The sequence below is a fragment of the Hordeum vulgare genome, chromosome 6H (genome assembly GCF_904849725.1).
Source record: "Hordeum vulgare subsp. vulgare chromosome 6H, MorexV3_pseudomolecules_assembly, whole genome shotgun sequence".
NCBI classification, from domain to species: Eukaryota; Viridiplantae; Streptophyta; class Magnoliopsida; order Poales; family Poaceae; genus Hordeum; species Hordeum vulgare.
The window spans coordinates 488,683,268-488,755,356 of record NC_058523.1 but is presented as its reverse complement, the minus strand read 5'-3'; the positions used below and the strand labels follow the sequence as shown (position 1 = coordinate 488,755,356).

General features: G+C 44.2%; 2 protein-coding genes across 2 annotated transcripts; both read left to right on the top strand.

Annotated features, from left to right (window-relative positions):
- Nucleotides 1–41,486: 41,486 nt before the first annotated feature.
- Nucleotides 41,487–44,465, top strand: LOC123405659. Its single transcript, XM_045099267.1, is given in 3 exon segments — nucleotides 41,487–41,493; nucleotides 41,591–41,683; nucleotides 43,268–44,465. Coding segments are annotated over 3 exon segments (1,143 nt in total). The 3' UTR covers nucleotides 44,311–44,465.
- An 11,045-nt stretch (nucleotides 44,466–55,510) lies between these two features.
- LOC123403608 (protein trichome birefringence-like 20) lies at nucleotides 55,511–57,347 on the top strand. Its single transcript, XM_045097529.1, has 2 exons — nucleotides 55,511–55,985; nucleotides 56,096–57,347. Exons 1-2 carry the CDS (start codon nucleotides 55,515–55,517, stop codon nucleotides 56,855–56,857), a joined length of 1,233 nt encoding a protein of 410 aa, XP_044953464.1. The 5' UTR covers nucleotides 55,511–55,514; the 3' UTR covers nucleotides 56,858–57,347.
- The last annotated feature ends 14,742 nt before the right edge of the window (nucleotides 57,348–72,089 follow it).

The following is a 72,089-nucleotide window of genomic DNA, read 5'->3' as shown; positions in this document are numbered from 1 at the left end:
AATCCCATAGGCTATGAGGGTGGCGCACCAACCCTTAGTGGTCTGGTGGGACAGCCCAAGAGGGGCCTATGCGCCTAGGATAATAAATCAAAGGAAAAGAAAAAAAAGAGGGAGGAGGTGGGAAGGGAGGGGGACTCCCTCCCACCAAACCAAGTCCAACTCGGTTTGGGGGGGAGAGTCCTCCCCCTTGGCTCGGCCGACCCCTTGAGGGTCCTTGGACCCCAAGGCAAGGCCCCCCTCCCTCCCACCTATATATACGGAGGTTTTAGGGCAGATTTGAGACGACTTTCCCACGGCTGCCCGACCACATACCTCCACGGTTTTTCCTCTAGATTGCGTTTCTGCGGAGCTCGGGCGGAGCCCTGCTGAGACAAGGTCATCACCAACCTCCGGAGCGCCGTCACGCTGCCGGAGAACTCTTCTACCTCTCCATCTCTCTTGCTGGATCAAGAAGGCCGAGATCATCGTCGAGCTGTACGTGTGCTGAACGCGGAGGTGCCGTCCGTTCGGTACTAGATCGTGGGACTGATCGCGGGATTGTTCGCGGGGCGGATCGAGGGACGTGAGGACGTTCCACTACATCAACCGCGTTCTCTAACGCTTCTGCTGTACGGTCTACAAGGGTACATAGATCACTCATCCCCTCTCGTAGATGGACATCACCATGATAGGTCTTCGTGCGCGTAGGAAAATTTTTGTTTCCCATGCGACGTTCCCCAACAGTGGCATCATGAGCTAGGTTCATGCGTAGATGTCTTCTCGAGTAGAACACAAAAGGTTTTGTGGGCGGTGATGTGCGTTTTGCTGCCCTCCTTAGTCTTTTCTTGATTCCGCGGTATTGTTGGATTGAAGCGGCTTGGACCGACATTACTCGTACGCTTACGAGAGACTGGTTTCATCGTTACGAGTAACCCCCTTTGCTCAAAGATGACTGGCAAGTGACGGTTTCTCCAACTTTAGTTGAATCGGATTTGACCGAGGAGGTCCTTGGATGAGGTTAAATAGCAACTCATATATCTCCGTTGTGGTGTTTGCGTAAGTAAGATGCGATCCTACTAGATACCCTTGGTCACCACGTAAAACATGCAACAACAAAATTAGAGGACGTCTAACTTGTTTTTGCAGGGTATGATTGTGATGTGATATGGCCAACGATGTGACGTGATATATTGGATGTATGAGATGATCATGTTGTAATAGAAATATCGACTTGCACGTCGATGGTACGACAACCAGCAGGAGCCATATGGTTGTCTTTATACTAACGTTTGTGCTTGCAGATGCGTTTACTATTTTGCTAGGATGTAGCTTTAGTAGTAATAGCATAAGTAGCACGACAACCCCGATGGCAACACGTTGATGGATGATCATGGTGTGGCGCCGGTGACAAGTAGATCGTGCCGGTGCTTTGGTGATGGAGATCAAGAAGCACGTGATGATGGCCATATCATGTCACTTATGAATTGCATGTGATGTTAATCCTTTTATGCACCTTATTTTGCTTAGAACGACGGTAGCATTATGAGGTGATCTCTCACTAAAATTTCAAGACGAAATTGTGTTCTCCCCGACTGTGCACCGTTGCTACAGTTCGTCGTTTCGAGACACCACGTGATGATCGGGTGTGATAGACTCAACGTTCACATACAACGGGTGCAAAACAGTTGCGCACGCGGAACACTCGGGTTAAGCTTGACGAGCCTAGCATGTGCAGACATGGCCTCTGAACACATGAGACCGAAAGGTCGATCATGAATCATATAGTTGATATGATTAGCATAGGGATGCTTACCACTGAAACTATACTCAACTCACGTGATGATCGGACTTGGGATAGTGTAAGTGGATCATGAACCACTCAAATGACTAGAGAGATGTACTTTTTGAGTGGGAGTTTAGCATGTAATTTGATTAAGTTGAACTCTAATTATCTTGAACATAGTCTAAGACCACTTTGAATATATTTGTGTTGTAGATCATGGCTCACGCGACAGTCATCCTGAATTTTAATACGTTCCTAGAGAAAGCTAAGTTGAAAGATGATGGAAGCAACTTTGTAGACTGGGCTCATAATCTTAAGCTAATCTTACAAGCTGGGAAGAAGGATTATGTCCTTAATGCTGCGCTAGGAGATGAACCACCCGCTACGGCTGATCAGGATGTTAAGAACGCTTGGTTAGCACGTAAGGAGGACTACTCAATAGTTCAATGTGCAGTCTTGTATGGCTTAGAACCGGGACTTCAACGTCGCTTTGAGCGTCATGGAGCATTTGAGATGTTCCAGGAGTTGGAGTTTATCTTTCAGAAGAACACCCGGATCGAGAGGTATGAGACCTCCGATAAATTCTATGCTTGCAAGATGGAGGAAAACTCGTATGTCAGTGAACATGTGCTCAAAATGTCTGGGTACTCAAACCGTCTAGCTGAACTGGGGATTGAACTCCCGCAAGAAGCTATCACTGACAGAATCCTTCAATCACTGCCGCCAAGCTATAAAGGCTTTGTGTTGAACTACAACATGCAAGGGACGAACAAGTCTCCCGGCGAGTTGTTTGCGATGCTGAAAGTCGCAGAGTCTGAACTCCGTAAAGAGCATCAAGTGTTGATGGTGAGCAAGACCACTAGTTTCAAGAGAAACGGCAAAGGCAAGAAGGGCAATTCGAAGAAGAGCGGAGAGCCTGTTGCCAATCCGCCGAAGAAACCCAAGGCTGGACCTAAGCCTGAAACAGAGTGCTTCTATTGCAAGGGTATGGGTCACTGGAAGCGCAATTGCCCCAAGTATCTGGCAGATAAGAAGGCGGGCAAAGAAAAATCAGGTATATTTGATATACATGTTATTGATGTGTACTTAACTGGCTCTCGTAGTAGTGCCTGGGTATTTGATACCGGTTCTGTTGCTCACATTTGCAACTCGAAGCAGGAACTGCGAATAGACGAAGGCTGGCGAAAGACGAAGTGACGATGCGCGTAGGAAACGGTTCCAAGGTTGATGCAATCGCCGTCGGCACATTGTCACTTCAGCTACCATCGGGATTAGTGATGAACTTAAATCATTGTTATTTAGTGCCTGCGTTGAGCATGGACATTATATCTGGATCTTGTTTATTGTGAGACGGTTACTCTTTTAAGTCTGAGAATAATGGTTGTTCAATTTCTATGAGTAACATCTTTTATGGTCATGCACCGAATGTGAGAGGATTGTTCATATTGAATCTTGATAGCGATACGCATATACATAACATTGAGACCAAAAGAGTTAGACTAAACAGTGATAGCACCATATTTTTGTGGCACTGCCGCTTGGGTCATATTGGTGTAAAGCGCATGAAGAAACTCCATGCTGATGGACTTTTGGAGTCACTTGACTTTGATTCACTTGACACGTGCGAACCATGCCTCATGGGCAAGATGACTAAGACTCCGTTCTCCGGAACAATGGAGCGTGCAAGTGACTTGTTGGAAATCATACATACCGATGTGTGTGGTCCAATGAGCGTAGAGGCACGCGGCGGATATCGTTATTTTCTCACCTTCACTGACGATTTAAGTAGATATGGTTATGTCTACTTGATGAAGCACAAGTCTGAAACATTTGAAAAGTTCAAGCAATTTCAGAGTGAAGTGGAAAATCATCGTAACAAGAAGATCAAGTTCCTACGGTCTGATCGTGGGGGGGAATATCTGAGTTTCGAGTTTGGTGCTCACTTAAGACAATGTGGAATTGTTTGGCAGTTAACACCGCCTGGAACACCACAGCGTAATGGTGTGTCCGAACGTCGTAATCGTACTTTGTTAGAGATGGTGCGATCTATGATGTCTCTTACTGATTTTCCGTTATCATTTTGGGGTTATGCATTAGAAACAGCTGCATTCACTTTAAATAGGGCACCATCAAAATCCGTTGAGACGACACCATACGAACTGTGGTATGGCAAAAGGCCAAAGTTGTCGTTTCTTAAGGTTTGGGGATGTGATGCTTATGTCAAAAAGCTTCAGCCTGAAAAGCTGGAACCCAAAGCGGAAAAGTGCGTCTTCATAGGTTACCCAAAAGAGACAGTTGGGTACACCTTCTATCTCAAATCCGAGGGCAAAGTGTTTGTTGCTAAAAACGGAGCTTTTCTCGAGAAGGAGTTTCTCTCGAGAGAATTGAGTGGGAGGAAGATAGAACTTGACGAGGTTGTCGAACCTTTCATCCCTCTGGATGGTGGCGCAGGGCAAGGGGAAACCTCTGTCATTGCGACGCCGGTTGAGGAGGAAGCTAATGATGATGATCATGAAACTCCAGTTCAAGTTTCTGTTGAACCACGCAGGTCGATGAGATCACGCGCTGCTCCAGAGTGGTACGGTAATCCCGTCTTGTCAATCATGTTGTTAGACAACAATGAACCTGCAAATTATGAAGAAGCAATGGTGGGCTCAGATTCCAACAAATGGCTAGAAGCCATGAAATCCGAGATAGGATCCATGTATGAGAACAAAGTGTGGACTTTGGAGATACTACCTGAGGGCCGCAAGGCTATTCAGAACAAATGGATCTTTAAGAAAAAGACGGACGCTGACGGTAATGTGACCGTTTATAAAGCTCGACTTGTGGCAAAGGGTTTTTCACAAGTTCCAGGAATTGACTACGATGAGACTTTCTCTCCCGTGGCAATGCTTAAGTCCGTCAGAATCATGTTAACAATAGCTGCATTTTTCGATTATGAAATCTGGCAGATGGATGTCAAAACGGCGTTCCTTAATGGTTTCCTTAAGGAAGAGTTGTATATGATGCAACCCGAAGGTTTTGTCGATCCTAAGAATGCTAACAAGGTGTGCAAGCTCCAGAGATCCATTTATGGACTGGTGCAAGCATCTCGGAGTTGGAACAAACGCTTTGATGAGGTGATCAAAGCATTTGGGTTTATACAAGTGGTTGGAGAATCTTGTATTTACAAGAAAGTGAGTGGGAGCTCTGCGGCATTTCTAATATTATATGTGGATGACATATTACTGATTGGAAACAACGTAGAGCTTTTGGAGAGCATAAAAGGTTACTTGAATAGAAGTTTCTCTATGAAGGACCTAGGAGAAGCTGCTTACATTCTAGGCATTAAGATCTATAGGGATAGATCAAAACGCCTCATAGGACTTTCACAAAGCACATACCTTGATAAAGTTTTGAAGAGGTTCAAAATGGAACAGTCCAAGAAAGGGTTCTTGCCAGTTTTACAAGGTACGAGATTGAGTAAGACTCAGTGCCCAGCAACTGATGAAGATAGAGAGCATATGCGCTCCGTCCCCTATGCTTCAGCCATAGGTTCTATCATGTATGCGATGCTGTGCACTAGACCGGATGTTAGCCTGGCCATAAGTATGGCAGGTAGGTTCCAGAGTAATCCAGGAGTGGATCACTGGACAGCGGTCAAGAATATCCTGAAGTACCTGAAAAGGACTAAGGAGATGTTTCTCGTGTATGGAGGTGACGAAGAGCTCGCCGTAAAAGGTTACGTCGATGCAAGCTTTGACACAGATCCGGACGACTCTAAGTCGCAAACCGGATACGTATTTATTCTTAATGGGGGTGCAGTAAGCTGGTATAGTTCCAAGCAAAGCATCGTAGCAGATTCTACATGTGAAGCGGAGTACATGGCTGCCTCGGAGGCGGCTAAGGAGGGTGTCTGGATGAAGCAGTTCATGACGGATCTTGGAGTGGTGCCAAGTGCACTGGATCCAATAACCTTGTTCTGTGACAACACGGGTGCCATTGCCTTAGCAAAGGAACCACGGTTTCACAAGAAGACCAGACACATCAAACGACGCTTCAACCTCATCCGCGACTACGTCGAGGAAGAGGACGTAAATATATGCAAAGTACACACGGATCTGAATGTAGCAGACCCGCTGACTAAACCTCTTCCACGGCCAAAACATGATCGACACCAGAACTGTATGGGTGTTAGATTTATTACAATGTAATTCGCATGGTGATGTGAGGGCTAGATTATTGACTCTAGTGCAAGTGGGAGACTTTTGGAATTATGCCCTAGAGGCAATAATAAATATAGTTATTATTATAATTCCTGTATCAAGATAATAGTTTATTATCCATGCTATAATTTTATTGAATGAAGACTCATTTACATGTGTGGATATATAGACAAAACACCATCCCTAGCATGCCTCTAGTTGGCTAGCCAGTTGATCGATGATAGTCAGTGTCTTCTGATTATGAACAAGGTGTTGTTGCTTGATAACTGGATCACGTCATTGGGAGAATCACGTGATGGACTAGACCCAAACTAATAGACGTAGCATGTTGATCGTGTCATTTTGTTGCTACTGTTTTCTGCGTGTCAAGTATTTATTCCTATGACCATGAGATCATATAACTCACTGACACCGGAGGAATGCTTTGTGTGTATCAAACGTCGCAACGTAACTGGGTGACTATAAAGATGCTCTACAGGTATCTCCGAAGGTGTTAGTTGAGTTAGTATGGATCAAGACTGGGATTTGTCACTCCGTGTGACGGAGAGGTATCTCGGGGCCCACTCGGTAATACAACATCACACACAAGCCTTGCAAGCAATGTAACTTAGTGTAAGTTGCGGGATCTTGTATTATGGAATGAGTAAAGAGACTTGCCGGTAAACGAGATTGAAATAGGTATGCGGATACTTACGATCAAATCTCGGGCAAGTAACATACCGAAGGACAAAGGGAATGACATACGGGATTATACGAATCCTTGGCACTGAGGTTCAAACAATAAGATCTTCGTAGAATATGTAGGATCCAATATGGGCATCCAGGTCCCGCTATTGGATATTGACCGAGGAGTCTCTCGGGTCATGTCTACATAGTTCTCGAACCCGCAGGGTCTGCACACTTAAGGTTCGACGTTGTTTTATGCGTATTTGAGTTATATGGTTGGTTACCGAATGTTGTTCGGAGTCCCGGATGAGATCACGGACGTCACGAGGGTTTCCGGAATGGTCCGGAAATGAAGATTGATATATAGGATGACCTCATTTGATTACCGGAAGGTTTTCGGAGTTACCGGGAATGTACCGGGAATGACGAATGGGTTCCGGGAGTTCACCGGGGGGGGCAACCCACCCCGGGGAATCCCATAGGCTATGAGGGTGGCGCACCAACCCTTAGTGGGCTGGTGGGACAGCCCAAGAGGGGCCTATGCGCCTAGGATAAGAAATCAAAGGAAAAGAAAAAAAGAGGGAGGAGGTGGGAAGGGAGGGGGACTCCCTCCCACCAAACCAAGTCCAACTCGGTTTGGGGGGAGAGTCCTCCCCCTTGGCTCGGCCGACCCCTTGAGGGTCCTTGGACCCCAAGGCAAGGCCCCCCTCCCTCCCACCTATATATACAGAGGTTTGAGGGCAGATTTGAGACGAATTTCCCACGGCTGCCCGACCACATACCTCCACGGTTTTTCCTCTAGATCGCGTTTCTGCGGAGCTCGGGCGGAGCCCTGCTGAGACAAGGTCATCACCAACCTCCGGAGCGCCGTCACGCTGCCGGAGAACTCTTCTACCTCTCCATCTCTCTTGCTGGATCAAGAAGGCCGAGATCATCGTCGAGCTGTACGTGTGCTGAACGAGGAGGTGCCGTCCGTTCGGTACTAGATCGTGGGACTGATCGCGGGATTGTTCGCGGGGCAGATCGAGGGACGTGAGGACGTTCCACTACATCAACTGCGTTCTCTAACGCTTCTGCTGTACGGTCTACAAGGGTACGTAGATCACTCATCCTCTCTCGTAGATGGACATCACCATGATAGGTCTTCGTGCGCGTAGGAAAATTTTTGTTTCCCATGCGACGTTCCCCAACAGCCTCTTCCTCGTGCAGCCCCTCGCAGGCACATGAGCCGCCGAAGCAGGAGCCCAGGTGCCGCAATAGTTGCAGCGCCCGCTCAACCACTGCAACTCGCCGGTGAGGCCCTCCTCGAGTTCTCCTCTCTCTCCCCTCGTTCACCTCTCTTCCCTCTCTTCCCTGCAGGTCTGCAGCACCATGGAGGCAAGCTCCTCAAGAACGCATCAGATCCGATGGGAACGGAGCCACCCCGGCCGGATCCGACGAGAGCCAACGCTGCCCGAGCCTTCTGTGTCATTTCCCGCCGGAATCCGTGCTCCAGACCCCTGCCATGGCCGACGGGATCTGTTTCCCTGTAAGCAACTTTATGAATCGGGTTTCTTTCCCTAGATGCGTATCTGATGCGCAGAGGTAATATATATTAGACGTTGGCTTTAATCATGAGTTCAACGCTAGCTGAGTTGGCTAGTGCAGCTGATCCCATCTCCTAGCACCAGCAGGTCGAGGGTTCAAGTCCCCGCGACTTCATGTTTTGATATGCATTTTCCCCCTCTTGAGGATAGCCTCCTTCCTTTATTTCAGTTTCTGTCAAGCCACTAGTTTTTCACAAACACTTGGTAGCCCAGTTGGTCAAGTTTCGTTAGCAACCACTGGGGTCCTGGGATCAAATCCCACCAACTCCAACATACCTTTTTCTCATCGTTTTTGCTTTGTCTTTTATCAGCCTGGTTGATATGTTCAATAACCGAATGCACAAAGCACAAGGGCACTTCGAGCCCTGCTGGTTAACCCAGCGCATTGGCATTGTGGAGATCTGGGGTTCAAATCCCAGTTGTTTCCCATATCATTTTTCCCTTGTTTTTTATACGCTAGGAATTTTGCTATTTCAGGAGATAGGTATATTTTCAAATGCCCGTAGATTCTATTCCATGTGTCGGTTTCGACGAGTTAGATATGTAACTTGGCAAGAATTTCACGTAGATTAATAATTTCCGACTTTCATGCATGACTAAATTACATAAATGTGTTATTTGCATCGGTTTACGTGTTGATATGTTAGAAGCGATTTAGGTCATAGTTATTTAACCATAGCTCCGTTGGAGATGTGCCATATATGTAAATGGGCCAGTACAACGAGTAGAATCACGTGAACCACTTTGTTTTGCCGTTTAACAAACATAAAAAGTGATTAGGACAAATCTGGAGAGAATTAGAATTTAACGCGTGGGGTCATTTCGGAGATGTTATATGTCGTTTCCGGCCTCATTTTAAATGCCTAGCTAGGTAGATTAATTTGTGCTTCACCCCTTGCCATGTTAACAACCTTTTAATATTGCCGTGATGATAAACGGGAGTGAACTAAATAAATTGTATGTGGAGTTCCGCCAATATGCAGCTCGTTGCATATTGAACTTCACTTAATGTGCAGTGTTGATTGTAGTGAGCTGCCATGCCATGTCTTGCGTGTTTTTTCCTGCTCATGCATCATTTGTGTTGTGCATCGTGTGGTATATATCGTGTGTTGATTCTTGTTTCCGGTTTGCTCCATCTCGATAGAGTTCCGCAAGCGTGTCGGAATGTGAGGACCCATTCGACTACGTTGGTTCGCCGACTTCACTGAGTCATTCTTCTACCAAGCAGGATCTCAGGCAAGATGACCATTTCCCCAGATACCATTACTATCATTGCCATGCTAGTATTATCGCTTCTATCGATTATGTCTCGTTGCCTACCACATGTTAAATATCAGCCTCTCAACAATGCCATGAAAACCTTCAACCTGTTCAACCTAGCAAACCACTGATTGGCTATGTTACCGCTTGCTTAACCCTGTGTTAGCGTTGCTAGTTGCAGGTGCTTCCATGTGATAACATGGGTCCCGTGTTATATCACCATATTAATGCTATTTAATTTAATGCACCTATATACTTGGTAAAAGGTGGAAGGCTTGGCCTTTCTAGCCTGGTGTTTTCTTCCACCTTTGCCCCCTTAGTTTTCGGCTACCAGTGTTATGTTCCATAATTGAGCGCTCCTAACACGATCGGGGTTGTTATGGGGACCCCCTTGATAATTCATTTTAGATTAAAGCTGGTCTGGCAAGGCCCAACATTGGTACTACATTTTCCCAACATCATAATTCTAATAATACTGAAATGCATAGGGAGTTAGCGCTACCCGAGGAGTAATTCTACATAATACAGGGAGGACAAGTGCTGATGGTGCTGGTCCAAAACAGAGCACTGTGCGGGGCCAACCCAGGGCAACTTGGGTGATTTCTATCAGGCCACCGTACGCGTCGCTCATCCGTCGTGTCCTGGGAATGAGATACGCGGCTCCTATCGGGATCGTCGACACGCCGGGCGGCCTTGCTTGATTAGTTTTACCTTTGACGAGATATCTTGTTCATCAGGATTCCGGTGATGCTTTGGGTAATTTCAGAGTTGAGATTTTCCACTAAGGAGTCCGACGAGATCGTGTAGCGACCCGACTCAAAACGAGTCAAGCCTCTGTGTTTCTGTGCCATCCCTGGATCAGTATGCTGGCACACACAGTACATCAATGTATATATCAAAGTGCAATCACATGTAAATAGCGTAAAACTGATATATACCTTAATTATCTCAGCGGAAGCGGTTAAGGGAGTGGAGTCCCAATAAACACCAACGGCAAGTTGAGTGTAGACCGTAACCCTGAATCGTACTCTTACTCGTCGAAGAAAAATATCTGCAACATAAGACGTTGCAGCCGTGTAGGTCAGCATATTCAATATGCCGGCAAGTCACATAAGAGAGGGGTGAAAAGTAATCTTCTATACTATATGCATATATGGCGGGTGGGGCTATAAGTTTTTAGCGAAAAGCACGTTTTCTCCTACATCAAGAGAGGGCTAAAAGCAAAATGTTACTACATTGTTGGTTGTTAACGAGATGGTTCCGCCAACCAATTCTCGTACCCATGTTGTCAATAATACCCATATCAATATTATTATTTGTGTTGAGAATTTCAGATAACTTCAGTTCCTTTGGCTCAAGTTGTCCATGACCGTGGACACGGCTAATCGATTAGGTTTGAGTACTCTGCAGAGTTTTGCACACGTTCCCCACAAGATTTGATCGCCTCCGTGTATGTCCTCGCACTTCATGGTGTTTGAAGACCGGATGATCAAAACATGGTCTTTCAACGGGTCCCTCTGAATCCCTGTCGGTGCCCATCCATTCCTACCGTTCTTCTACATCTGCTAGCACCGCCTGTCCAGAGTCGCCGCGTTGTCCACCCAAGCCAGAGCCCATAATGACTTGTGGCTGTGCAGGTAAGCCTTGGGTCTTGAAAATATCCGTCCGTCTCTTTGAGCCTGGGTGAAGCTTTCCGCAGGATGTCATGGCCTCTCCAGCATCCCGGGTCATCCATTGGGTTCTCCAGGGAGCCGATCAACCGTCCTTCACCCAGAGTTGCATTGCGTCCGAGGTCTTGAAAATCTTGTCTTAACCGGTCTTGATTATTTAATCAACCTCGCATCACTCGTGATAAACTCGCAACCAGAATCCCGTCTACTCAAGCATAGCAATATGAAATTTGTCGTCCCGGGCCAAGTAACGGGGTTGTTGGGTGCCTACCACATGATACTACAATATGTAACCATAATTTACAAGTACCTACTCATCATGCAATTGGGCATAGGATGGTAGAACTACGATGCATAAAACATAGGTGATACATGATCAAATGACTTGCCTGGTATTACTTGATGAAGATAGTCGCTCTCAAAATCCTCATAATTCTACTCGCCACACTCCGAGCAATCTATCGTAAATGAATAGCATTCAATAAACATTCATGCCAAAAAGGAAGAACCAAGAGAACATAAGAACAAAGCATGTCTTGGTACAAAATAACAACGTACTAAGGTTTAATAAAAAAAATTAGGGCCTTATGGTGTTGTAAAAGGTACGATGGAAGGGGTCAACTCAAAAGAGTCAAAGGATGATCAACTATCGCTATATAAGCTCGACTTGCATACACTATGGGAGATGATAAAAAATATTGGGAGAACAACATGAATGTTGTTTGACAAATAGTATAAGGCATAAGAATTTATTTGTAGAAAGAATTTCTTGAAATGGAGCACTACAACGCAAGTTATAGCGAATTGAAGTATGAATTAAATTTGGATTAAAAAGGTCAAGAGAAGTTAAACTGAAGTACGATGGTTATGTACAAAATATATGACATGAGTGTTTAGGGGTAAAAGGAATCAATTGAAAAGGTGGTACGATTTACAAGATAAGATCAAATGAATGTTCGAATACAAATTTGAATCGCTCAAATTTGTAAGGTTCAAAGGTCGAAACTAATGATGATATTGGATATAGTAGATCAATATGAGCGTGTAGAAAAAATAATTACTAGATCTGAAATAGCGGATCAAAAGATACAAATACTTCAATATAACATTTAATCAGCTTAGAATGATGTGAACACTTTTGGGCACTAATAAGTAAATCTGATTTGATCAAAATTATAAGTTGAAAAGTTAAAACTAATGATACAAACGGGAAGATTACTTTGATACGGATTCGACGCAATTGGATTCATCTAAAACGGAGCTACCGATAAAAAGATATGATCAAAAGAAGTTTGAATATGAATATGAACAAATTTCGAAATTGGAAAATTTCTAAAAAAGTTGATATGATAGGTTCATCGGATAGGTGGGATCAAGACGAAACTCTAGGCGTTGGTTTCATCTAATTCGGATAAACGAGTAAAAAGTTATGGGTATTTGAAAAATCAGGATCAAGCTGTTTTACGTAAGAAAAGTGCTATGTCTAAAAGAATTGTAGTACTAATGTGTAAATACGAAGACTAAATAATATATCTAATTACTCTACCGTATACTACTGTAGGAATACTAGTCTAGAAATAATAAACTACGGGAGTAAAAAAAATACGAAGAAAAATACCTTTAGAATGCGGAGTAAGAATTAATTCCAATGAGGAGACGACTTCGAGAAATCCCGTCGAAGAGAAAAGAATATTTTTATTTAATAAATCTAGTTAAACCAAAAGATTGATTTAACCCGAAATAGATGATTTTTGGATGCTCATATGGGTCTATATATATAGGTGAAAGGGAGGTGTAAAGATCCATAGATGTGTAATGTGGGACTAAATATATACGTATTGTAGTCAAACTAGAAAAAAAGAGGGAAAGGAAGGTGCCGCATGGGCCAAAATCGACCAGCCTGCATGCACACGGCGCACACACACGTGCATGGCCACATAAGCTTCTTTTTCGTTTTTTTTTCGAACGAACAAATTTTTTTTTAAAACAAAGAAGAAAAACGTATAAATGAAAAAGAGAGAACATTTTATATAGACATATTATATATCAAAATTTTCAGAATAAAATTTTCTAAAACATGAACATATTTTCAAAACCAAAAAAAAACTTTTTTTAAAAATTATTTTTTTTGCAATAACTTAAAAATGAAAAGGAATTTGAATTTCAAATAAATTGCAAAGACTGAAAATTTGAATCAAGACATTGTCTCTGATTTTGGAGGGTCATTTTCCTCCTCTCGTTTGATTTTTTTTAATCAAATGGTTTTGAAAATATTCAAACTCAAAATTGAAAAGGGATTCAAAATAGAAAATTTTGGGAAAGTCATTTTATTCCCTCTCATTTTTTTTGAGAAGTTTCAAATTCCACTCAAGTTTCAATCACTCAAACAAACAAACAATCAATGTAATAATAATTATATTAACATTCCAAAATTTATAATTTTGGGATGTTACAAATCGCGAGCTTCGTGATCGAGGATTTCTATTCGGCTTGTGGTAATTTGTGATGGACTAGTTGGAGCACCCTTGCAGGGTTAAATATTTCGGAAAGCCGTGCCCGTGGTTATGTGGCAACGTGGAAACTTTGTTTAACACTGATTCTAGATAACTTGAAGTTAACTTAATTAAAATATGCCAACTGAGTGCGTAACCGTGACTGTCTCTTTCGTGAGTTCCTTCTCCGATCGAGGACACGGTGGGGTTATGTCTGACGTAGGTAGGTGTTCAGGATCATTCATTAGATCATCAGTAGTTACGTCCGTAATGCGTAGATCTTCCCCCTCTTATTTCTTGTACTCGTAAGTTTAGCCACCAAATATATGCTTAGCCGCTGCTGCAACCTCACCACTTAACCATACCTCACCCATTAAGCTTTGCTAGTCTTGATACCTTCGGAAATGAGATTGCTGAGTCCCCTATGGCTCACAGATTACTACAACACCAGTTGCAGGTATAGGTAAAGGTTACTTGACGCGAGCGCATTGATTGTTCATTTGGAGTTGCTTCTTCTTCATCATCGATCTAGGATGGGTTCCAGGCCGGCAGCCTGGGATAGCAAGGATGGACGCCGTTCTACTTTTCTCGTTTGTTTTCGTCCGTAGTCGTACCCTGCTCTTCTTCATGGTGATTATGTATTGTACTGTTGTGACTCTGATGTATCTTGTGGCGAGTGTAAGTCAATTCTATATATATATCTCTTCTTTTCAGTACATGTACTTGTAACGATATCCATTCTTGCGACATGACGAGATGCGCTTCTATCCCTGACGAGGCCCTCGTGCCAAATTGAGGATAGGGTCGCATCTTGGGCGTGACAAGTTTTCAGTTTGCTGTCGAGCACTCCATGCAGAGAGGGTTTCGGTCATTATAAGCGGCATAGAACAAACTAACCCGTTAGCAATTGTTTGCACTTCCTTGTTTGAAAAAAAGATTCGGCACTATGTGTAATATTAACATATGAGCACGACAAAAATTGTATGCTTTTTATTTGCAAGAAATAGACAAAAATTGGCATAGTAACAATGTGTTCAGAAATTTGTCGCTCTTGTGCAGTTCACGAACAATTATTTTGTGACAGATTTTCTTACTAAGCATAGCCTCATATTAATATGCTTTCTAGATTGTTGTTTCAAGTATTGAAAATGTATGTTCAACTCTTTTTTTGTTTATCAGGTTCTCAGGCACCCGAGGAAGCAAGATCCGATACATTTAGCCACTCAAAAACTAGATGAACATGACATTGAAAGGACAATTCATCTTCATTACAACATCATTCTCATCCTTTCTTGGTGTGTAATAATGTCGTGGTCATGATGAAGTGTTGTTGCTACGATGAGATGGTTCCAAGTCATGCAAAATTAAGTTGTTACTGTGATGATCGGCAAAGATCACATTTTTATTTTTATTATCTAATTGTCTTTGCGGAAAATTTATGTTGTCCTTGTGATGAACTGTTGTTGCTATGAGGACATATTGAAGTCATGCAGAATTATGGTGTCTTTGTTATGAGCTGCAAAAATCATATCCGTCAACACATGACCAGAATCTCGGACCTTCATCCACAACAGACCCTCGTGATCACAGCGATACAAAGTATGGCAGTACTCCCGAACAATCTGCACCAGTACTGGGGACATCGGGGTTATCTCGCCACTAGTAGTATTGAAGCAATCACGAACATCCTTCGTTCTGAGATAATAAGAAGTCTGAATGATAACGATGTGCTCAAGAATCCCCTGGAGCTCAACTCCCCGGAAGAAAATCAAGTCAGACAGGAGGCACCAAGACAGAACTCCGTCACATCGGCATCATATAGATTCCAAAAATATCCGCGTGATCCTAATTTTTTTAGTGAGAAGAGGAGTAGAATTAAATTATTACGTCAAGATCGTCACCAGAGCATAGAAGAGGAGAAAAAAGAATCCTACTCTCTGATATATAACTAGACTCAAAGTAGTTTTTCACTAGACTCGACTCGGCCAAGTTCGATCAATCAAGGGGGCTCCTAGGTCGGTACTGGTCTGATACCAACTTGTCACGCCCACGATGCGACCCTATCCTCAATTTGGCACGAAGGCCTCATCAGGGATAGAAGCGCATCTCGTCGTGTCGCAAGAATGGATATCGTTACAAGTACATGTACTGAAAAGAAGAGATATATAAATAGAGTTGGCTTACACTCGCCACAAGCTACATGAGAGTCACAGCAGTACAATACATAATCATCATGAAGAAGAGCAGGTTTCGACTACGGACGAAAACAAACGAGAAAAGAAGAACGACGTCCATCTTTGCTATCCCAGGCTGCCGGCCTGGAACCCATCCTAGATCGATGAAGAAGAAGAAGAAGAAGCAACTCCAAATGAACAATCAACGCGCTCGCGTCAAGTAACCTTTACATGTACCTGCAACTGGTGTTGTAGTAATCTGTGAGAACAGGGGACTCAGCAATCTCATTTCCAAAGGTATCAAGACTAGCAAAGCTTAATGGGCGAGGTATGGTTAATTGGTGAGGTTCCAGCAGCGGCTAAGCATATATTTGGTGGCTAAACTTACGAGTACCAGAAATAAGAGGGGGAAGATCTACGCATAGCGGACGTGAACTACTGTTGATCAAATAAATGATCCTGAAGACCTACCTACGTCAGACATAACCCCACCGTGTCCTCGATCGGAGAAAGAACTCACGAAAGAGACAGTCACGGTTACGCACACAGTTGGCAAGTTTTAATTAAGTTAACTTCAAGTTATCTAGAACCAGTGTTAAACAAAGTTTCCACGTTGCCACATAACCGCGGGCACGGATTTCCAAAAAGATTTAACCCTACAGGGGTGCTCCAACTAGTCCATCACAAATTACCAGAAGCCGCATAGAAATCCTCCATCACGAAGCTCGCGATCTCGTCGGATTACCTAGTGGAAAACCTCAACCCTAAGATTACCCAAAGCATCACCGGAATCCCGATGCACAAGATATTTTGTCAAAGGTAAAACAAATCCAGCAAGGCTGCCCGACGTGTCGACGATCCTGATAGGAGCCGGGTATCTCGTTCTCACGACACGACGGATGAGCTAGACGTCGGGATCGCTAAACCTCTAGGTGACCAGAGGGGCGCCGGACATCGCTCAGGTGGGACCAACACTCATGAGGAGCACTGGCCCGGGGGTTGATTAAATTATCCTCGGGGTCCGGAAAGTCCCTATGCAATTTTATTAGGTGATTAGGCAAATGTAGTACCAATGTTGGGCCTTGCTAGACCAGCTTTAATCTAAAACGAATTATCAAGGTGGTCCCCATAACAACCCCGATCGTGTTAGGAGCGCTCATTTATGGAACATAACACCGCTAGCCGAAACTAAGGGGGCAAAGGTGGAACAAAACACCAGGCTAGAAAGGCCGAGCCTTCCACCTTTTACCAAGTATATAGGTGCATTAAATTAAATAGCACTAATATGGTGATATAACAAGGAACCCATGTTATCACATGGAAGCAACTGCACTTGCAACTAGCAACGCTAACACCGAGTTAAGCAAGCGGTAACATAGCCAATCAGTGGTTTGCTAGGTTGAACTGGTTGAAGGTTTTCATGGCATTGTTGAGAGGCTGATATTTAACATGTGGTAGGCAACGAGACATAATCGATAGAAGCGGTAAAACTAGCATGGCAATGATAGTAATGGTATCTGGGGAAATGGTCATCTTGCCTGAGATCCCGCTTGGAAGAAGAATGCCTCCGTGAAGCAGACGAACCGACGTAGTCGAACGGGTCCTCACAATCCGGCACGCTGCGGAACTCTATCGAGACGAAGCAAACCAGAAACACAAATCAACACACGGAATTCACCACACGATGCACAACACATATGATGCATGAGCAACTGAATACATGCAAGTCACGGCATGACAATTCACGACAAACAAACACTACACATTAAGTGAAGTTCAATATGCAACGAGTTGCATATTGACGAAACTCCACATACGAGTTATTTAGTTCTATTCCGATTAGGTACTCGGCAATATTAAATGTAACTAAACATGGCAAGAGGTGAAGCGTAATTAATCTACCTATCTAGGCATTTTAAATGAGGTTAGAAATGACATATAACACCTCCGAGACGACCTCACATGTTAATTTACAGTTCTGTCCAGATCTGAACTAACACATTTAATTAGTTGTTAAACAGCAAAACAAATAGTTTCACGTGATGCTACGCGTCGTTACAAGCAATTTACACATAGAGAACATCTCCAACGGAGCTACGGATCAAAAGTTACAAGCACCGCAAGATATGATGGCATGAATGCAATATGCATGCCACGACGTCACGAGCACTTCAAAACATACAACCAGCAAGAGAAAATGAAACTACACGAGATTCTAAGCAAGTTTCATATAGGACATGATCAAATCGGAGCTACGGTTCAACAACTACGAGCAAAACAAGAAATCACTACAATCTGCCAAAATCAGCCACATAGCATTTCCTACGTCCACAACTACGAGCTACAAAACTAAAATATAATCAACCAAGGCATGACATGAAAGAGGGCAAGAAGCACTACAACAAACAATTAACAACAACTAGCATGGCATCATGGATCACTAGGGAAAGAAGTCACAAAATGGCATCTCACACACTATTTCACACTTAGTGAAAATTACACCTCATGAAAGTGCAGTTTTCGATCTGAAGCCATATTGACAGCAGCAAAACCATAAGCTACAGGACTCCAAAAGGCATGAAAACTCACAGCATGCTAGAGAAACACAAGGTCTACAACTTACTCCATTGGACCAACCTCAAAAGAGCTACAGAACACAAGATAGAAGCAAGACAAGACAGCAACAAAATATAACAGATTCCAGACTTAGAAATATTTCAGCATCTCTAAAACATCACTATTCCTAGCAACTTGAGAGCAAGCAAATCACACCTAAACATGCATTTCTATTGCAACCAAAATACCAGGGCTAGAGTAAACATCCAAGAACAACTCCCTAGATGACAACTTAATCAAACAAAGCACGGAATAAATCCTACAAAAAGACAAGAGGGCAACATGACAAAATATCGCGCGAACTAACTTGCTCAAAAGCTAAAACTAATTGCACAGACCCTGAAAACAAAGTAGCGGCAATCCCTACACGCAAAAATACAAGTGACCGCTCTAAAATACCTGGAAAAATGGTTCCTAAAACATGGGCATTTATACTACGGCATCCGAGCAATTCGAACACGCGCGGAAAATAAATGCGGGCACTTTCCTATTGAGACAGCACGTAAATCCATGCATACGACACGCTAAACGACGTCAAACAAATATGCAAGTTGCACCAACGTAATCTACGCGCAAAACTACACGAAAACCTTATACTACACGTCGCGATCCGACTTACGGATTAAAAGATACGGGCAATGTAATATATGTATATTTTCTGGAATTTATTATAATTCCGAAAAATCCCTAAAAAGAAAAATAACTATCGGGCCTAATCTATTTACTAATGGGCTACAGAGGCATGGACGCGGATTAGCTAAAACATGCACGAGCGTCAAATAGAGGGCTCAGGGGGAATCAACTCACCTTGCTTGGGCCGGCGTGGAGGTGGGCCTTGGGGTCGGTCTGGTGGGGAAGAGAAGCTCGGCCGAGGCGGGAGGAGGCCCACGCGGGCGAGGCCCAGGCGCAGGGAGCGCAACTGGCGACGGCATCGACCTCCCGTCGAGAGGCCATGGCGGCATGGCTAGCAGTCAGGAGACGAGACGACACCGGCGAGGGGGCGGCCAGGCCGCGGTAGCCGGTGGCGGATCCGGCCTCGAACTGCCCGGATCTGGCCGAGGGGCGCCGTTCCCGGCGACGAGGAACTAGGGCCGGCCTTCCTCGGAGTTCGGGTTGTAGCACCATGGGGAGGGTCTCGGGGTCCTGGTGGCGGCTTCGGGGTGGCGAGACGAGCGCAAGGCTCCGGTGGCGGCGGCTGGAGGCGGGACCGACGAGGCGGATCCGGGTGGTCGGAGGAGCTGCAGGGTTGCTCGGTCGCCGGGCATGGCGCTGGAGGCTCAGGGCACGGGCTCGCTTGGGGAGCTCGGGGGCGGCGGCGGCTCAGGCCCGGGCGGGCCTGCGATGGGCTTCGCGGGCCCGCGGTGGCTGGCAGAGGAGAGAGAGTGGGGGGGCTAGGGTTTGGTGCGGATTTCGAGGAGATATGGAGAGAGGCTGTTAAATTACGAGGGGGTCTATATATAGACAAATGGGGGGCTAGGTTAGCCGGAATTGCATTCCGGATCCAACTGCGCAGTCGGAATCGGATAATTCCGAATGCGGGACGGACGAGTGGCTGTGAAGAGTGGTTTACCGGAGGCGAGAGGGAGAACGGGTGGTGCGGCAACATATTTTGAAACACCGACAAACGTCCGACGATAGACCGAATACGGTGCCGCTACAGTCGACCGTTCGAGTACCAGACGGACTCCGATCACGACGAAGTTCGACAGGCGGCCTAGCTATAATTACTTACGACCGCATGCCCAGTTTCACCCCGATTAGAGAAAGTTTTCAACACACTTTTAAAACAGGGTTATGACGATACCGCGGGCGCGTGCATCTGTGGTCGGGCTCAGAACGAACAACGACGAGAACCGGGAACTAACAACGGCTGCAAGTTTTGAAAACTGGTGGCAACGGGGTGCCGATGCAATGCTGATGATTGGCATGAAGCGATGATGATGCGACAAAAGAAAATAGACACAGGACAAAAACGGAAAGAAAAGGGGAATCTCCTGGAACGTCAGCATCGGGCTGTCACAACTCTCCTACACTACAAGAGGATCTCGCCCCGAGATCCAAGAATGAAAGGGGGAGAGGATGAGAAAGCAAGAGGCAAAACTTAGTCGCTTCTTGACAAACGAGTGACACCAACGATCCTTGAAGGTTGCAAAGAGATGAGGAATGGAATGAGAAAGAAGCAAGAATTCACGGAAAATTTCGGCAGCACTTCGGTAGGAAAATGGGACAAATAATTCGATAAGATGGAAGAAATAGACAATATACATAACAAACAACTAAATAGAACAAGGGAACACCAATATCTTGATAGAACAACATGATAGACCCAAAAGAGCAACATCACAAAGCCTCCGGGACAATATAATAGGAACTAGCTCATACGGAAGAAGAGAATGAAGAGAGAATGACAACTACTTCCTCAAATGAACTTGGCCAGCATCCTTGCAAGAAGAATTGAACGGAGTTGTTTGAAAAACGACAATGAAAAGAACAAGATAGTAGTGGGCTTATGGAAACCTTTTCAAACTAATGAAGTGACAACCAGCCACTAACAGAAACAATGATTGATTGGGAGAAACAAGATATGAACAATTTCTTACACCAAGAGGATACATTGAAAAGTTGGATTAATGACAAGCACCATGATAGCAACAAACCATAGGAAAAGATTTAGGTGAAATCCAAACCAAGATACCTCAATGAAGAAATCATGGGTTGAAAAAAATCTCATGATCAAAGAATTGGTGGGTTTAATTATCTCATTCTTGAAAGGAAAACTCTATGAAACTCCTACACTAACAAGAATGCTATAATACCACCTCAAAGGATAAAGGAAGAACAAATGCACTTGGAAATGCAAGATAAGAAAACTTGAGGTTCTCCAATAAGAGTCTTGAAGAACACTTTGATAATGGATTGAAACCTTGATGAACCACCATGAAGGACCTCCGTAACAAAAGGATGATGCAAAGATAAGAAGGTAGAAAAGAATAAGATTGAAGCCTTGCAAAGATTTAGATGAAGCTTCACAAAGAGATACTTGATAAAACTTGGAACTCCGGAAAAGAAAAGATAAGAACACTTGAGAAAAAGGAATTGATATCATGAGCCACTCCGGAAGAAGAATTGAAATCTCTTGGAAGAAGGAAGAACAAGAATAAGAATTATGTTATGCTCATCCTTCATCAAATTAAATTGATGACAAGCAACAGATTTAGCGTACAACTTATTCTTCTTGAAAGAATCTTGAAGAGATAGATAGATATGAACCACTTGAAGCATAATTGAATGAAGCACCGGTAAGAATTCACAATTGAATGGGAAACCCAAGAATTAATGGAGATACATGAGAATGAAGAGCTCATGAGCCACCTGAGAGAAAACTTGAATAAGGCATCAGAATAAAAGAGAGACGAACGAAGAGACAACAAATGAGAAGAATTGAGGATGAAAGCTGAAAGCTGAGAACGAAGAATCTTCTGAAATGATGGCCTTTGGAGGATCGAGAATGAAAACAACTCAGAAATGCACCGGATCGCAAGAAAGGGATACTCATGATTGACAACAATAAGATGATGGCACAAAGCTGTAATGATGAATCTTCTAGAGAATGGACCAAGATGGTCTTCAAAGCTAAAAAAAGAGGAGAACACGACCAAGAATAACTGAGACACTCCGGAATAATGAAGAATGAAAGGACAGAAACTTTCTGCTCACGAAAATAATTTTCATTTTTTTTATGTAAGAGCTTTTGAATTGATTCTTTTTCTTGCTGATTTCTACGCAAATTCTTCAGACTGTAGTACTTGTTCAGAATTTGTGAAGTTCCAGAAGTATACAAAATATACAGATTGCTATAGACTGGTCTGCTGTTAACAGATTCTGTTTTTTGTTGTGTTGGTTGCTTATTTTGATGAAACTATGGATAGTATCGGGGGGTCTTAGCCATGGAAGATTGAAAATACAGTAACCCAACATCAGCATAAGTAGAATTTAAGTTTGCTACAGTACCTAAGGAAGTGGTGGTTTGCTTTCTCATACTAATGTTATGACGAGTTTCTGTTTAAGTGTCCTGTTGTGAAGTTTTCAAGTTTTGGGTGAAGTTCTTATGGACAAAGAGATAAAGAGTGGCAAGAGCTCAAGCTTGTGGATGCCCAAGGCACCCCAAGAGATTTAAGGATGTCGTAAAAGCCTAATCTTGGGGATGCCCCGGGAAGGCATCCCCTCTCTCGTCTTCAATCCATCGGTAACGTTACTTGGGGCTATATTTTTATTCACCACATGTTATGTGTTTTTGCTTGGAGCGTCTTGTATCGTAGGAGTCTTTTATTTTTGTTGTGTCATAATCATCCTTGCTGCACACCTAGAGAGAGACATGCACACACCGTGATTTTGTCGAGCTTCAGTTATATCTTTTAGTAGACAATTTAGCTCATATGTGCTTCACTTAAATCTTTAGAGCTAGATACTTTTGCTCTATGTGCTTCACTTATATCTTTTAGAGCACAGCGGTGCGTGGCTTGGTAGTTGATCTATGCTTTGAAAGTAGTCTCAAAAGGGGTAGTTATCCAAAGGGATACGAAAACTTCTACCTTCATGTGCATTGAATAGTTAGAGAAGTTTGATTCATCTCAATTAGTTTTGAGTTGTGGTTACGGTAATATTGAAGTCATGCTAGTAAGGTGTTGTGGATCTAGAAATACTTGTGTTGAAGTTAGTGATTCCCGTAGCATGCACGTATGGTGAACCGCTATGTGATGAAATCTGAGCATGATTAGTCTATTGATTGTCATCCTTTGCATGGCGGTCGGGGTCGCGCGATGGTTTATACCTACCAACCCTTCCCCTAGGAGTATGAGTTGAATGCTTTGTTTCGATTACTAATAAAAATTTTGCAATAAGTATATGAGTTCTTCATGACTAATGTTGAGTCCATGGTTTAGATGCACTTTCACCTTCCACCATCACTATCTTCTTAGTGCCATGCAACTTTCGCCGGTGCACAAAACCCACCATTAGCCTCCCTCAAAATAGCCACCTTACCTACCTACTATGGCTTTTTCAAAGTCATTCCGAGATATATTGCCATGCAACTACCACCATGACATGTGCCACCACGTCTACATTTCCATTGCATGATCGTAAGATAGCTAGCATGCATGATGTTTCCATTAATATCTATGCCATGCTAGATCATTGTCACGGTACACTACCGAAGGCACTCCATATAGATCATTGTTGCTCTAAGTTTTAAGTTGAAAGTGTGATGATCATCATTAATGGAGCATTGTCCCATGTGAGGAAATAAAAGGGGCCAAAGAAGCCCACCAAAATAAAATAAAAATAAAAAAAGAGGCCAAAGAGCCCACCAAAAAAATGAGAGAAAAAGAGAGAAGGGACAATGCTACCACTTTTTCCACACTTGTGCATATTAAGCACCATGATCTTCATGCTTGAGAGTCTCTCATTTTGTCACCACCATATAGCTAGTGGGAAATTTTCATTATATAACTTGGCTTGTATATTCCAATGATAGGCTTCCTCAAAATTGCCTTAGGTCTTCGTGAGCAAGCAAGTTGGATGCACACCCACTAGTTTTCTTTAAGAGTTTTCACATACTCTTAGCTCTAGTGCATCATTTGTATGGCAATCCCTACTCATTCACATTGATATCTATTGATGAGCATCTCCACAACTCATTGATATGCCTAGTTATTGTGACTATCTTCTCCTTTTTTGTCTTGCAACCTCCACCACACTCCACACCATCTATAGTGCTATAACCATGGCTCACGCTCATGTATTGCGTGAGAGTTGAAAAGGTTTGAGAAAGTAAAGGTGTGAAACAATTACTTGGCCAATACCGGGGTTGTGCATTATTTAAATTCGTTGTGCAATGATGATAGAGCATAGCCAGACTATATGCTTTTGTAGGGATAACTTTCTTTTGGCCTTGTTATTTTGAAAGTTCATGATTACCTTGCTAGTTTGCTTGAATTATTATTGTTTCCACGTCAATAGCAAACTATTGTTTTGAATCTAATGGATCTGAACATTCACGTCACATAAGAGGAGTTACAAAGGAAATTTATGCTAGGTAGCATGAAAGCATCAAAAAATCATTCTTTATCACTTCCCTACTCGAGGACGAGCAGGAGTTAAGCTTGGGGATGCTCGATACGTCTCAAACGTATCTATAATTTTTGATGGTTTCACGCTGTTATCTTGTCATCTTTGGATGCTTTATGTACCTTTTATATCTTTTTTGGGACTAACTTATTAATTCAGTGCCAAGTGCCAGTTCCTGTTTTTTCTGTATTTTTGGCTCTTTTCAGATCTGATTTTGGAACGGAGTCCAAATGGAATAAAATCCCCGAAATGATTTTTTCCCGAACGGAAGAAGATCAGGGGGCCTGTGGGCCAAGCCAGGAGGGCTCCTGGGAGCCCACAAGCCCCCACTCCGCCACCAGGGGGAGGCGGCGGTGGCAGGGCTTGTGGCCTCCCTGGCCGCCCCTGACCCAGATCTTTGGCCTATATATTCCCTAAAATTCAGCAAAAAATCAGGGGAGCCTCAAAAATGCTTTTTCGCCGCCGCAAGCTTCCGTTTCCGCGAGATCTCATCTGGAGACCCTTCCCCGCACCCTGCCGGAGAGGACTTTGGAGTTGGAGGGCTTCTTCATCATCATCATCGCCCCTCCAATGACTCATGAGTAGTTCACTTCAGACCTACGGGTCCGTAGTTAGTAGCTAGATGGCTTCTTCTCTCTCTTGGATCTTCAATACAAAGTTCTCCATGATCTTCATGGAGATCTATCCGATGTAATCTTCTTTGGCGGTTTGTTTGTCGAGATCCGATTAATTGTGGCCTCGTGATCAGATTATCTATGCTATATATTTGAGTGTTTGCTGATTTCTTATATATGATCAGATTATATATTTGAGTGTTTGCTGATTTCTTATATATTTGAGTGTTTGCTGATTAATTGTGGATTTGTGATCAGATTATCCATGATATATATTTGAGTCTTATATATCCTTGTAAGTCTCTTCGAGTCTTGGGTTTTGTTTGGCCAACTAGATCTATGATTCTTCTAATGGGAGAAGTGCTTGGTTTTGGGTTCTACCATGTGGTGACCTTTCCCAGTGACAGTAGGGGCAGCAAGGCACACATCAAGTAGTTGCCATAAAGGGTAAAAAGATGGGGTTTTTATCATTGGTTTGAGATTATCCCTCTACATCATGTCATCTTGCTTAAGGCGTTACTCTGTTCTTATGAACTTAATACACTAGATGCATGCTGGATAGCGGTCGACGTGTGGAGTAATAGTGGTAGATGCAGAAAGTATCGGTCTACTTGTTTCGGACGTGATGCCTATAGAAATAATCATTGCATAGATATCATCACGACTTTGCGCGGTTCTATCAATTGCTCGACAGTAATTTGTTCACCCACCGTCTACTTGCTTTCATGAGAGAAGCCACTAGTAAACACTACGGCCCCCGGGTCTATTCACATCCATCGTTTACACCTCCGCTTTTACTTTGCTTTGTTACTTTGTTGCTTTCAGTTCTCACTTGGCAAACAATCTATAAGGGATTGACAACCCCTTCATAGCGTTGGGAGCAAGTTTTTGTGTTCATGCACGATCTTGAGATACTCCTCCACTGGATTGATACCTTGGTTATCAAATTGAGGGAAATACTTACCACCGCTGTGCTACATCACCCTTTCCGCTTCGAGGGAACACCAACGCAAGGCTCCATAGCCGTAGCAGAAGGATTCCTGGTGCCGTCGACACGACTATTCCTGTCGCCGTTGCCGGGGAAGCACAGCTGACATCAGCATGCTTTCATTGTCAACACAATGACTAAGAGTTATCAACATCTTCCACGCTACACATGCTATAGGCGGTTCCCAAACAGAAAAGTAAAGTTTTGACTCCCCCACCACCCATCAATCACACTCCACGGCTAGCCGAATCCTCGGGTACCGTCCATACCAACATCAATCCTGGGGGAGTTTTGTTTGCAATTATCTTTTCGATTTGAGCATGGAACTGGGAGTTCCAATTACCGGCCCCTTTCTCGTGAATGATAGTGAATAAACACATATCGAGGATAACACACCTAGCATGGAAGATACTAATAGCCCCCTGTCACCACATGAGCGGTTCGGGCATGCAAAACAGATTATTTCTTGAAGGTTTAGAGAGTGGCACATGCAAATTTACTTGGAACGGCAGGTAGATACCACACGTAGGTAGGTATGGTGGACTCATATGGAACAACTTTGGGTTTATGGAAGTGGATGCACAAGCAGTATTCCCGCTTAGTACAAGCGAAGGCTAGCAAAAGACTGGGAAGCGACCAACTAGAGAGCGACAACAGTCATCAAAATGCATTGAGATTAACTAACATTGAGTGCAAGCATGAGTAGGACATAAATCACCATGAACATGAACATCATAGAGGCTATGTTGATTTTGTTTCAACGACATGCGTGAACATGCGCCAAGTCAAGCCACTTGAATCATTCAAAGGGGGATACCATCATATCATACTACATCATAGTCATCTCAACATTCATGTTTGGCATCCAAGACAAACCATTATAAGCTCCTACCTAAGTAAGCATGGCATAAGCAACTATGATCTCTAAGTTGTCATTGCAAACATGTTTCTCTCACAACAAAGCTGAACTAGGAACAATGAGCTAGTCATATTTACAAGAACAAAATAGATCGAGTTCATACCAACTTTTCCAGGCTCAGCGACTTCCTCATATATCGTCATTATTGACTTTCACTTGCACGACCGAACGATGTGAACAATAATAAGAGTGCTCGTGCATTGGACTAAAGCTGGAATCTGCAGGCAAACACAAAGGAGAAGACAAAGTAATATGGCTCTTTGAAAGCTAAACAGGTATGCATGCAAGAGCCACTAAACATTGTAACCATGTTCTTCTACCTTGACCCAAAGAAAAAGAAAACTATTTACACGGGAAAGCTCCCAACAAGCAAAAGAAGAAAAGAAAATCTTTTTGGTTTTTCTCAAACTAGACAGACAAACGAAAAGAAAACGAGAAAAAGAAATAAACTAGCATGGATGATACAGTGGCAAAGTGTGAACACCGGCTAACAAAGTGAAAGCATAAGCAAAAATGTAAAGTCGGTGAGAACATGTACTCCCCCAAGCTTAGGCTTTTGGCCTAAGTTGGTCTACTCCCAAGGATGGCCCTAGCGAAACCCAAAATCATAATGGGGGCTATACGGGAGCGCTGCAGCCAGTGCCTGAATAGTTGCCTCATAGAGACGAGCAGCCTTTAACTCCCTCTCATACTCCTCTGCCTCTCCTCTGGTTATGTAATATCTCCGTTTTACCTGAAAGTCAAAGAAGGCAGGAGCAGGAAGGGTAATATGAAAACACGCTGCTAGTTAAATATCAAACGGTATAGGAGGGATTCATCATCCCTCTCAAGGAAGTGGTAGCGTGTCAAAGCGACGCGGTCAAGGAAAGTTGTATGGAGCGGGGGATCTCCTTCGCGGATGGGTACTCCAAGAAAATTTGATATGCGAGTGGCATAGATCCCACCAAAGAAATTCGCTTCATTAGCATTCTTATTCAGCCTCCTTGCTATTATAGCTCCCATGTTGAAGCTTTTGTCACCCGTCACTGCGCTCTTAAGGATACTAAGGTCAGGTGCGCAGAGGTGACAATGCTCAATCTTGCCGTTAATGCATCTGCCTATGAAGAGGGCAAAGTAATGCAAGGCAGGAAAATGAATACTCCCCATGGTAGCTTGTGTAATGTCTCTAGTTTCTCCAACAATAATACCAGAGCAAAAATCTCTAACCGAAGATTTAGGAGGATCAATGAGGCTACCCCAAATAGGTATTTTGCAAACTCTATTAAAATCCTCTAAATCCATGGTATACGATTTATCATAGAGATCGAACAGTACCGATGTATTACGACCAGCTGAACATTTGAATCTACGAACAAAAGAGGCAGTGAGAGCAACATATTGTTCACATTTATCGGAGATGAATTCTTCGAGTCCGACGTTGTGAACAAGTGCATCAAACTCATCTTTGAAACCTGCCTCAATCATAAATTCATCAGAAGGCCATTCACATGGTTGTACCTGCGCGTCCCTTGGTTGGTAAGGATCAGGCTCCCGAATCGCAAGACGGGGACCTCTCTTGCTTGAGGAACCACCATGAAAGTTTCTCCTGAACATCTTCCTTTTCTGAAATTTTCAGTGACCGAAAGGAAAAGTGAACAAGGCTCAACTAAACTAGTAGCAACTACTCCCACAAGTGCCTAGAGGCCATATTACGCATCAAAACTACTTGGGACCAGCTAAAATCAGCATGCAAAGCTCAAGAACATGGTCACCAAGGCAGCTAAAATACGCGGAGTATAAGGCACTAGAGAAAAAACTAATTGGACCAATGGAGGAGTCACTTACCAAGGAGTAATTTCCCGAAAACAGTTCAGAGAATGGTGATTTGAGCAAAGAGATCGAAAATCCCAGCAAGAGGAGCAAGAACACGGGTTTGAGCTGCGAAACGATTTTTTCTGGAGGTAGGAGAACCAGATGAGAGCAAGAATGAGTGGATGGGGTTCCTGTGGGCCCCACAAGCCTGGGTGGCGTGGCCAGGCGGTGCCCGCCCTGTCAGGGCTTGTGGCCCACCGGTACATCCCCCAGACAAGCTCTTCGTCTTAGAATTTTTCAAAAAATTCAGAAAAAATCATACTTGATTTTCAGGACTCAAAAGTGCATTATATCGACTAGAGGGGGGTGAATAGGAGATTTTTAGAATTTCATCACTGAGGATATTCCTTTTGAGGAAATTCCTCACTGATGACTAACTCGCAGCGGAAACAGTAAAGGATCAGGAGTGCAAAGTTTCACTACAGCAGTTTTTTAGTATGAGGAATGTGAAAACAGATTGCACAGTGAGCAGGCACGCAGAAAATAGACGAGGAATAACTAGCGTGAAGAATTTGGGGTTGAGGAATTTCAGAGAAAGTCTTCAGCAAATTGTTCAAACAGTGACAGTGAAAATCATCAGCACATAATCTGAGGAATATAAAGAGTTGAGGAATTAGAACCCATTTCACAGCGAAGACATTAGTTGATGACCCAGTTCCAACTGTTGTGACAGTTGTACATCTGGTTTGGAGCGGCTTGGTATTGAAACCAAAAGACACACAGTCCCGTGACACACAGTCCCTATCGTATTCTCCTTGGGCTAAGAACACACAGTCCTCGCCCAACACTCGTGGTAAGTCTTCAGGGCAGACTTCCAAACCCTCACAAACTTGGTCACCCGGCGATCCAGAATTGACCGCTGGATTGCTCTAGACCATGACGCCTAACTGTCTGGAGGATGCACAGTCCTCAAAGGTAAAAGGCTTCAGTCCCACACAGGAACAACTTCTTCAGTGATGCTCAATCACTTGGTTCTCGGTTTGTGGTTTGGTGTTTGGGGTATTTCCTCACTGATGAATTACTCTCGAAGACTCTGAGGAATTTGGGTTGCTCTTATGACAAGTGTCAGTTTCTAACGGAGCATCCAACCAGCTAATGGTTGTGGGGGTGGCTATTTATAGCCTGGGAGCATGCCGACATGATTTGACATTAATGCCCTTAACTAATATGACTGTTGGTGTGGATAAGACCAATGATGTGGCGTGGCTATCGAAATGGTCGGGACCCTCAACTGTGAGAGTCCTCATGTCACTCATATTCCTCACTTGAGGCTTTTGGTAGGATTAGGCTTGGGTTGAGCATCATGAGGAAATTCATTCCAATGTGTTACCTCGACCCCCTTTAACAGTACGGTGTTCCTATTACTCATGTGTGAAGAAAACAAAACAGAAAGAGTAAATCTTCATGCTTCAAAGTCTTCAGAATGATAATCTTCAGGACACACCGAATTCCTCAATTTCAATATATTCATGAGGAATATCAATTTCATCGCAAATTCTTCGCGATTCAAATCTTCATCTTCAGACCAATTTCTTCAACCGAAGATATATATTTTTAGGGGTCGATATTCATCAAATAGTTCAAACTCCTCGGTGACTTATAGATCCTGTGTACACTCATGAACATATTAGATACTTAACTTATAAGTCTTCAAACCACTAAAATCACTAAGGGGCACTACATGCACTTACAAGGACGTTCGGAGAACTTTTATTTTCGGGGTACTTTTCTACCGGACGCGAAAACAGAAAATAGGGTAAACTAAATCTATCATTTTTCTTTTAAGCAACCTAAAGTGAAAGCTTGGAACAGAGGTTTGTGACTCCTTGATTCATCCATCTCATGGTCATCGAAAGAAATCCGTCGGTGAGGTTGATCAAGTCTCTTTGACAAACTTTTCTCGAATCGCAAAAGAGAACGGAGAATTTTCGAATAGTCACTAGGTTACCTCAATGGGGATGTGTATCTCCCCAACAAGCAAATCATACTTCATCTTGACACGAGGAATAAGGCATTCAAAGCTCCCAATAAGAATCGATGAAGTTTTTTGATAGCATTGATGCAATGTACTCGATATTGTTTCTTCGGAAAGTGCACCGTATGCTCATTACCGTCGACATGGAAAGTGACATTGCCTTTGTTGCAATCTATAACAGCCCCCGTAGTGTTTAAAAAGGGTCTTTCGAGGATGACAGCCATGGCATCGTCCTCGGGAATATCCAAGATAACAAAGTCTGTTAAGATAGTGACGTTAGCAACCACAACACGCACGTCCTCGCAAATGCCGATAGGGAAAGCAGTTGATTTGTCGGCCATTTGCAGAGAGATTTCAGTGGGTGTCAACTTATCCAGTTCAAGTCTACGATAAAGAGAGAGAGAGAGGCATAACACTAACACCGGCTCCAAGGTCGCATAACGCGGTTCTAACGTAGTTGCCTTTAATGGAGCAAGGTATAGTGGGCACACCGGGATCACCTAGTTTCTTAGGAGTTCCACCCTTGAAGGTATAGTTAGCAAGCATGGTGGAAATCTCAACCTCAGGTATCCTCCTCTTATTAGTCACAATATCTTTCATGTATTAGCATACGGAGACATCTTGAGCATATCCGTCAAACGCATTTGCAGAAAGACAGGTCTGATCATCTCAACGAATCGCTCAAAATCCTCATCATCCTTTTTCTTGGATGATTTGGGAGGAAAGGGCATGGGTTTCTGAACCCATGGCTCCCTTTCTTTACCATGCTTCCTAGCAGCGAAGTCATTCTTATCGTATCTCTTAGTATTAGGTTGTGGGTTATCAAGATCAACATGTTCAATCTCCACATCCTTATCATTGCTAGGTTGAGCATCATCATGAACATCACTATTGATATTATCATTAGGCTCATGTTCATCACCAGATTGTGTTTTAGCATCAGAGACAGAGACATCATTTGGACTCTCAGGTGTAGCAGCAACAGGGTTGCTAGCGTGCAAATTCCTATCATCTTTCTTCTTCTTCCTAGGATGACTAGGTGCATCAGTGCTAACTCCTTGAGAATCTTGTTCAGTTCTCTTCGGATGACCCTCGATATACAAAGGTTCCTGGGTCATTCTACCTCCTCTAGTGACGACTCTAACAGAATTATCATTCAACTCATTGAGAAAGTCATTCTGAGCTTTAAGTACTTGTTCTACCTGAGTAGTAACCATAGAAGCATGTTTACTCAGAAGCTTAAGATCATTGACGTTTCTGTCCACACAAGCACTTAAATGACTAAGCATACGAGCATTCTGTTCCAATTGTCTGCTAACATAATCATTGAAACTCTGTTGTTTGGCAACAAAGTTATCAAATTCATCCATGCATAGGCTAGCAGGTTTATCAAAAGGAATATCACTCTCATCAAACCTACGCAGAGAATTTACTTCTACTACCTGTATCGGGTTATCAAGACCATGGATCTCTTCGATAGGTGGTAGATTTTTGACATCTTCAGATTTAATGCCTTTCTCTCGCATAGATTTCTTAGCTTCTTGCATATCTTCATGACTGAGGAATAGAATACCTCTTTTCTTCAGAGTTGGCTTAGGAGGTGGTTCGGGAATAGTCCAAGCATTCTCATTGCACAAGATGTTATTCAATAGAATCTCAGCTTGTTCTACAGTTTGTTCCCTAAAAACACTACTGACACAACTATCTAGGTGGTCTTTAGAAGCATCGGTAAGTCCGTTATAGAAGATATCAAGTATTTCATTCTTCTCAAGAGGGTGATCAGGCAAAGCATTCAGCAGCTAGATAAGCCCCCCCCCCAAGCTTGTGGGAGACTCTCTTCTTCAGCTTGAGCAAAGTTGTATATTTCCTGCAAGGCAGCTTGCTTCTTATGGGCAGGGAAATACTTTTCAGAGAAGTAATAGACCATATCCTGCGGGCTACGCACACAACCAGGAGCAAGAGAAGTGAACCAGGTCTTAGCATCATCCTTTAGCGAGAAAGGAAACAGCTTGAGGATATAGTAGTGGCGGATCTTTTCCTTACTAGTGAATAGGGTGGCTCTATCGTGCAGTTTGGTAAGATGGGCTACAACCGTTTCAGACTCATAACCGTGAAAAGGATCAGATTCGACCAGAGTGATTAACTCAGGGTCGACAGAGAATTTATAATCCTTATCGGTCACAAAGATAGGCGAAGTAGCAAACTTCGGGTCGTATTTCATCCTAGCATTCAGAGATTTTTCTTTCCAGTTGTGCAGTAAATTCTCAACATCATAGCTACCCTTACATGCAAGAAAGTCCTCAGCTATCTCTCCCTCCATAACATAACGCGTATCAGGCATATCGGGCAATTCAGGCATATCAGAGCTAGTTCTAGCAGGCAAAATAACAGGTTCTACTTCAATAGTATCAGCAGTTTCAGAAGTATCATCACATCTAGCAGCAACTCTAGAAATTTGTGCATCAAGGAATGCACCTAGTGGCGAAGCAGTATCAAGCATAGCATCATCAGGCATAGTATCAAGCATAGCATCATCATAAGCATCATGGGCAACAGAAGTAGCATCATCAAGCACAGGCGACATATCAAGATTTCTAGCAGGAGGTCATGTCGCAAACTTACTCATAACTGAAGGTGAATCAAGTGCAGAGCTAGATGGCAGTTCCTTACTTGTCCTCGTAGTTGAGGGCAAGACTTTAGTTCTTGGATCTATCGGATTCCTCATAGTGATCAGAAGACGTAAATCCCAAGTGACTCAGAGAATATAGTTGTGCCTCCCCGGCAACGGCGCTGGAAAATAGTCTTGATAACCCACAAGTGTAGGGGATCGCAACAGTTTTCGAGGGTAGAGTATTCAACCCAAATTTATTGATTCGACACAAGGGGAAGCGAAAGAATATTCTCAAGTATTAGAAGCTGAGTTTGTCAGTTACAACCACACCTGAAAGATTAGTGTCTACAAGCAAAGTATCAGTAGCAAAGTGGTATGATAGGAATGGTGCCAGAAAAGGATCTGTTGATGGCAGACTATTCCTAACTTGTTGTATCAATGACGCCTAGAAAATAGCATGTTGACGGGGGACTATTCTTGAGAATAATGCTTCCCCGGCTAGGGCTCCAGAAAAGTCTTGCAACAGGTAACAACAAAGTAGCAAGTAACAAAAGTAGTGACAACAGTAGCAAGGAACAACAGTAGTGACAGCAGCAGCAAGTAACAACAGTAGTGACAGCAGTAGCAGCAAAGTAATGTAGCAAGGACCAGTAGTAAAATACTCGTAGGCAGTGGATCGGTGATGGATGAGTATGACGGATGTAATTCATCATGTAACAGCTATAACACGGAGAGGTATGTAACTAGCTCCCGTTCGTCAATCTAATGTAGGCATGTATTCCGTATGTAGTCATACGTGCTTAGGGAAAAGAACTTGCATGACATCTATTGTCCATCCCTCCCGTGGAAGCGGGGTCCTAATGGAAACTACGGGATATTAAGGTTCTCCTTTTAATAAAGAAGCGGACCAACGCATTAACACTTGGTGAATACATGAACTCCTCATACTATGGTCATCTCCGGGAATGGTTTCGGCTATTGTCACTCCGGGGTTGTCGGGTCATAACACCTAGTAGGTGACTACAACTTGCAAGATAGGATCTAAAACACACATATATTGGCGACAACATAATAGGTTCAGATCTGAAATCATGGCACTCGGGCCCTAGTGACAAGCATTAAGCATGGCAAAGTAGTAGCAACATCAATCTCAGAACATAGTGGATACTAGGGATCAATCCCCGTCAAAACTAACTCGATTACATGATAGATCTCATCCAACTCATCACCGTCCAACAAGCCTACGATGAGATTACTCACGAACGATGAAGAGCATCATGGAATTGGCGATGAAGGAAGGTTGATGATGACGATGGCGACGATTTCCCCTCTCCGGATCCCAGAACGGACTCCAGATCTGTTCTCCAGATGAAGAACAGGAGGTGGCGGCGCCTCCGTATCGTAAAACGCGATGAATCCTTCTCCTTGATTTTTTTCCGGACGAAACGGAATATATAGAGCTGAGTTTGGAGGCGGTGGCGCCACGTGGGCCCCACAAGCCCTCGCGGCGCGGCCAGGTGGGTGGCCGCGGCCCCTAGGCTTGTGGCGCACTGGCACACCTCCTCCGGTGGATCTTTGTGCAGGTATTTTTCATTTATTCCAGAAAAATTCTCTGTAAACTTTGAGGACATTCTGAGAACTTCTATTTCTGCACAAAAACAACACCATGGCAATTCTGCTGAAAACATCATCAGTCCGGGTTAGTTCCATTCAAATCATGCAAATTAGAGTCCAAAACAAGGGCAAAAGAGTTCGGAAAAGTAGATACGACGGAGACGTATCCGTGCCGACGGGGACCGGCGACTCCTTGGTATGACTGGCTTGACCGTTCGAGTGGGGAAGGGAGCAGCCACCAGAGGGGAGGGGGAGGTGAGGGGAGAGGCAGAGAGTGGGGGCGAGTGTGGGCTCGGGGGAGTTAGGGTCTACGGTACGGGGTGTCATACCCCCTGGTGGGCTGGGCCGACTGGGCTAATCGGCTTACGGGTCGAGGCCCAGTTGGTCTGTGGGGGAAGGGTTGTTTCCCTTTTTTACATATTTATGTTTTATTTAATTTTAGTACCTATAATACTTTTAGAAAAATATGGAACTCAGCCACATAATTACTTTGCATTATTTAGCACTACCTCGAAAAGTTTTGGGATCTATTTAAAACATTTTGTGTTTTATAATTTAGAAAAGGCATTTAAATAATGTTTTGCCCATCTTTTTATTATTTTGTGGCACCAAAATTATTTTAAAAATGCTATTTGCAAATTATTAATAGGCTAGGGAATATTTGCAAATATGAAATTTATTAGACTTTATTTTAAATTTGAAATTTGCTTTGATTTTTAACAAGTAGCAATTTTTCTTAGTTAATCTTGATGACATGGCACCATTAGCGTTCGATTACTGTAGCCTAACTACATTGGTTTTTGTAGCTTAATCCGGGGATGTCACAACAAGACAACAGATTCATGGGACGAATACCTCCAAATGTCGGAAACAACATGTCTCGAAGCCATGATCAGGTTTGCTATTGCGATGGTCAACATGTTTGAACCAAAGTATTTGAGAGAACTAATTGTCGAGAACACCGCACGACTCATGGGATTATCAGGGGCAAGAGGGTAACGAAGTATGCTCGAATCCCTCGATTGCAATCACTAACAAGTGACAACAAAATAATTGACATTTGCTATTGAGGGGAGAACGAGGACTTGGATCGGTTCAGGACCCCCTAAAGAGCACTTGAGCTATCTTTAGCTTATTGTACTCATGAGACAAGCTGAGTAATACTACCTCCGTATCAAAATATAAAATGTTTTTGCAAGCTAGTTTAACCTACAAAAACATCTTATATTTTGGTATAGAGGTAGTATAATTTTGACCCGACAAAAAAAGAAGAAATGTCTATATGCTCTACAAGGGCACTATCGGGGCCATTGCAAGAGGCCTATCATCATTCTTGAAGCAGTTGCATTATAAGATCATTGAATTTTGCACTCTTTCTTTGGGATGTTCGGGTCTTACAATGACTAAATGTGTTGTTATGGTCTCCATTGTTTGCAAGGTTGTGTGAGGGAGAATCTCCTCTGTGCAACTATACAATCAATAGTCATGACTACAACATGAGCATCTTTGTGGCGGTATATATCCTTCATGGGTGCCCTTCGTCAAGACAATCTCTGATCCAAGGGGTGAGAAAATATCTGACTTTTCCCAAAGACAAGAAGGAGATAGAAATGATCTTGAGGGGTATTTGAAGTGCTCCAAGCCCGTTTTACAATTGTTCGAGTACGTGCAAAAACACGGGATCCAAAGACGTTGTGGGAGATGATGAAAATTTGTGTGATCATGCACAACATGATTGGATGAGGGTGACAAAGTTCACCATTGTTTGGAATTTGAGCACATGGGTTATCCTATGAGAATACCATAGCAAAATGTGGTTATATTTGAGGATTTTATCCAAATGCATTAACAAATTCGCCATTGAGAAGCTCATGAAAAGTTTCAGAATGATCTGATTGAGCATTTGTGGGTGTTTTAAGGGGAGAACTAAAGTGTCTCGAATAAGTTGAATTAAAATTTGAACTATTTATTGCACAACTTCATGTTTGGATTGTAACATTTGTATTTGAATTATGTTATAATGGTTCTCGAACCACACTAGTTGACGGGTTACAAAGTATATGGATGATTACTTAATGAAAACTTAATTGATGAATCAATCTGGGTGGAATGGCATTAATTGTGTCACCGAAGTGTGATTTTGGTGGGGAGTATCGCCCAGGTATCGAAGGGGTTGTACGAGTTACAAGTCGAGTAGCTTTCATGTGTAACCATGAGTCAATATGGGCTCTCTCTTGACTAAGTAAGTTATGGGAACATATCCTGGCAGACTAGCTGATGTAGTTTATGCATGTTAGGTTGTATGGGTCTGCCATGTGGTGTGGGCTATTACTTCCCAAAAGTCTTTTCTTGGTCTACCTAACTACTCACCAGTGGAGTTAGTTGCAGAAGGGTGTGTCTACGTCTCGTGAGTGAAGTACAAAAACCACTCCAGATCATGATTAGCCGTGTCCTTGATTATGATTTAGTCGCGTCCTCGATTATGCACAATTTTGGGAAACTTTGCCTCGGAACTGTCAAGTTGTTCTAATCACATATTCTTAATTAAAATTTGTTAGGTTGACAAAAGGAAAATAATCGGTCGGGTGGTTTAGGGTTGCTCTGCTGGTGTAGGTGGCCATTGTTATGGAAAATATTCAACCTTTATCCGGGACCTCGTATTCACACATGCCAAGGGAGGCGTCCCACGAGGAAACAATCTAGTGATGGTTACCATTAGGGCAAAAAAATTCTTCCATCACGAGGATTTTTTATCACAGTCGCAAAATTTGTAGTGATTGATGTGTGGTCATTTATTGGAAGTACCTCTCGAACAAAGACCTTTTCGTCCATCACAAAGGATTAAAGATTGCGAAAATGTGACCTAAGATGCTGAGAAGTACATAATGTATAGTGATCATACTAAAACAATACAAAATCACCAACCATAATTCTTGCCAATACTAATCTCCGATACTCCTCATCTCTTACCTAAAGGAGAAGTAAGGTTTTATACTACGAAATTTTTCTTCCACCCATCTTTCTCCCTAGCTCCTAGTGTATGTTACCTCCACCCTTCCATCGTTTTTTCATCCCTCGAGGCTTTATTTGGTGATAATTTTTATCTGGCCGGTCAGATCAAACCAATATTTGGTACCACAATAAATTCATGGTCAGCAATCAATCTCTTCTTCGGCAATAAATATTTGGTAACACACTAAATTCACAGGAAGAATCAATCATGATTGGTAATTATTTGATAACAAAATAAATTTGTGGGGGTGAATCAATCACAGTCGTTCATCATTCCCTTTGTTTATCTCTATCTCTATCTCTACTTTTTTTAAAGTAAGTAAAGTTTCATTTAGTTGTGTTGTGCTCTCCAATGTGGCAACGGGTAAAAAAAATGACCAACATGGATTAGCCCTTTTTGATAGAAAGTGGCGTTGTTAAGGGAGAGAGGGGTTGAGATGTGAGGGGGTATCCTAAAGGTATATTTGAGACATGATTTGTGTTGAACTTACGACAAATCAGGACTAATTATCAGAATCGTGACTCAAGTCTTCGAATCTGACGACCTTATGATCCAAACTAGCACCTCCGATTCTATGGTTTCGCTCATAGAATCTAAGTTTCTACAAACCTGATAGTTATGATTCTACAATTCACAATCCTACAAATGGAGCTCCAATCTGATTCAGAATCTCAATTCTGACAACATTGACTTTCACCTATGTGTGTCCCATTACAGTGCACAGACAATCACCTAGTTTAATTTAAAACTATGTTGCTACCAAAGGGGGCCACTCAAGGTAGGCATGGGAGAAACCAGGCCATCATAATATGACAACAAATTAAGTTGACCCAAGAAAAATCACACTAATTATAGAACTTATGCATATGCTTCATAAGTAGTGCCTCATTTTCAATGCGTAAATTGAGAATCCCAAGTCCACCATTATCCTTAGGTCGACAAACTCTATTCCATGCCGCCAAAGATTGCTTTGGAGACTGTGAATTACCACACCATAAGCATTGCCTCTGAACTCTTTCCAATTGTTTGATAATTCCATGAACAATATGTAGTCAACAAAGATATTAGATGGGCATAGAAGATAAAGTGGATTCAATAACGGTAGCCTCACATCATATGATAAAATGAAGAAATGGTAGAAAGTCTTCTCTCCGTTCTAGACAAGATGCATAAGATCTTGGATTGATGGCCTAGTAGTTCCAATAGGTAAACCCAAATAAGTGAATGCCAAAGACCCAAGCTGACACTCAAAACACTTGTAAGCCTCGACGCCTCACCAGCGGTAACATTAATGGGGATCATGCAAGACTTATGACAGCTAACACTCAAAATGAAGAACAATAAGGCGCCAGGACCAGATGGATTTTTGGCTGAGTTTTCTAAAAGATGCTGGCACATTATCAAAGGGGACTTACTTCCGATGTTCCAAGATTTGCTTAATGGACGCATGCACCCGTTCCACCTAAACTTGGGGACAATTAAGTTGTTGCCAAAGAAGTGCGCATTGAACAATTTCGTCCTATTTGCCTACTCAATGTGAGTTTCGAAATATTTATGAAAGTTGGGACAAATAGATTGACTCAGATTGCACATGTTGTGGTGCAACCAAGTCAGATGGCTTTCATGTCGGGCAGAAACATACTAGAGGGTGTGGTTGTCCTACATGAAACCTTGCACGGAATTCACTCGAAGAAACTAGATGGGGGTCATCTTCAAGGTGGATTTCAGAAAAGCTTATGATAACGTTAAATGGTCGTTCATATTGCAAGCCTTACATATGAAGGGATTTTATGACATATGGAGGAAGCATGTTGAATCTTTTATACAGAAAGGCAGCGTTGGGATTAAATTTAATGATGATATAGGTCATTACTTCCAAACGCACAAAGACCTCCAGCGGGGAGATCCCATGTCCCGTATCGTATTTAAGGTAGTTGTGGATATGTTTACAGTTATTATAGGACGGGCTAAAGAGGAAGGCCAAGTAGGAGGACTAGTACCACATCCAGTGGATGGTGGTGTGTCTATACTACAATATGTTGATGACACGATTTTGTTCATGGAACATGATTTGGCAAGGAATACGAAACTTGTCCTATGTTTATTCAAACACTTGTCAGGCTTGAAAATTAATTTCAACAAAACTGAATTGTTCTGTTTTGTGAGAGCCAAAGATGAGCAAGAAGCTTATAAACAAATGTTCAGATGTAAATTGGACATCGTACCGTTCAGCTATCCAGGCATCCCAATTCACCATCGCAAACTCTCTAACAAAGAGTGGAAATTTATTAAGGATCGTTTCGAGAAAAAACCAAGTTGTTGGAAGGGCAAGCTTTTGTCTTATGAAGGACGACTAATACTGATTAATTCAATGCTCATGAGTATGCCAATGTTCCTTGTGTCCTTTTTTGAGATACGTGTAGGGGTACGCAAAAGGCTAGACTTCTATCGAACCCGCTTTTTCTGGCAGATCGATGAAGTAAAGAGAAGATACAAACTTACTAGATGGGATATTATTCGTAGGCCGAAAGACCAACGAGGTTTGGGGATAGAGAATTTAGAGGTAAAGAACAAATGTCTACTTAGTAAATGGTTGTTCAGACTGTTTGTAGAGACCGAAGACATGTGTGTATAGTTTTTACGTAATAAGTACTTACAGACTAAGACCTTGGCCCAGGACACAGTCAGACCCAATGATTCACCTTTTTTGAAATGGTTTGATGAGAATGAAATCAACCTTCTTTCATAGAGCCAAATTTAACATTGAAAATGGAGAGTCGACGAGATTATGGGAGGATACATGGTTGGGGGAGACGCCTCTAGCGATACAATATCCATCTCTCTATAATATTGTGCAGCGTAAGGAGACATATGTTGCCATAATATTATAGTCTAGTCCTCTAAATATACAATTCAGATGAGCTTTGGTTGGTCATCGCCGGGAAGCTTGGTTACACCTAGTTAGAAGGCTCATGGATGTACATTTATCGAATGAGGCCGATAGCTTTCATTGGAAGCTAACCACAAGTGTTATTTTTCAGTGAAATCAATGTATTTGAACCTTATTGACGCTGTAACAATTCCCAAATCGATTCATATTTGGAAGGTCAAAGTACCCTTACGGATCAAAGTCTTCATGTTGTTTGTTCACACGAAGGTGATTCTTACTAAGGATAATTTGGCAAAGCGCAATTGGCGAGGCAGTAAAAGACGCAACTTTTCTCACCATGATAGAGCAAAACTTCTATGGAGATCTGTTCATATAGCCTTTAATATCACACCTTCACATAGTATTGACGCATTGTTTGGAACGCGGCTAAATGGAGTTGAGTTAAATAATGCGAGGTATATTCGTATAGGAGTATGTGCTTTACTTTGGGCTATATGGAGTTGCAGGAATGCCATGGTTTTTAACAGACAAACACATGTAAATGTTTTGCAGGTAGTTTACAGGGCAACAATCCGTACATGGTCATTACTCACACCTATGGAAATCGAGGAGCCTTCGGTTACTGGGTCTGCCTGATGAAAGATGGTAGCTCGGGATATCTATAACCGGTTTGGATGACGATCCAATAACAGGATAGGTGGTTAGGCATCTAGTCCTATTTTCGCCGGTTGCGGCAGCTTTTTTGTTTATGGATGTTTTTTGCAGCTCTCTATGAGCTTCTTTGGTACCTTATTGCTTTTATTAATAAAGGGACTGCATGCATCTCATTGATACAGAGGCCGGGGGAAATCCTCTTTTTCTAAAAGAATAGTTAACCAACTGGCTCGTGAAAGTGGCACTAACCTATAACATATCCTTAAGTTTCAACAAGTGACTCTCAGATGAGAAAACAAAGTCAACATTATATACGAGTCACTCCCTTCGTTCCAAAGTAAAGTGTCGTGGTTTTAGTTTCAGAACACTTATTTTAAAACTGAGGAAGTACTATTCACTCTTTTCTTGTACTTGGAATTTTGTTTTTTCTGAATCGACGTAGTTTTTCATTCGCGGAACTTTTTATACAAGGCAGATCGTTTTTCCCACATCAGCTTGTTTTAAAGTGTTCCTATCATACAACTGGCCTAGGCTGGTGACTCAAACGCTAGAGTAAAGAATGTATAGTATATGATACTGTAGATACAAAGTCATGTATCAAAAATATGTAGCAATAGAATCTCAATGAAGAAATCACAAGCAGACCTAAGTAGCCTTCTTCATCCTTATCCTGGTCACCATGATGCACAGGATAAGGCGCACCTAGCTTTGCATACTCTGATGATGGTCAAATTGACATAGGCAGAGAAAATGAACATAACACATGCTTAGAAAGCAGCCGCACTGGTCTTTTACATTAGGAACAAATATAGGGGCATTAGATAAGATGGGATAATAGTACATTCAGAATGAACCATAGTACACCTAGCTTCAACACTTTCAGATACTAATGCTCTAGTTGAAATCTTCATGTTCTTTGTCAAGAACAGACATACTTCAGAGTCAAAACAAGAACAGACATGCTTGCCTAGAAAGTAAACAGTGCCTTGCAAGTAGTAGAACAGTAAGTGATTCCTCCCAAATTTTTTTGAATCATGCAAATATATAGCCAATCTCAAGTTCACCAGTGAAACGGGTCATCAACAGTAAGATCAAATGCTTTCTGTTTCTGGAAGCTCCAATCATTCTGAAGCTCGGGGCCTAGCACCGTTATCTGGCAGTCACCGCTCAATGCTAAGAGAGCCAGCAATCTGCGTGTCATCTTTCTCACCTTGGCCACCGAAGTCAGACTCTCTCTGTTTAGCAGAACATAAAAAGTCTGTAGCTCTTCCGCTCTCCTGAAAATGAACTTAAGGAATCGGTGTTCACTTTGATCCCCTTTATATTCATGGATAACCATCTTCTTGACGTGGGACTCGATACATCTGTACTATTAAAAGCACGAGAGGGCAGATCCAACTACAGATCTGGACCGTCTGATTGTGTTATCAAGTCTGTACTATTAAAAGCACGAGAGGGCAGATTCAACTACAGATCTGGACCGTCTGATTGTGTTATCAAGGATCTAAAAACGTCATTAACGAAACTAAGTTTTTGTTAACGAAACCGACCACTCTAATTCCAATGCTCACGAAGCCCACCCCGTTCTGGAACCGCCCGCTCGGCCCCGCCCCCGCTCACCTCGCGCACCTGGCGCCGCCGCCCGCTCGGCCTCGCCCCCGCTCGCCTCGCGCACCTGGCGCCGCCGCCCGCTCGCCCCTGCCCCCGCTCGCCTCGCCCACCCGCCGTATCCGCCGTTTCAAGTCCCTCACCGCTCCTCCGCCTCGCCGCCACCTGCCCAAATCTCCGCCCTGGCCCCCGTCGTCGCCGGGCTCACCGGCCTCGGCCTGTCGCGTCCCGACATCGCCCGCTTCGTCTCGCTCGCCGACAGCCGCTTCCGCTACACATCCGTCGTCTCCAAGATGCACTACTACCTGCCCCTCTTCGGCTCCCTGGACAGCATCCGCCGCGCGCTCCGGCGCTCATCCTACCTTCTCTCGTCGGACCTGGACAAGGTGATCAATCCAAATGTCGTCTTCCTGCGGGAGTGCGGGCTAGGTGATTGCGATATCGCCAAGTTGTGTGTCTGCGAGCCGAGGTTGCTCGGCTACAAGCCGGAACGCGTCCGGGCAATGGTGGCGTGCGCCGAACGTCTGGGCGTGCCCCGTGGCTCCGGCATGTTCAGGGTCGCGCTGCAGGCCGTCGCATTCCTCAGCTAGGAGTAGATCACCGCCAAAGTGGACCACCTGAAGAAGGCGTTCAGTTGGTCGGATGCCGAGGTGGTAGCTGCTTTGTCTATGGCTCCAATGCTGCTCAATAGGTCAAAGGACACCCTGCGGTGCAGGTTCGAGTTCCTGGTCTCTGAGGTGGGCTTGGAACCGGGGTACATTGCTCATCGCCCGGTAATGCTCTATTACAGCCTGGAGGGCCGGCTCAAGCCCCGGTACTATGTTCTGAAGTTTCTCAAGGAAAATGGATTGGTCGATTGCGACTGGAGCTTCTATACTGCAGTCACGAGGTCCGACAAGTATTTCATGAAGAAGTGCATATGCCCTCACCAGGAAGCTGCTCCACACCTTGCTGAAGACTATGCGGCAGCTTGCAGAGGGGAAATGCCAAGTAATTTCAGATTTACTTGAACCAGAAAAGGGCTAAGGGCCAGGTTGGTAGTTCGTTTTGGTGTTCTATGCCAAACTAGATGCTGGTTATTTTCCTGTAGTATGCATGTTACTTGCCGCCGGTTTGGTCATTGCTGAATGCTAACTTCTATGAAACTCATAATTTTATTCCTGAATGCTGATATGTTGATGTTGTCATTCCTTAGAGAAGATCGCTGAAAATGAGAAGTCCATGGGTAATTTGTGCTTCTGAATTCCATGGAAGATCATGAAAACCAGAAAACAAAAGAATATTGCTGTGTCGTTGTCCACCTAAATGTATCAGTATGATCTGCTTTCATGCCAAAATTTATGCGCCGCTTGCAGAGGGGAAATGCCAACTAATTTCAGATTTGCTTGAACCAAAAGCGGGCTAAGGAAATTATTGGTTACTGCGTACGGGGCAACAAAGTTTCCACTCTGTGTAGTAAGTGGTAGTTCCGGTTTTGGTGTTCTTTGCCAAAGTAGATGTCGATTTTTTTTTCTGTAGTATGCCTGTTACATGCCGGCTTGGTCATTGTCGAATGCTAACTCCTATGGAACTGATAATTCTATTCTTGATCCCTTAGAGAAAATCGCTAAAAATGATAAGTCCAGGTATATGTTTGCGTTTATGACTTCTGTGGAAGATCATTATAACCACAAAAACAAAGAATAGTGCTTTGCCGTTTTCCACCCAAATGTATCAGTGCTTTCATGCCAAAAGTTATTTATCATGCATGTTCTATTTTCATTTCATTATGTTTTAGGTTCCATCATACTATTATGTTACTTAGAAATAAATTTCTAATGCGTGTCTTTTTTCTTCTTTTGATTTCTTTACCTTTTTTCCTAAGGATCTATTCTCTCTGTTTCTAAATGACATAGTTGACCTTACTCTAGCTATGAACGTTCAAGTTGGAAAAGATAACCTATCTGGGACACTAAAGCAGGATCTACAAATGAATTGGCCTTGTCATATACATCTGTCAGTAGTCATTGGAACTTAACCAATGGAGGTCCCATAAATAACAAGCAAATCCAATGAAGGATGGATTTATATTTGTTGAGGGAAGGTTCCGAACAAAAGAACATGAGAATTGCCCACTGCAAGCTACAGCTTGGCTAAGGAAAAAATTCTTTGTTCTTATCTGTCTGCTATTCAGTGTCTAAATATGTGAAATCATATCCATTCACAAAACCACATACATATGTTTTGGCAGCAAAACCAGCCAATGTGAAACTGTAGATTTCAGAATCGCAAAGCCACAAAATTCAGCTAATTCTCAAAATTGTGTCAAGATGGTGCTCGGTGAGATCAAACTCCTTCCACATGAGAGCATATGGCATAAACTCTGCTCTTTTCTTTTTTTCTTTTTGAGAATTACTCCTCAATTTATCTGATAGATATCCTTTTGTTAGTAAGAAATCCATCTAATTTAATGTGATTTAGATATGCTTCTTCCGGTCATTGGCTGATTTTGTTGCTGAAATCTGCGCTTACTTCTCTTTCTACCATTGCTTCATGTCATTAGTTGAATTCACGCCTTACAGTTAGCTGTTCGTAGCTGCAGAACCATAGGGAATTCGATCCAATGGTTTGTAAACTACTGGAACAATATCATGTGAAAAAATTAGTGTCCTGGTTATATTTTGCCTCTCTTTTATGTGGTGATGTTTTCTGCTTGCCGTCGTGTTTATGGATTATTTGTTAGTCTGCTTTGGTTGTCAGATTACCGCTGTTTGTGATCTTGTAACAGATTTCCATGGTGTTGCTTTTTTTGCCCGTGGTGCTTTCTGTTGTTTCCATACATGTTAAATCTGGAGTACGTACTTATAGAAATGAAAATACTGTTTTAATTCCTGCCACAGTGAAGTAGCTGTGTAGGTAATGTTCACAACAGATTTGAAGATCATAGTTTTTCTATTTGCACGATCTTACTTTTTTTAAAACTATTTGCACGATCTTACTTAGATGTAGTAGACCTGGAGATAGATAGCCTTGGGCACAAAATTGGGGAGTGGCTTAACCTAAACACACATGAGTTAGTGAGTCCCACGATCTTACTTTTCATCTGAATTTTAACCGGTGGTGTCGATATTTAAAGCTAGGCCCCGGCTTACTCAAATGGCAGCGAGGTTCGGTGATCCCTTGCATACCATCCAGATTTCTTAATTTGGTCCAACTTTTACACAAAAACTAACATTCCCAATAAGTTATTAATGGCGATAATTTTGTTGGTTCTGTGTCTTGATTCCTGTTTAGATTCCATACACAAAGCAAGGAAGTAAATAACTCCATTCTCTTATTTCTAGGTAGGATGTATAAGGTTTTACACATGCATGAAATATAAATCAAGAGGGTTGCGTGTTGAATGAGAGATATATGAGTTTGATTTGATTTTTCTAAGGTTTTAAATGCTTCTAGAATTTTTAAAATATGATTGCTTTGTAAGAGTGTTTGTCACACCAAAGTGTTATGTATTGATAACCAAGAAGAATGGGTGAACAGGATGGAATAAGTGACTGTAACTACATTACATTTTTGACATATTAGGTGTGCATGGGCAAGTACTTAGATGATGCTAGACGGGTCCAATCGCAGCAATAAGAGCCAAATGTAAGTTAAGAGGCGGGCGGAGTGGGTATAGTAAGTGACACAAACCTTATCAAAGATTGTCTAATCAAGGTAGGGGAAGGTACATAGATGATGGCAAAGCGATGGTGAGTACGATGATGATGGGGCTAAACAACGATTGTTGATCTAAAGGCACACCCGAAGGGGACGGTGGAGAGACCATCAATGTAACAGTACCTATAGTAAGACTAACCAATGTAGGGAAAGATACAAGCACAAGGACGAAGAAACAACGAGGCAACTGAATCACACGGTCACCTTTTTCCTAGAGATTTGTCAAGGGGTGATGAACCTTTTTGTATACTGAATTAATCACAATGATAAATATATGCACCTGAAATTTGAGTATGAGTCATGTGGGTTTTATTTAAAGTGTAGATATAATGTGACATTTGTCACAAGAATCATATGCTACGTGTGACATACATAACGTAATATATATAACAATATTAAGATCAATTTTTATCTATATATATTATTGATGTACGTGAATAACTCATACAAATTATTACTATCTAGAAAATAGAATAAGGTTTTTTTTTTAATTTTATAAATAAATTTGATGCATCTGATGATACGTGCATTTGCACGTGCACCATTACTAGTTCAACAGTAGAGAGCTCCTGCCAGAACTTGGCATGTTTTCTTCCTGTGGGTTCAGTTACAGACTGAAACATGATATCAGTAAATGGTTTATTAGAGAGGGATTGCGCAAGAAACGATCATCTTCCATTTTTCTAATACAAACAGTATGAGTGCCAACGGACTGACTGTGTAATTGCATGGATACTAGGATTTCACCTCAATGTGCAGCGTGTAAACGTTGGGAAAGCATCTGAGGAAGGCCGCCAGCATCTTGACCTCCTTTGGGACACCAAAATTAACCTTAACGGCCGATTTCTTAACCCCCGGAAGCATTGTGCTTGGGCTCGGCAGTATGCCAGGCTGCAGTGGCCAAACGATGCACCAAATGAGGCAGATATGTCATCTCTATACATCATTTTGACAATCTCATTACTATGTACTCCCTCCGTCCTAAACTAAGTTTTTCAAGCTTAATATAATTTTATACTAAAGCTAATAAAAAATTAAGACATTTACTTTGGGACGGAGGGAGTATTTCTTGCTGTGTTGGAATCATGGATACTTGGAAATGTTACTATACCTTGATGGCATTGTCGCCGATATGCAGCCGGTGAGTTCTTGTCTCCAAGAAGCCGAGCGCCCGAGGGCTGGGCGCACAAGCAATCTTGATCATCATGGTACTGTCTTTACGGGGCTGCTGAGGAGAGCCCGCAAGATCCACCGACTGATACGCGTGATCTATCCGTCGTCCGCTCGTTCGTTGATCTTGTCTCGATCTGACAGATGAAATCATATCCGCGCCAATCGACCTAGCCGCGACCGTTTCTTGAAACTGGAGCATTGTTTCAAGAAAAGGTCCTGAAGCTCGGGTTCCTCACCTCCGTCCCGCTCTCCTCCGCCCGTTCCCGACGAGTCCCCGTCGCCACGTGCCATGGAAGAGCTCAGCCGCCGCACGTCCGGTGCCCCACGCCGCCTCGTGCCGCCGGATCCGCGCCGTCCCGCTCTCCTTCGCCCGTCCCTACGACCCAGATACCGACCGGCCCTCCCCTACGCCCCCGACGCCGGTCGGCCCTCCGCCCCCCGCTGCCAGCCGCTCCCACCGCAGCCCCTCCGTCCCCGATGTCGGCCAGCCCTCCGCTCCCCTTACCCCCGCGCCGCCAGCCGCTCGCCCCCGATGCCGGCCGGCCCTTCGCACGCCGCTGCCAGCCGCTCCCGCCGCAGCCCGTCCACCCCCGATGCCGGTCAGCCCTCCCCCAACCCTCCGCCCAAACCCCGCGTCGCCAGCCGCTCGCCCCCGACACCGGCCGGCCCTCTGCATGCCGCCTGCCGCACCACGAACGGTTGCAATAATTTCTGCAACATGACCTTTTGTTGCTAAAGTTTTCTGTAACATGATCTTTGTTGTAAAAATTTCTCCTGCAACAGTACCTATGTTGTAGAAAGACGAAGAAAAAAAAACTGCAACAAAGTGATTGTTTCTAGAACTCGACCGTCGTTTCAGGAATTATTGGGTGTCCAGCCGAAGCCCCCCGCGCGCGGATAGGACGGCTACACGCGTAGATCGGTCGATCGTACAGGTGGCGGATGTTTACTAAACATCCGTCGGTGGATGCGCAGCAGCCCCCATAATATAATGTGTGACACCTTATTTTTCGATGGAAAATACGTGTGATTTTACACAGGGACATCGGGTTATTTTCTCTCTGGTCCGCCGGCTACAGCCGACACACCTCCTTCGGTCTCCCTCTAATCTCTTCTCCGAGTGATGTATTTTTTTTTTAAAAAGAACAAAGATGTCAGAAACATCCGGCTTTAAATTAATAAAGCCACAACAGACAGAATACGAAATACAAGTCTAGGCATAAACTGGTTGTTTCACACAAAAGAAAGGCTCTTGAACATCTAGACTAATACATCACATCCAACAAATAACACGCCGGCTTGAATGAAGATAAAAAAGGAAGACCGTCCGCTCTAGGGAGGCTTCCCGGAAGCTCTAGCAATGTGATTGATGTTGCAGAGTTTCTGAATCGCCATCTCGAGTCCCACAAAACCCTGGCGCCTCCTCCATGAACTCCACTTATGCAGGAATATTGAGCATTTAAGAATAATGTCAGCTGGGTGTGCAGGAAACACACCCTCTATCGTTAATTTGTTACGAATGTGCCACATAGAACAAAGAAGCGACCCTACACATGTCCACGTGACACGGTTAGCCTGACCTTTGTAAGTCCCCAAACTCAAGATAAGGTCATCCCTAGAAGATGGATTCTAATCGACGCCCCGAGCGGATCTCACGGCACTCTAGGCGAATTTTCATAGGTGGCATTTAAAAAGTGTGTGGTTGCCATCTTCCGGGAGCCCACACACCGTGCATTTACCGTCTGATAACCCATTGTGATTAGCCACATTTTCCGAAGTAGGCAAATGGTTGCAGAACATTTGGCATAGAAAGAATTTCACTTTCATGGGGATTCGCGCCTTCCACAGGGCGTGCGTCTCGCAGAGCCCCGCTCCCTGAGTAAGTATATCGTAAAGAGATTTGACAAAGAACACACCCGACGATGCAAGTTGCAAGGACACCCTGTCCTGTGCACTCGACAACGAAAGGATAGAGACTCTCGCACAAAGCAGATTCCGCGCCACCTCCTCAGCGGGGGAGAGCTGTCTATGGTAAGCAATGTTTGGGGGCGAGGAACAAAGAGCTCGCGCAACAAAGGTTGCACGATCGTATACAGCTCTTCGAATTCAATCCACAGAGGTTGGGACTCGATCCATGAGTCGAACGAAAATTTGATCGAGCGACCCTTGCCAACCTAGAACCTGGACCACAGCGCAAAGGCCGGTTTAACCGCTCGAATTCCATTCCAAAACGGGGAGCACGGGTCAAAGCCTTAAAGAAGGACCCCTGCGGGAAGTACTTGGCTTTGAGAAGGTCAGCCCAAAGGCCCGACTCATTCTGCGAGAGTTTCCAAATCCACTTTGCTAAAAGAGCTATGTTCATGAATTTGGAATTAGTAACTCCCAGACCCCTTGCTTTTTGGGACGACGAACATCCGCCCACTTAACCCAATGGTATTTGTGCTTGGGTTCGGCTCCCTCCCATAAGAACTTGGACCTACGGGTGTCCAACTTAGTGTGTACCCCACCCACAAGAAGAAACAAACCCATGATAAACATGGGCGGGGAGGATAGGCTGGAGTTCGTAAGGATTAGTCTAGCTCGTGTAGACATGAACTTCCCACTCCACGGGCAACACTCTCCCAGCCACTTTCACATATTGGGGATCCAATCTTCTATCGTAAGCTTCTTGGTTGCTATCGGTAAGCCCATGTATTTGATCAGGAGCGTGCCCACCTGACAGTTTAGCCAATCTGCAACCCTCATCCCTTCGGCGTCTTCCATTCCCATGGGAATGACCTCGCATTTGTGGAAGTTGATCTTCATTCCCGACATAGCCTCGAAAGCCAGTAAGATCAACTTAACCATAGCCACGCTCTCGTGTCTGGCTCGAACAATAACATAGTATCGTCAGCATGCTGGAGTTGGGATGCCCCCATGGAATAAGCTGCCCAACCACTCCCTTAAGGTGTCCCGACACCCTGGCTTTGTCCAACATCATCGAAAGCGCATCAACAACAAAGTTAAAAAGTATAGGCAACACACGATCTCCTTGTGTGAGCCCGTGCTCATTGCGAATGTACGGTCTCACATCCCTGTTTACGGCGACCGCAATCTGTCCACCCAAGACTAACTATAAGATCCGTTGTATCCATGCAACATCAAAACCTTTGGCCAAGAGCGCCTCCCTAAGGAACTCTCAATTCACCCGGTCATACGCTTTTTTGAAATCTAGCTTGAACAAGATCGCCTTTTGGCTCGTCCGCTTAAGTTCATGCACAATCTCTAGGAGCGCCACCGGCCCTTCCAAGATGTTTCTCCCTCGAATGAAAGCGGGCTAGCATTTGTTAATCACCCAATGCACCAGAGACGACATCCTTGTCACGACCACTTTGGCACAAATCTTGAAGGGGACGTTAATAAGAGCGATCGCCTAAACTTCTTGATCATGTCCATGCCGTGGACCTTAGGAATCAGCGACATGATAGTGTAGTTCAAGTGAGAGATGTCGACCATGCCGTGCGAGAAGCCCATGCAAATGTCAACAATCAACTTCTGAAAGGCGGGCTAGAACGCTTTAAACATCGAGATTGGCCAACCGTTAGGTCCCAACGCAACGTCGCTTTTCATTGTCGGCAAGGCCGTGTCCACCTTCTCTGGGGAAAACGCCAGCAGGAGACCCTCATTTTTCTCATTGGAGAGACGCTGATCTTGTCCCCACAAGTCAGTTTGGGGAACGTTGCATGGGAAACAAAAAAAAATCTACGCACACGCAATACCTATCCATGGTGATGATCATCTACGAGAGGGGAGAGTGAATCTACATGCCCTTGTAGATCGCTAAGCGGAAGCGTATATAACGCGATTGATGTAGTGGAACATCTTCATGATTCAAATTGCAGCCCGTCCCGCGATCTCTTCACGATCCATCCCTGCGATCCCATTACGATCCATCCCTATCTAGTGCCGAACGGACGGCACCTCCGCGTTCAGCACACGTACAACTCGATGACGATCCCCGCCTTCTTGATCCAGCAAGAGAGGCGGAGAGGTAGATGCTTTATCCAGCACGGCTGCATGGTGGTGGTGGTGGTGGATCAATTATAGCAGGGCTTCGCCTAAGCGCTGCTGAAAAACCGATCTAGAGGAAGAACAGATCTAGAGAGAAGTAGAGGGAGCACCTCGCAATTAGGGTTAACCCTCACCTCTAAAACCTCTAGTATATATAGGAGGGAGGGAGGGGAGGAGGCAGCCTCAAACCCTCAAGGTTTGGCCGAAATTGGAGGTGGAGGAGTTCTACTCAAATCCTAGCAGGAGTAGGATTCCTCCTCTCCACTTGGAAACCCTTTTCACCTTTTCCACCTTTGGGTTTCTTTCCTTCCCACCTCCAATCCGCCTTGGGCTTTAGTGGAGGCTTCGACCAGCCCACTAAGGGCTGGTCCACGTCCTCCCACATCCCATGAGACCCTTTGGGGTGGGTGGGCCCACCTGGTGGACCCCCGGAACACATTCGTCACTCCCGGTACACTATCGGAAATGTCCGAAACTTTTCCGGAGTTCAAAAACCACTTTCCTATATATCAATATTTACCTACGAACCATTCCGGAGCTCCTCGTGACGTCCAGGATCTCATGAGGGACTTTGAACAACCTTCGGTTACCAACACCTATAACTCAATTATACCGAAACGTCACCGAACCTTAAGTGTGCAGACCCTGCGGATTCGAGAACTATGCAAACATGACCTGAGACACTCCCCGGTCAATAACCAATAGCGGGACCTGGATGTCCATATTGGCTCCTACATATTCTACAAAGAACTCTACCGGTTGAACCTCTATGTCAATGACTCAGTTAATCCCGTATGATGTTCCCTTTGTCCTTCGGTATGTTACTTGCCCGAGATTCGATCGTCGGTATCTCCATACCTAGTTCAATCCCGTTACCGACAAGTCTCTTTACTCGTTCCGTAATACCAGATCCCATGACTAACTCCTTAGTCACATTGCTTGCAAGGCTTATTGTGATGTTGTATTACCCAGTGGGCCCCGAGATACCTCTCCGTCACACGGAGTGACAAATCCCAGTCTTGATCCATGCCAACCCAACAGACACCTTTGGAGATACCTGTAGAGCACCTTCATAGTCACCCAGTAACGTTGCGACGTTTGATACACAAGGTATTCCTCTGGTGTCCGGGAGTTGCATGATCTCATGGTCATAGGAACAGATACATTGACATGCAGAAAACAGTAGCAATAAATTGACACGATCATATGCTACGTTTATAGTTTGGGTCTTGTCCGTCACATCATTCTCCTAATGATGTGATTCCGTTATCAAGTGACAACACTTGTCTATGCCAGGAAACCTTGACCATCTTTGATCAACAAGCTAGTCAACTAGAGGCTCACTAGGGACAATTTATTGTCTATGTATCCACACATGTATTTAAGTTTTCAATCAATACAATTCTAGCATGGATAATAAACGATTATCATGAACAAGGAAATATAATAATAACCAATTCATTATTGCCTCTAGGGCATATTTCCAATAGTCAGCATTGATGCTCACAAGCTTGGGTTCCTTTAAGCCCATTAACTTCATGTAAACTCATAAATGTGAGCATTAATCGCGCGTTGCGAGAGCAGGAGACCCTGCTCCAATTGTAGCCGCAAGATTGACCATTTTCGCTTGCGATCGTTGGGGTATGCATAAAAGTAGGACATGTTCGCGCCCCCTTTGAGTGTCCACTTCAGACCACCTCGAGGCCGCCAATATCTCATCCTCTTTCCCCACTAAAGCTCTATGCAGCTCTATGCGCCTTTACTAATCCGCATCGGATGCCTCTGGTCTACAATTTGTAGACTGTTAGTTCTCATGGTCGTTGTCCATCGGTGTCGCCGGTGGAAACGACTCCTCCGACCATCCATCCAATTCAATCTTCAACTTAAATCTGCTTTCATTGCCACTCACCAATCTGCCAACGACTATAGATCGTCGACCTCTCTCTGGTGGCACCCATCAACCTCATTAACTTTATTTTTGCTTTCCCTTTGTACCCCTTAAAAAGCATTTTGCATTTTACATCTGTTAAATTCTAGTGTTTCATCTTAATATGGAGCGATAGTTATAATTTTGTTCCAACAACATTTTATATTGTATTATGTGACATAGAAATATGATATCAACCCATGTTCAAGAATTCATCCGATTAATCAATTAATTTCTCAATTATCCCTATTCGTAGGGTCATCAAATAGCCGATAAACTAATAAATTGCACAGTTAATTGATCAATTCGCCGATTAGTCTATTAATCTTTTACTCGCGAGCTAACCGAGCAACTATTATTTAACGATTTTTCAATAATGATATCAACAAAATTCACCTTCTTAATTTTAACTTGGACCCTAGACAGTTTTCAACTAGTGGCACATATTTTAACAGCACGAAAAATATATATTATATGACATACATGGCACTCAAAGCATACCCTCGAATTTGTGAAAGGGGTTTGCGATGATATTTCATCTATTAATAAGGTTAACGTCGGTGGAAGACTACCTCGAAAGGCGTATTAGACCCGATACATATGAGTTTCATTATTGTATCAACATTCAAATTTTGAACTTGTTCAAACCATTTAAAATTAATCTTGTTTTAAAGATTTAAATGTCATGAACCCAAATTATTGAAAAGCGGATCGGTTCAAAAGTTAAAAGTGTTACGAAGTGGAATAACGCTAAAAGTATGGGTGGGTGATCCTAAGCTGGAAGAAAAAATATGTTGAGTGCAATAAATTTATGTTGTTAAACAGTGATTGGGTTGGGCCGAGAAAAAAAATCACATATGTTAAAGCGAAATGAGTGAAATACGTCGTATCTGATTGTATACACACACCCAAATAAAATCTGTGACATCCAACTACCCGATCGAAATCGGGACCGTTAGTTTTTCATTTCGTGTCGGGAGTGTTGTGGAGAGAGATCAGGAGAGGCGCTCGATAATGCAAGCGAGGCAAGAGAGAAGAACGGAGAGACGTTGCGGCAGACGCTGGATTGGATATGTTTCCCATTTGTAGTACTCCAGCTAGTCGATCCGATACGCTCCGATACATTCTTCAGGAAATAAGGAATGGCTACTCTATCTCGGTGGGTGCGGAGAGCACGTCGTTCGTCATGGGGGAAAAGAAGTACCCAAAGTGTTGACTTCCCTCAAGTAGTCAGCTACGTGCTCGATCAAGCGGCACATGTTCGTGCAGCAAGACAGCAACGCAAATTATTCCAGATCTCTCCGGTGGCACCTACAAGAATGAAACCATCAACTGAATCCGCCACCCCCGCGAGTCTGCGACGCAATGAAGCCCAACAACCAGGCCGTCCGGAGGGCAGCAGCCTCCACCAGCGGGCTGCTCCTCATCCTCCTGCTCGTCGCCTTCACGGCGTCCAACTACTCGTCGCTCTACACCGAGCAGCTGCTCGTCGGCGTGCCCGTGCCCGCCGCCGCGGCGGGATCCCGCGCGAGCGATGGCAAGGGCAATGCCGGAGTGGCGTGCGACGTGGCGAGGGGCGAGTGGATGCCCGACCCGGCCGCGCCCTACTACACCAACGCGACGTGCCCGCTGATCGACGGCCGGCAGGACTGCATGAAGTACGGCAAGCCCGGGATCGAGTCCATCCTCCGGTGGCGGTGGCAGCCCCACGGCTGCGACCTCCCCCGCTTCGACGCCGCCGCGTTCCTCCGCCTCGTCCGCGGCAAGTCCATGGCCTTCGTCGGCGACTCCGTCGCGCGCAACCACATGCAGTCGCTCATGTGCCTGCTCGCCAAGGTACATGTCCACTTCCACTCGACCGATTACCATTTCATTGCCATCATGAGCTTGCTCGATCGCGTGTGTTGATTTATTGGTTGCTGCTCGCCTCGCGCATGGGCATGCAGGTGGAGCACCCAAGGGAGATTGAGCCCAAGGACTGCGTGCACTGCACGCGCAAGTACCACTACCGGGAGCACGACTTCACGGTGTGCGTGTTCTGGACGCCGTTCCTGGTGCGGTGGAACCTGACGCGCGCCGGCGGGCAGCAGTTCATGGACCCGCACAACGTGTACCTGGACGAGCCGGACCCGGAGTGGAGCCGCGACGTCGCCGGCTACGACTACGTCGTCCTCAACGGCGCCAAGTGGTTCACCCGGCCCACCGTGCTCTACGAGGGCGGCCGCCTCCTCGGCTGCGCCAACGTGAACGGCTGCGAGGCCAAGCACAACGCCACCGCCGTGGCGCCGGACTACGCGATGCGCGCGTCGTTCCGGACCGCGCTCCGGGCGCTCGGCGCCGGGTTCCGCGGCAGGGTGGTGGTCCGGACGGTGGCGCCCCCGCACTACGAGAACGGCAAATGGTACGACGGGGGAAACTGCCTGCGGACGGGGCCCCTGCGGAGCAACGAGACCAGCCTGCCGGAGACCGAGGCCGCGTTCCACGCCGCGCAGGTGGAGGAGTTCCGGGCTGCGTCGGCGGGGGTGGCGGCGGGGAGGTTTGTGCTGATGGACGTGAGCGAGATGATGCAGATGAGGGGCGACGCGCACCCCGGGCAATACGGGCACTGGCCGCACGAGAAGGTCGGGTTCGGCATCGACTGCGTGCACTGGTGCCTGCCCGGCCCTGTCGATGCTTGGAGCGAGCTGCTGCTCCATTTGCTGACATGATTTATATCCAGCTAATTTCTCTTCGTCGTAGTTGCAGAAACAGAATGGATTTGGATGCAGCGTGTTAGTACAATGCACGTGCATGTATTGTGTAGTGTTAGGAAAACTCCAACACCCGCGCTATGGCGCGGCGCCCTAAAAATTTTCTACAGCACTTAAATCTGTTTTTTTGCACGTGGCAGGCCGCCCGCTCCACAGGCGTTCTAGCAGACATGCTAAATTTAAGACGCCGGCGCCTAACACAAATCACATTTCTCATTAAGTCCGATCGCCAGCACAATTCGGAACGTCCACGCCGCCCGCCTCGCTCTCCCCACGTCTCGTACGAACCGCTCCAGCTAAGAAGGCGAACTGCCCCAGCGACACCGGCCGTCACCGGTCCCTGCCTCCTCCGTTGCCCACTCCGATGATGTGAGGAGGTGGGGACCACGGCGCTGCGACGGCGCTGTGACGCCGGCTTGTTGTTAAGGTTAGTCTAGTGTTTCCTTGAGACGCTGTTGGGGTGGTGGAAACGGCGTCCGAGCAAATAAATCTGCCTCAACTCTATTTCCACACTGGCGGCGACCTTCACGGCGGCGTCTTGAAGTTGATGGCAACGTGTGCTGCTCGGTCCTTCAGATCGGCGGCTTGGTCTTCTCGCCGTTCTTCAGATCTGGCGAGATCAGTTTCTCGGTCTGTCGCTGGCGTTCGTGGTTATTCGCGACGGCGCTGGCGGCCGGGGCGAGGTGGTTCTTCTGGAGCGAGGATGTCGGTCCGAAGATGGTGGATCTGCCGTTCCTCTCCAACTTTGTTGATGGGAGGCGACAAATCTTGGTCCAAGACAGCACGGGGACGTCCCCCGGTCGACGTGCCACAGCGACATGTCCCTTGCTGCGTGCAGCGGGCATGTTCATCGACTCACAAAGTCTCGTTGGCGATGGTGCTTTCTCTGATCTTGGGATGGTGGAGGGTCGGCGTCTCTTCCGGCGTTCGCCTCGGCGGCGCTGGAGTTGGGCGGCGGCCGTTCGCTAGGGTGGTTGCAGGAAACCATAGGGATCGTTTGTATTTCTCGATCTCTTAGGTTTTTATCTGCAAATTCAGGATAATCATTTTATCCCAGTTTGTCTTTTAGTTTCCACGTGTGTTGCTTATTGTAACTTGTTTTTCGATTAATGTAACATGTGGTTCTCTAAAAAAAATCACATTTCTCATTTTTTATTCATAAAAAAGATAAAACATAAAAATAAATCAACAATAAAATAGTTCGTAGCATTGTTCATAAACATAGTTCAAGTTCAAACGATATGAACCAAAACGATAAACTAGATAGTGATGTCCTCCTCACACTCCTCGGTGGTGTAGTCCGTCGTGAGAAAGGCGTCATGCCAGCGATCATCATCACTGCTTCATGTCGACGCCTGCCCCAGGTCGCGCTACCGTTGTAGCCTTCCACTCACGTCTGTCCGCCCGCTCCGTAGCTCGCACCGCCCTCTGTCGCGCCCAAAACTCACGCTCATCGAGGATATGCTGTGGGAAACGCTCGTGTCACACCTCCATCGCCTGCTCATCCGTCTCGGCGATGAGGAGGCGGCGCTCCCGCCTCTGGTAGATGTGTCGGTCCTCCGCGGTGATTAGTTGCGGGAGAGGCACGCGGGCCTGCGCCTTCTCGCGTGTCTGGACTTCCAGAAAATTCATCCGCGACCGCGACCTAGCGAGTCGTACGTCGCCGCGTGTAGACACGCAGGCATCCTCTTCGCCGGTCTCAAACATCCCGAGCCCGAAGCATGTATCACCGGAACGTATCTCCACATAAAACATGCTGGAGGAGCACGCGCGGACGCCACGGTAGCCGGAGCTGCCCCGACGGTGCGGCGGCATGGCGATTGTTGGGGAACGTCGCATGGGAAACAAAAATTTTCCTACGCGCACGAAGACCTATCATGGTGATGTCCATCTACGAGAGGGGATGAGTGATCTACGTACCCTTGTAGACCGTACAGCAGAAGCGTTAGAGAACGCGGTTGATGTAGTGGAACGTCCTCACGTCCCTCGATCCGCCCCGCGAACAATCCCGCGATCAGTCCCACGATCTAGTACCGAACGGACGGCACCTCCGCGTTCAGCACACGTACAGCTCGACGATGATCTCGGCCTTCTTGATCCAGCAAGAGAGACGGAGAGGTAGAAGAGTTCTCCGGCAGCGTGACGGCGCTCCGGAGGTTGGTGATGACCTTGTCTCAGCAGGGCTCCGCCCGAGCTCCGTAGAAACGCGATCTAGAGGAAAAACCGTGGAGGTATGTGGTCGGGCTGCCGTGGAAAAGTCGTCTCAAATCAGCCCTAAAACCTCCGTATATATAGGTGGGAGGTAGGGGGCCTTGCCTTGGGGCTCAAGGAGCCCCAAGGGGGTCGGCCGAGTCCAAGGGGGAGGACTCTCCCCCCCCCCAAACCGAGTTGGACTAGGTTTGGTGGGAGGGAGTCCCCCTTCCTTCCCACCTCCTCCTTTTTTTTTTTCTCTCTTGATTTTCTTCTCCTTGGCGCATAGGGCACTTGTGGGCTGTCCCACCATCCCACTAAGGGCTGGTGTGTCTCCCCCAAGGCCTATGGGCTTCCCCGGGGTGGGTTGCCCCCCCGGTGAACTCCCGGAACCCATTCGTCATTCCCGGTACATTCCCGGTAACTTCGAAAACCTTCCGGTAATCAAATGAGGTCATCCTATATATCAATCCTCGTTTCCGGACCATTCCGGAAACCCTCGTGACGTACGTGATCTCATACGGAACTCCGAACAACATTCGGTAACCAACCATATAACTCAAATACGCATAAAACAACGTCGAACCTTAAGTGTGCAGACCCTGCGGGTTCGAGAACTATGTAGACATGACCCGAGTGACTCCTCGGTCAATATCCAATAGCGGGACCTGGATGCCCATATTGGATCCTACATATTCTACGAAGATCTTATCGTTTGAACCTCAGTGCCAAGGATTCGTATAATCCCGTATGTCATTCCCTTTGTCCTTCGGCATGTTACTTGCCCGAGATTCGATCATCAGTATCCGCATACCTATTTCAATCTCGTTTACCGGCAAGTCTCTTTACTCGTTCCGTAATACAAGATCCCGCAACTTACACTAAGTTACATTGCTTGCAAGGCTTGTGTGTGATGTTGTATTACCGAGTGGGCCCCGAGATACCTCTCCGTCACACGGAGTGACAAATCCCAGTCTTGATCCATACCAACTCAACTAACACCTTCGGAGATACCTGTAGAGCATCTTTATAGTCACCCAGTTACGTTGCGACGTTTGATACACACAAAGTATTCCTCCGGTGTCAGTGAGTTATATGATCTCATGGTCATAGGAATAAATACTTGACACGCAGAAAACAGTAGCAACAAAATGACACGATCAACATGCTACGTCTATTAGTTTGGGTCTAGTCCATCACGTGATTCTCCCAATGACGTGATCCAGTTATCAAGCAACAATACCTTGTTCATAATCAGAAGACACTGACTATCATCGATCAACTGGCTAGCCAACTAGAGGCATGCTAGGGACGGTGTTTTGTCTATGTATCCACACATGTAAATGAGTCTTCATTCAATACAATTATAGCATGGATAATAAACTATTATCTTGATACAGGAATTATAATAATAACTATATTTATTATTGCCTCTAGGGCATAATTCCAACAGCGATGACAGGGAGGACGGGCGGCGGGACGTGGGCAGTAGGGCGCCAAAGACGAGGAAGAAGGGCGCGACGACGACGGGGGCGTGGCGGAGACGAAGTCATAGGCACTGGGATGGAGTTTTGCGGGTGAGGGCATGCAGTTTTTATAGGACGCGTTGGGCGCCGTGCGCTACAACTTTCACGCGCGTTGCCGCTTTTTCTCGCGCGTGAGTCATTTTTTTTGCGCGCCAGTTTTTCCTGTGCTTGCTGGAGCGCAAAAACCGCTCCCGCGTGCAAACAGGAGCTTACCCCGCACGCATCATATTTACCGCGCCTCTTGGAGATGCTTTTAGGGCATCTCCACCTCTAAACTAGATCTGTGTGTGGATTGATAGGACCAGTCCATAAACAGTGATGCGAAGTCGGTCATCTAATTACGTCCAGCATACATATAAAATCGGATTTTAACAAAGTTGATAATTTTCATCTGAACTGAAGAACATTCATTACATTTTTAATATATTTTATTAAACAAAAGTGACGCCTTGTATAAATCTAGGCGATCGATTATCTTACACGTCCTTGTAGTTCCTCTCCACCCCCATACCGAATGAGAACTTTTTGAAGAGGAAGGGACGATGCAGCACAGTGTAGATAAGTATGTTCCTCAGTAAGAACCAATGTTATAGAACCAATAGAAGAACCACACAATGTCCCTCCTTGAGCGTCTACACATAAAAAATCAAACACTTGCACCCAATGCGGGCAAGCGGGTTGTCAATCCCCTTAAACTCGTTACTTGCAAGCGATAAATAATGATAGATAAATAGTTGAAATATATTAAATGTAAAAAATAAATATAAATGATAAAAGGCAGTGAGGTATTTAGTATTCTTGTAAATATATTTGTGAATAGACCCCGGGGTCATGATTTTTGCTAGAGGCTTCTCTCTCGTAGAAGACTTACGATGGGTAGACAAATTACTGTTGGACAATTGATAGAAAAATGCATAGTTGTACACTATTTATTCATGGCAATGATCATTACATATGGACATCACGTCTGTAAGCAAGTAGATCGGTTCCTACCCGCATCTACTATTATTACTCCATCTATCGACAACTATCCAACATGCATCTAGAGTAATAAGTAAAGCAGAGTAATGTTTGGAGAACAATGACATGATGTAGACAAAGTAAATCCAATTAATATGAATCAACTCCATTGTTTGACCGTACGTATGATGTCCCTTTCTGTCACTGGGATTGAGCACTGCAAGATTGAACCCACTACAACGCACCAATCTCACTAAAGATAGCCATTCTAGTTGGCCAAACCAAATCAATAAATCGGAGAGGATTACGAATCTATCACAATCATGCATATAAGAATTCAGAGAAGTCTCAAATATATTTCATTCATTGGATCCCAACAAACGCACTTCATAAAGTGATTACATAAGATAGATCACCACAAGAACATAGAAAGAAAAGTAGTCATCTAGGTACTAACTACGGACCCGTAGGTGTGTGGTGAACTACTCACACATCACCATGGGAGCAGCAAGGATGATGTAGAGGCCCTCCGCGACCGATCCCCCTCCGACAAGGCACCGAAACAGGGCTCTAGATGGGCACACATTGGAATAGAGACTTGCGGTGGCGGAAAAAGTATTTCAGATTGCACCCTAGGTTTTTGGAGAATATGTGAATTTAGAGGACACAGAGGAGCGCCATAGGCCAAGGAAGATGGACCCAAGACATCAGGGCACGACCAGCCCCCTGGGCGCACCCCGTTGGCTTGGCGGCACCCCGTGGGGCCTCCGGTCTCCTTCTGAAGCTTCCATGTCCTTATTTTGTCCAGAAAAATCGTTAAAAAGTTTTGGGGTATTTGGACTCCATTTGGTATAGTATTCCTAAAAAGCCAAAAACATGTAGAAAATAGCAACTCGCACTTGGCACTTGGTTTATAGGTTATTGCTAAAAATAATATGAATCAACAAGTAAATACCTAACAAGCATCCTAGAACGATGATATAATAGCATGTAACTATTAAAAATTATAGATACGTTGGAGACGTATGAGAATCCCCAAGCTTAATTCCTACTCGTCCTCGAATAGGTAAATGATAAAAATAGAATTTTTAATGTGACATGCTACCCAACATGTAATCTCTTGCAGGTATGATCATTGAGAATTGATTAATTAAGAAACATCAACATAGTAATATCCATGAACATAAGTAACATAATCATCAATTTTTAAAATATATGATACTTAAATAATGTTCACCCCTCATTAATTTTATTTATTAGCATGGAATGGCTACGTCTTCATCATATAAATGCAAATTTCAAGCACCACGGTGTTAAGCCACGCAATTGAATCGTACTTCTTAACCTGCTTCAGCTTTTTATTACTCACGCATGAGCGTGAACCATGGACATAGCATATATGTGAAATATAATATGGTGGTCGGTTTCAAAGGGGTAAAAGTGGAGAAGAAAGTCTTGCATCAACTAGGCGGATCAACGGGCTATGGAGATGCCCATCAATCAATATCAATGCGAGGAGTAGGGATTTTTGTCGGTGTCAAAACAGACAGATCTCGGGTAGGCGGTCCCAAAATGTGGATCTTGGATCGATGGGTAATAGGAGACACGGGCGACGATATTTACCCAGGTTCGGGCCCTCTTGATAGAGGTAGTACCCTACGTCCTGCTTTTGTTTGTATTGATGATGATGTATTAAGTATAGAGTTGATCTACCTTGAGATCGTATGATGTGGTCTAAAACCCTAGGATTATTGATCTTAATGTGCCTTACGGACTAAAATCCACTGGTTTATGTAGATACCAGGGGTACCTAGGGTTACACAATGTCGGTTACGTCACGGTGTAAGCATGTCGATATGGTCATATTCACTTGGAGCATACACCAAGGCTTCGGAAGATTTTTTTCCTAGACACGGTGTCGTCTTGAAGTTCGGCCCTCCAATGAAAATCATAGAGCGTCCCATGAGTCCGGCCAGTGAAGATAGGTCAACGTCCAGAGGATCCCTTAGTCCCAGACTCCCTCAGTACCCCCCAACTGGCCTCTAATGCCGTATTCTTGATTCCTAACTACTTCTTGCATCCAAGATCTTTGACTTGCGGGGTGAGTTCCTCTCCCCATTTATATTCGACCAACACTAGTTCGGCTGCCAATGACTTCCCGATTTTCGAGCAGTTTGTGTTACTTAGCCTCAAGACCGATCCAAGCATAGGTGGAGGATGGGTCTTCAAGTTGGGGACACTCCTCGGTTCTTTTGAACTGGTCTTCATCTTCGGCCGTCGATCTTGAAAATTTGTTCAAGAAATCTTCCCATCACTAATCTTGAGGGTTGCCGAGGTGAATTCGAAGAGTTCACACATCGGGTATCTGAAGAGCCTCTTTAAGTTATCAGCCTTTATTAATGCCTCATATTTTTTATGCCACACCTCGTGTTTTCTCGTGTGGTGGTGTCCTCTTGCATCCGAGCTTCAACGTCAGACTGCATCTGAGGTGTCCTTTTGCAGCCGAGCTCCAATGCTGGATTTGCCCTCTATGGAGTCAACCACTTGGATCCTAGCATTATGCCGGACAACTTCCGAGGTGGTGCACCACCTCAGTCGTGGGCTGATTTTTCCGATTGGTGTAATTTATTCTCTGACGAGCTATATAATCAGTAGCCCCGAGACTTGGGTTCGACAACATGGGCGACCCTAGGATGGTATCTCCTCGGGAAATTGTTCATCTGTTGTGTACATTTTGACAATGCGAAGGTGTAGCTGAGTGATACGTCTCCAATGTATCTATAATTTTTGAATGTTCCATGCTATCATGTTATCTTTTAGAACACTTCTTATGAACTTGTCTACCAATTTATATTATTTTTTAGCACTAACCTATTGACCTACTGCCCAGTGCCAGTTGCTCTTTTCTGCATATTTTTCCACTTTTCACATTTGAGTACCAAATGAAGCCCAATTGACGTCAAACTTTTTCTAAATTTTTTTGGACCAAAACAAGACCGTGGAGCATCGGAAGAAGGTCTGGAGGCGCATGAGGCCCCCACAAGCCATCAGGGGGTGGCCTGCGGGGGCACGACCTGATGGCTTGTGTCCACCTAATGGCTCCCCCGACACTGTTCTATGGATTATAAATTCCTATTTACCCTAAAAACTCCACAGGAGGTGCCGAAACACTTTTTACGTCACCGCAAGTCTCTGTTCTGATGGGAGGCCATCTAGATCTCTCTTCCGACACTGTGCTGGAGGGGGAATCGATCATGGAGGGTGATACGTCTCCAACGTATCTATAATTTTTGATGGTTTCATGCTATTATCTTGTCAAACTTTGGATGTTTTGCATGCCTTTTATATATTTTCTGGGACTAACTTATTAACTCAGTGCCAAGTGCCAGTTCCTGTTTTTTCCATGTTTTTGACCCCTTTCAGAGAAGATTTTGAAACAGAGTCCAAACGGAAGAAAATCCCCGAAAAGATTTTTTTCGTAACGGAAGAAGATCGGGAAACTTGGGAGCCAAGGAAGGGGAGCCTCAGGGGCCCCCACAAGCCCCCACCCACGGCCAGGGGGTAGGCCGCGGCCCACGGGCTTGTGGGCCCCCTGAGCGCCCTCTGACCTAGGGGTTGCGCCTATATATTCCCTAAAAATCCCAAAAAAAACAGTAGATCATCGAAAGTACTTTCCCGCCACCGCAAGCTTCTGTCTCCGCAAGATCCCATCCGGGGCACGTTCTGGTGCCCTGTCGGAGGGGGGATTCGGACACAGAGGGCTTCTTCATCAACACCATGACCTCTCCGATGATGCGTGAGTAGTTCACCATAGACCTACGGGTTCATATCTAGTAACTAGATGGCTTCTTCTCTCTCTTGGATCTTCGATACAAAGTTCTCCATGATCTTCATGGAGATCTATCCGATGTAATCTTCTTTTCGGTGTGTTTGTCGACATCCCATGAATTGTGGATTTATGATCAGTTTCTCTATAAATCTTATTTGAGTTTCTTCTGATCTCTCTTATGCATGATTTCATATCCTTGTAATTCTCTTCGAGTTGTGGGTTGTGTCTGGCCAACTAGATCTACGATTCTTGCAATGGGAGAAGTGCTTGGTTTTGGGTTCATACCGTGCGGTGACCTCACCCAGTGACAGAAGGGGTAGCGAGGCACGCATTGTGTTGTTGCCATCAAGGGTACAAAGATGGGGTTTTCATCATTGGTTTGAGATTATCCCTCTACATCATGTCATCTTGCTTAAGGCGTTACTCTGTTCGTCATGAACTCAATACACTAGATGCATGCTGGACAGCGGTCGATGTGTGGAGTAATAGTAGTAGATGCAGAAAGTATCGGTCTACTTGTCTCGGACGTGATGCCTATAGGTATGATCATTGCCTTAGATATCGTCATGACTTTGTGCGGTTCTATCAATTGCTCGACAGTAATTTGTTCACCCACCATGATATTTGCTATTCTGAGAGAAGCCTCTAGTGAACACTATGGCCCCCGGGTCTACTCCACACCATATTTTCAGCCTTACACTTTTTACTTCGTTGCACTTTCCGCCTTCAGATCTCACTTTGCAAACAATTTTGAAGGGATTGACAACCCCTTTGAAGCGTTGGGTGCAAGCTTGTTTGTGTTTGCGCAGGTACTCTGAACTTGACGAGATCCTCCTTCTAGATCGATACCTTGGTTCTCAAACTGAGGGAAATACTTACTGCTCCTTTGCTGCATCACCCTTTCCTCTTCAAGGGAAAAACCGACGCAAACCAGAGAAGTAACAAGAAGAATTCCTAGCGCCAAGGAAGGACTTTTGTTGCCGTAGCAGAGGGCTTCTTCATCAACCTTGCTGCCTTCATGATGATGTGTGAGTAGTTCACCACAGACCTACGGGTCCATACAAGTACCTAGATGGAACATCTCTCTCTCTCTCTCTTTGATCTTCAATACAATGATCATTGCATCTTCACTTTGATCCATATGATGCAACTCTTTTGTACGGTGCGTTTGTTGGGATCTGATGAATTGTGGGTTTGTGTTAAGATTATTCATGATAAATATTTGAGTCTCCTCTGATATATAATATGATTCTTATGTGCATGATTATGATAGCTTCATAATTCTCTCTCATCTATTGAAATAGTTTGGCCAACTAGATTGATATTTCTTCGGTGAGAGAGGTGCGTTGTAATAGGTTCAACGTGGCGAGTTTCTATATCCCAATGACAGAAGGGGACAAATTGCATATTTGTGTTGCTGCTACTAAGGGTAAATGATGGGTTTATTCATATTGGTTAAGTTTACTTTGTCTACATCATGTCTTCTTACTCTAAGCATTACTTCATTCGTTGTGAACTTAATATGTGGAGAGGCAAGCATAGAAGCGCTTTTGAAGCATTGTAATAGTAATAGGTGCAGGCAGAAGTCGGTCTATTAGTTTATGGCCGTGAAACCTATATTTACATGATCATTTCCGTAAAAATCGCATAACTATCATCTCTTCTATCAATTGCCCAACAGTAATTTGTTCACCCACTGTGTGCTATTTTTATGAGAGATGTCGTTAGGGAAACCTATGGCCCTCAGGTCTATTCACAACATATTGCTAAAACCTCCAATACATTGCTGCCATTTATTTTCTTTTATTTTATTTTGCATTTTACAATTATCAACAATTATCTACACACCTCATTCGCTTGCAAATAACGAGACCAAGGGGATTGACAACCCTCTTGTCGCGTTGGGTGCAATCTGTTTGTTCTTTTGTGTGCAGCTGCTGAAGACGGTTGTGGATCGATATTCCTATTGGTTCGATAAACATTGGTTTCATAACCGAGGGAAATACTTACCCACTTTGTGCTGCGATTACTCATTCCTCTTCACGGAAAACCTAACACTGATCACGAGTATGAGGAAGGATTTCTAGTGTCGTTGCTAGGGAATATCATCATCAACTATCAAGTAACTCCACACAAAATTTCATTAACTTGTTCCTCTTTTTATTTACCTTTATATTTAGTTTGTCTCCTATAAAAATAAAAATACAATTTTTTTACCTTTGCTTGTTATTAGTTTTCTTGTTTGAATTCATGGCTAGACCTTCTTTTGTTCGTGTTACTCCCAATAATAATGTTGTCAATTTTAAACAAAGGGGAGGAGAATGTTTGAAAGATGCATGTCATAGTATTTTCTACGATCAAAATAAAGAAACTAATAATCTATCCACCATTACTTTGCTTCATAATTTTTATGTTGGCATAACCACTTGGTATAGGTTTGTCCTTGATACTATCACTAGTGGGAACTTTTTGACGTGTCACACTTTGGATGCCTATAACGGCATTGAAAATCTTGTTGAAACACCATCCATTATCATTAATGAAACCAATTTAAACTTGGAACATGTTATACCAAGACTTGATGCTATTGAAAGGAAAATGGTTACTCACGAACCAATTGACGAATTAGATAAAAAATTGCACAATCAGATCACTCAACTTGGGTCACGTGTACGGATGACTTTGAAATCCTTAAAGGAAAAGGAAATTATTATTGATGAGAGGCTGGAACAAGGATTGAGTAGAATTTATAAAATGAAGGAGGTGGCTGACAAAGTAGGTTCCGCTTTTACACCATCCAAAACTAATGCTAGCACTTTTCGAAGTAAAAGTCCTAAATTTATTTGCATTCCTAAGAGCGTTAGTACACCTCCTACTAAAAGAAATGAAGATCTTAAAATGATTAGTTTTCATTCCAACTTTGTCAACGTGATAAAAGAACCTATTTTCAGGTATCCTATTGTTCCTATGATCCCTGGTTGTACTATTGTGAAGCTTGATGTCAAAGATGACAAAGCTTGAAACTATGCAATATGCCTAGCTAGGGGCGTAAAACAATAGCGCTTGTTGGGAGGCAACCCGATAATTTTATGTTAGTGTGTGATAAAATTATTATTTCCTCTGTAATAATTGTGTTTTTATGTTCTAATTAGTGTTTGTGTCAAGTAAAGTCTTTGGGATGATTTGCATGATGGGTAGAATTGATACGATGCAAAAACAGAATCTTTGACGCCGAGTACATAATTTCTATGATTTTACTAGAACGTATTTTTAATCTGAATATTTTACACAGTACTTATATACAAATTCCCCAGGTTTTTCTAATTGTTCAGAATTCATAGACTTACAGAAGTATGGCAATCTTCTATTATATACTTAAAACAACAGAAAAGTAACGATGAAGATTGACAACTCAAAAGTTAAGAAATATGAACGGACTAGATTAACACAACTCCCCACGGAAAAAAAAATACCGTTACATGCAAATATTATAAGGTGAACTTGCAAAAGGACTGACACATCACATAAGAATAAGTTCAACACGTTCGATGAACTCATATGCCTTTTTCCTGAAAAAGTCAGGTGTAGAAGGTTAACACCTTCATTTAACTCATATGCCTATTCTTGAAAAAACCACGTGTAGATATGAGTCTATTTCCCAAAAACAAATCAAGGTTGACTCCTACTAGCATGATACTTTCTTTGCAACAAATATGCTAAATGACATGATAAACCTTGTTGGGAAAAATATTACATGAAAGATGGCTATCTTATGCGTGCTAACAAATTATGCATTCTGAGTCTTCTCTTCGTTTGTTGCTTTTGCAAGAAGCTCGTGATGGAAAACTCATGGGTCACTTTGAACGCGACAAGACATATGCCACACTCTCCAACAAATACTTTGGGCCAAAGTTGTTTTGTAATGTTGTACACTTCACCAACTGTTGTTGTGCATGTTGCAAAGCTAAGTCAAAAGCTCAATCCCATGGTCCTTACATGCCCCTTCCTATACCTTTTCAACTATGGGAAGACATTAGCATGGACTCTGTGCTCGTTTTACCTAGAACAAAGAATGGTCATGATTCCGTGTTTGTTGTCGTGGACCATTTTTTCCAAGATGGCTCACTTCATTCCATGTCAATAGACGATGCTTCACATGTTGCAAATCTCTTTTGTAGGGACATCTTGAGACTACATGGCGTCCCAAATACCATTGTGTCCCACCGCGACGTCAAGTTACTTAGCTATTTTTGGAAGACTCTATGCGCCAAGCATGGAATCATGCTCCTATTCTCTTCGGCGCATCATCCACAAACCGATGGCCAAATGGAGGTGACGAACCGCACACTATCAACTCTCCTACGTGTGTTGGTCAAGAAGAATCTCAAAGAATGGGAAGATTGCATCCCCATCGCCGAGTACGCCTACAACCATGCAAGACACTTCACCACCGGCAAGTCTCCTTTGAAGTGTTTACGGCTTCAACCCCTTGTCCCCATTGGACATCCTTCCTCTACCACTTCAAGAGTGAGTGGACATGGACGCAAGTACAAGGGCAAGATATATCAAGAAGTTGCATGAAGATACAAGGCACACGACCAAACGTCAAGTGGAATGCGTCACCAACAAGCGCAACATCAACAAACACCCCATGGTGTTCAACACCAGTGATCTTGTGTGGATACACCTTCGTAAGGACCGTTCCGCAACGAATGCAAGTCCAAGTTGCTACCCCAAGCGGATGGACCTTTCAAGGTGTTGGCACGCTACAACAACAATGCCTGCAAGATCGACATTCCACGCGACAAGTACAATGTGAGCGACACATTTAATGTCAAGAACCTAACTCCTTTCCATGGTGATGAATAACTTAATCCGAGGACGGATCTTTCCCAAAGGGGGAGATGATACGAAGCTTCCCATGATCATCCCCATGGATACACCTCAAGCTACAAGTGGTCCCATGATAAGAGCCAGCGCACGTGCCATTGAGACCCAGGTGACATCCCTCCTTAATGACTATTCCTTTCATATAAATGGAACGTGGGTGCTACCTCAAGCGAAAACTATGTTCATGCTCAGGTACCCTGATGAAGGTCCCCAAGACACTACGGAAATGGACTTGAAGATGAACGAGGGAGAGGAAGGAAGGATAAGTCTCCTGGAGCACAGAACTTCTGGCCCCCGCTTAGTTTTGGCAACCGCGGCCTCGACAACTTTTTGTCGAGTGTGGAACAAGCCCGGAAGCTTCCCGGAACTTCCGGCTCGTGCTCCGCCTCGGCACCTTGACTGGTGACATCACTCGGGAAATCCCGGAACCGTCCCGGAACGTACGACCCCCGAAACTTCCGGCCTGCCTACGCGCAGACACTCGGGCCCGAGAGCCCATGTACCCCTTCGGCCTTTATTTTTGACCTAGACTATAAATACTCTTCCCCTACCTTCGTTCTAGGGTTAGTTAATGTTTAGACAATCATTTTTTGAGCTTAGCTCCATCTACTATCCTCCTCCCATGGAGATGTCCTCCATGCGAGAAGATCCATAGTGATGCCAAAGCCCTTAATCTAGGAAATATCCCATGGCGCATACAAGGCCCCTCTCATAGGGAAGACTATCGTTACGTGTATGCTTTTGTTAACTTTGGATCGTGTATTCCCATGTGCTTATGTGGATCTAGTGGATGTGTGATTTGAGGATTGTTCTTGAGTTCTTTTGTTTCTCTTGATTTTCCTCTCTTTTCCCCTCTAAGAGTGAAAAAATCAACAATCGCGGTTGTGTCCCGTATCACATAACCTTGTGACCTCAAGGTTGTTGCCGCCATGGGCATGTCATTTTTTCTTCCTCCATGTAACCACATCCGGGAAGGTGAAACTTTAAAGGCCCATTCCCAAGCTTTTTCAGTAGTTATTTCTCGGACACGCAACATTTTGGGCTTAACTTTTTTTCCATTTAATGGTTACTTGAACATTTACATATTTTATGCTTCTTCTTTGGGGGCTGCTATACGTCCACCAGTTGATCTTTTTGAAAGATTATCCGTCTCGCGAGCCGTCCGATCTTGTGTGATCGAGTGATCAAACGAAGTTTTTTACTTTTGCAATAGAGGTAATGTTGCGGAAACATTTGCATCACATGTACTATTGCAGAAGAAGCTTTTGCAACAAATGTCATGTTACAGAAAACTTTTGCAACATAGGTCAGGTTGCAGATTTTTTTTTCTTCGTCTTTCTGCAACATATGCACTGTTGTGGAAGAAGTATTTGCAACAAAGGTCAAGTTACGGAAAACTTTTACAACATAGATCAGGTTGAAGAATATTTTTACAATAAGATATTTGTTCCAATTTTTTGAAACAGAGCCCATGTTGCGAAAACTCGTCATTGTACCTACTTGCACTAGCTTCGCAGTCGTCAATCACAACAACGTCGTTGTTGCAGAAACTCAGTTGTAGATCTGCTCGAGACGAAAACCGAGACGCGACAGCCGCGCGGGAGCGGGGTCGCTAGCTGCTGCTGCTGGTTCTCCTCGGCTAGAGAGTTGGTGAATGAAAGAAGAAGCAATGTGGATAGGAGTCGGGAAGAAGATAAGGAAACAAAACAAGAAGAGGTGGTCATTCCACTCGGATACGAGTCGTCCATGAAAGGTGGCGAAAGCGTTAAAAAATATCAACCGATTGACAGCAATC

Coding starts and splice junctions, on each gene's coding strand:
- LOC123403608 (XM_045097529.1), top strand. CDS start 55,515: ATGAAGCCCAACAACCAGGCCGTCCGGAGGGCAGCAGCCTCCACCAGC. Junction 55,986..56,095: donor TCATGTGCCTGCTCGCCAAG/GTACATGTCCAC, acceptor ATGGGCATGCAG/GTGGAGCACCCAAGGGAGAT.